The 61181-nt window shown below is 38.7% G+C and overlaps 6 protein-coding genes across 9 annotated transcripts; 3 read left to right on the forward strand and 3 right to left on the reverse strand.

Annotated features, from left to right (window-relative positions):
• Positions 1-610: 610 nt before the first annotated feature.
• LOC140361512 (A-kinase anchor protein 9-like) lies at positions 611-28962 on the forward strand (the record flags this gene model as incomplete). Its single annotated transcript, XM_072447224.1, has 39 exons — positions 611-762; positions 2101-2314; positions 6800-6962; positions 9528-9622; positions 10429-10546; positions 11060-11098; positions 12143-12375; positions 13278-13397; positions 15008-15181; positions 15538-15642; positions 15727-15879; positions 16165-16251; positions 16736-17707; positions 17837-17980; positions 18069-18107; positions 18182-18322; positions 18416-18460; positions 18560-18700; positions 18859-18903; positions 18982-19800; positions 20379-20436; positions 20517-20638; positions 20825-21013; positions 21366-21533; positions 21801-21906; positions 22064-22238; positions 22335-22485; positions 23144-23488; positions 23562-23858; positions 24239-24447; positions 24582-24687; positions 25154-25333; positions 25787-25990; positions 26544-26776; positions 27006-27088; positions 27179-27227; positions 27258-27347; positions 27489-27604; positions 28447-28962. Coding segments are annotated over 39 exons (6924 nt in total), but the record flags the coding sequence as incomplete, so codon positions are not given.
• Positions 28632-34026, reverse strand: LOC140361975 (lanosterol 14-alpha demethylase-like). The gene is made up of 10 exons (XM_072447941.1): positions 33741-34026; positions 33565-33663; positions 32759-32935; positions 32547-32673; positions 31842-32016; positions 30931-31050; positions 30664-30859; positions 30121-30216; positions 29706-29874; positions 28632-29629 (listed from the first exon to the last, which is right to left on the reverse strand). Exons 1-10 carry the CDS (start codon positions 33900-33902, stop codon positions 29451-29453), a joined length of 1500 nt encoding a protein of 499 aa, XP_072304042.1. The 5' UTR covers positions 33903-34026; the 3' UTR covers positions 28632-29450.
• A 457-nt stretch (positions 34027-34483) lies between these two features.
• krit1 (KRIT1 ankyrin repeat containing) lies at positions 34484-44235 on the reverse strand. The gene is made up of 17 exons (XM_072447940.1): positions 44126-44235; positions 42934-43104; positions 42307-42463; positions 41602-41694; positions 41149-41278; positions 40289-40532; positions 39844-39956; positions 39618-39761; positions 39257-39413; positions 39070-39177; positions 38433-38589; positions 37720-37871; positions 37186-37352; positions 37018-37105; positions 36375-36581; positions 35289-35405; positions 34484-34777 (listed from the first exon to the last, which is right to left on the reverse strand). Exons 2-17 carry the CDS (start codon positions 43033-43035, stop codon positions 34685-34687), a joined length of 2229 nt encoding a protein of 742 aa, XP_072304041.1. The 5' UTR covers positions 43036-43104; positions 44126-44235; the 3' UTR covers positions 34484-34684.
• A 1000-nt stretch (positions 44236-45235) lies between these two features.
• Positions 45236-54485, reverse strand: rpz2 (rapunzel 2). Of its 2 annotated transcripts, none has more exons than XM_072447947.1 (2): positions 54299-54485; positions 45236-46270 (listed from the first exon to the last, which is right to left on the reverse strand). In XM_072447947.1, the coding sequence occupies exon 2, from the start codon at positions 46225-46227 to the stop codon at positions 45529-45531; it is 699 nt and encodes a 232-aa protein (XP_072304048.1). In that variant the 5' UTR covers positions 46228-46270; positions 54299-54485; the 3' UTR covers positions 45236-45528. The 2 variants fall into 2 exon arrangements, with proteins under 2 accessions (XP_072304048.1, XP_072304047.1); XM_072447946.1 differs by lacking the exon at positions 54299-54485 and adding an exon at positions 48246-48446.
• LOC140361979 (1-phosphatidylinositol phosphodiesterase-like) lies at positions 54342-57244 on the forward strand. Of its 2 annotated transcripts, none has more exons than XM_072447945.1 (4): positions 54342-54449; positions 54801-54860; positions 55306-55876; positions 56860-57244. In XM_072447945.1, exons 2-4 carry the CDS (start codon positions 54820-54822, stop codon positions 57217-57219), a joined length of 972 nt encoding a protein of 323 aa, XP_072304046.1. In that variant the 5' UTR covers positions 54342-54449; positions 54801-54819; the 3' UTR covers positions 57220-57244. The 2 variants fall into 2 exon arrangements, with proteins under 2 accessions (XP_072304046.1, XP_072304045.1); XM_072447944.1 differs by lacking the exon at positions 54342-54449 and adding an exon at positions 54471-54599 and having other exon boundaries at positions 54800-54860.
• Positions 57245-58100: 856 nt separating this feature from the next.
• On the forward strand, positions 58101-60253 carry LOC140361449 (transmembrane protein 272-like). 2 transcript variants are annotated; one of them, XM_072447159.1, is made up of 5 exons: positions 58101-58452; positions 58518-58580; positions 58662-58712; positions 59004-59195; positions 59913-60253. In XM_072447159.1, exons 2-5 carry the CDS (start codon positions 58520-58522, stop codon positions 60179-60181), a joined length of 573 nt encoding a protein of 190 aa, XP_072303260.1. In that variant the 5' UTR covers positions 58101-58452; positions 58518-58519; the 3' UTR covers positions 60182-60253. The 2 variants fall into 2 exon arrangements, with proteins under 2 accessions (XP_072303260.1, XP_072303259.1); XM_072447158.1 differs by lacking the exon at positions 58101-58452 and having other exon boundaries at positions 58478-58580.
• The last annotated feature ends 928 nt before the right edge of the window (positions 60254-61181 follow it).

The raw sequence follows: 61181 nt of genomic DNA on the forward strand, positions 1-61181 counted from the left end.
CTACCATCAACCCATTACGCTCTACTTACCGGTATTTGCGTAATTAAGAAAAAATGAGTCGTTTTAGGTCAGTAATGAGGTTTACAATGTACAAAATGTGAAATGGTGATCTACGTAATTATTTTGTTACAGTTTAATGCTAAATACCTGGAGGGACAGTTGCCACATTACGTCTCTTACATTTGCTGCATTTCACAGTCAATCGTCTGTCCAAAACGACAGTATTTTCCGGACTATAAGTCGCACAAGCCAAAAAATGCATAATAGAGAAGAAAAAAACATATATAAGTTCGCACTGGAGTATGAAATGCAGTGTGAAAATAACAGAATAATATCACATATAAGGCGCTCCGGAGTATAAGTATATAAGTATAAATATAAGTATAAGTCGCACCCCAGCCAAAACTATGAAAAAAGGTGCGACATATAGTCCGGAAAATACGGTACAATCAATTACTTACACAAAGATATTATGTGGTGGTATCAGAAAGTAAAAGACATCGTTACATTGTTGGTGAGCGTAAACATATATATATATTTAGGCAAAACTGTAATTTATTTCAAACACAAATCTTGAAAAATCAAACTCATTATTCCTTTGTTTATTGCTGTTTCCAGGGCCCTGTTGCTCAGAGCCAATGAGCAGCTCAGTCAGGTGCTGGTGGACGTATTGACGACCACCTCTGCGGCCGAGAAGACGCTGGGCCTTCATCTTCACACTCTGAGGAAAGCGTCCAGTGCAGAAAGAGTTAAACCAGGCAAGTCACAAAAACAATATTAAATGGGGGAAAAAATTCTACATTATGTCACATTATTTCACATAAATGGATTAAAATATGCATTATTTCAGTAGTTTGCTTTGGTCTTTAGGATTTTAGTAACACACATTGCCACAAAATTGTGTGTTTTAGATTTCTAGGGCTGCACAATTTATTGCAATCAAATCAAAATTGGGATTTGAGCAATGAGCCTACTCAAATGGCAAAGGCTGCAATTATTTAGTGATAAAATGTTATGTCCTCAGCAAGCAATAAAATGCCCTGTGTTTTTATTGAAAAGGAGTGTTGACCCTCTAGTTCAGACCTTTGAAATACCTGAGATTTTTGTTTTTGTTTAGCAGTTTTGTGTAGCATATTTCAGTTTCTCTCAAATGTGAACTCTGAGTCCTACTTTTTCATAAATTGCAAATGTAATCGCAATAAATCGTGATTCGATTGTTTCCCAAAATCATGCAGCCCTTTAGTAGATTAAAAAAAAAAATAAAGTGACAAGATTAACATGAGGTCTGCAACATGCCTTTTTCAATTCAACACAACTAATACAATTGACCATCGTATGAAGTCTATAGCATTGTATCATCACATGTTTTTAGCTTGCATCTTGGAACCAACTTTCTGTCTTGGATGTCACGCAGAAACGTTATTTGACACGTGAGCTCCCCCGCTGTGAAATAAAACAAACAGAACACATAACTCAACAAAGACCAGACCCCCTGCCAAGTTACTGTTTTGGCAATAACACACACAAGCATTGTCAGAGGATTACCAGTGATCTATGGAGATTTAAGTTTACTTTTACTATGGTTTTCCTGCATACAGTACAGAGGTCTATAATGCTTTAGATGTAACACAAAAGCTGAAAGGACAAATAATTCTACTTACTATTAATAGTAACATGTTCATATTTTTGAGCATCATAACAACTAGCTGCATCACACCTCTTCCAATGAAGAGCTGTCATTCAAATGTCTTATTTAATTTGCAAAGTTTTGTATTCATTATGTTGTATTTGGTGCCATTTATTCAAAATGAAATGCAAAGTAGTATATAATAAGAACATGCCAATTTAATTACACTTATAATATCTAAAGTAGAGGGACCTGTAGTTAAGATAATCAAAAGTATTGAAAAACTAAATGATACCAAAACTGCAGTAGAAGTATTGATGCAAACAAGTATATCAGATAAACAGGATGAGCCTACCTGTAAGTTACACAAGGACACAAAACATGTGTTAAGATATGTTTTAAATGCATACATATTTGGATAAATAATTTGGTGAAATTCCCTTTGTGCTCACAGGAGATCGTTCTGCAGGCAGTGGTTCGAACAGTGAGTCTGGTGCAGATGAAGAGCTCTTTACGTTTGTGAATGTGGAGGCAGAGGAGGATCTGGAGATGTTACAGCACATGGACCGTCTCCTGCAGGGAGTAAGTTCACAGCTCGAAAACCAGGATTATCTCACCAACATCAGCACACGGCTTCAGAACGCTCTCGAGAAGATGCTGATGGCCATAACAAACGCAACCGACCAGGTTTGGATGATTTACTGTTATTTTCTCTGTATTTCCTTTCCAAACTGTGTTTTTCTTCTTTAGCATCTAACATATTCCATGAATGTTTAAACATTTCACAATGAGGATTTAAGCTGTGGTTTTGGGATGATTTTGCAATTCTACAGTAACTTGGTGGTGAGATTGCGCCATAACATTTCTTGGACTGAAAGAGCGGCATCTGCGCATTTGCTTATTGTCAATTCAATTCAATTCAATTTATTTTTGTAACGCCCAAAATCACAACAGCGGTTGTCTCGGAGGGTGACAGGGAAGAACGGATTAAACAATGTCCATAGGGATGAGAGGCGATGTCCCAGGGTCCCCTGTCCTTAAACTCTCCTTATCAGCCAGGATAAACAACAAAACACATCCTTGGGAAAAAGTAGAGACCTGGAAGAGTTCCACAGTGAAGGAGGGATCCGACTCCCTCAGAAGGACAGTCTGACGCGAGATAGACAGTGGAGCTGGACCCACTCAGGAAGAGAATGAATGTCAAAGTTTATTTGTAAAGCACACTTACAACTTTAAAAGCCCAAAATGCCGTACTAGCAAGTGCAGTAAAATGCATTAGCAACACATAAAATACTTTCAATTAAAACTACACATAAAGGTAATAAAAATACTCAGCTCAGTTCATAATGACTCAGCTCAGTTCTATTGTGTCTCTGAGCTACTTTTACCTCCATTTTGTTTTGATGTCTTGACGATTCAAGCCCATATTCAACTATCTAGTGTCTTAGCATACGGTTTATTTGGTGTGTAAATGTGGTTAAAGCCCCACTTTGTAAGATATTAGCCTGAAATAATGGTGTTTATTTCATTGTGGCTGTTTTTATTGCACTAAGAATTTGGAAAGCATGCCTCCAGGCTTGTCTCTTCACAGGTCGGACGTGTAACTTGGCCTCAAGGGAAATCATAAACCTTACATGGTGCTGCTTTAAGTTATATCATTTTGTATACATTTTGTTGATTTGGTTATATAATTATAGAGCTTAGCGTGGAAATATTTCTGAAAGCAGCATCATGGAGACTCTCATGTTTCCCTTTAAATGTAATAGAAATATCATTGTCAGCTCATTTAAAAGTCTTTTCCCCATGGTATTAACCCCTTTCTGCTTCTCCCTGTTCACTAAGCTACAATGGTAATGAGGCTGCAGAATGTAGTGGTAATAAAGTTGCCCTGTTCAGAAAGACACCCTTCATTCATAGCGGTTGCCCATGGATACGCTCTGTTTTATGGACCTTTTGTTTGAGCGGCTGCTGTCTCCTCCCCTCAGGTCAGCCCTGCTGAGGCCGGGGTTCGTTCACAGAGGCCGGTCCCAGTCTAACTAGGCCATGGGTTGTATTCCTGTAGTATCTGACTGTGCAAAGCAGATCTTCCTGTTGGCTGCGGCGCACACATTACTCGCGCTCAAATGCGTTTTATCTTGGTGATCTAAAAATAGCAGTGAAGAAGAGATTTCCATTGAGGCATCACTTGTGTGGTTTTAATTACATAAGTGCCAGGACTGTCACTGACGGTTATTTTTATAAATTGAGACTTTTAAACTACATTTTTAACCAAATACAGGTTGAATTAATATAATCCCTCGAGGCTTCTAGATTATAAATACAGTGTGTGATCAATAATAGTCTGAAAAAATGTACTTTTTCCCCCCAACGGTCTGTTTTAGAATACGTGCAGTCTAGAGGATCTAGATGATTACGATGATCAAAATACAACTATGATTATTGAAGTATGTAATACTTAATACTTTTGTTTGTTAAATGGCACTGATTAAAGTCTGTCTGGTAATTTGAGGAAAAACACAAATTGTGATAATTCGTTGCTTACGTTTTACTACTGCTCTTTATTTAGGTAGAGGTTCAAGTATACTATAATGTTGGGGTAGATCTAAGGCACAACTAAAGTTGTTAGTTCATGCTTGCGTTGTTTTTTAGTTATTTTAATTGTCAGCATTACTAGATTTCTTTAAATTAGTGTGACATTAAAATATATTGCACCTTTACAAACAAACACCTAGCCATATAATCTCTGCCTTGACATCAGAGAGCACATGCATTCTACAGCACAATAAACTTGTAATGACTCGAAAGGGCATGTTCAATGATTCTCCTGTTACTATTGATCGGATGTACATTAGTCTCGTGGTGAAGCAGCAACCTTTAAATCATTGTGTCTCATCCGCAGTGAAAAAAAAAACAGATTGATACAAGAAGCCAGTGAGGAGTGTTAAGTGTTTTGGCAGCTGTAAATTACTGTTACAAGTTGTTTGGTTATACACCTCCTGTTATCAGCTCATTCAAATACCCTCTGTGCAAGACAAGTCAAACATTGTTAGTAGGTGGGGCCAAGAACACACAACTTGTCAAAACGCCTTAACGATTATGTCTTTTGTATGATGACGCAGAAAGGGAATCCAGTCGGACGACTTTAGCTAGACTGCTAAAAGGGAGGAGTAGAAGGAGCACTTTGTGTCTCTATTTGCAAGTCTACCTGGGAAATGGCTTAAAACCACACCTTTTTCCCTCCCACATTTGCAAAACCGCATCCTGGTTTGTAAAAATGAAAATTCTATCCGTACATAGATTCATCTGAAGGTCTGGGTTGTTTTTGAAGCATGCGCAGTAGTAGCTGAGTCACAAAGTCAGTAGCGTGCCCGGGGTTAGTGCGCTTCACTTGACAGGAAGGAGAGAAAAAGCTCTGAGTACTATAATGGTCAGAGGAAAGGGGCAGAAACCAGGATGACAACTGTTCCGATAGGAACTACAGCGGGAGGAGATGTTATGCGCTGTCATTACAAACTCAGCTGGCTGCCGGACAACTAAAGGAGGCCCCTGGGAGTTTCCCCTTCAGGTTGTGGTTGCTACGGCTGCGTGGAATTGTTAATGAATCTCCAGAGAGAGAGAGGGGGGAGAGAGAGTGGAGAGACAGAGGGAGAGAGAGGACAGACGTGGAAGAGTGAGCTTTACTGCGTGGCATGATCTGATTCCACCGTGAACAAACAAGGTCACTGGAAACTCGGGAAAAGAATCACCAAAGAGGAAAAAATGCAGTTTTTTTTGTTTACGTACCTCGACCGCTCATGTTTTGGGATCCACTCTGTGCTGCTGGACTCAAAATTGACTACAAGTTGCTGCCGAGGATGACACTTCTGAACTGGATCCCTCTCTCGCCCTGCCTCACAGCATCTGAACTACCTGGGATTATATCATCCCCTGTATTTACCTGGAACTGGTTCAACCTCCAGCAGGTGGCATGTGACAGCGGTGACGTGCATATCACACAACCAATATTGTTTACCCTTCATCTGGTATGTGCTGCTAATGCTTAGAAACAGTTGCTCGGTGATACATCAACAACTTCAGCCTCTTCTACTCATGCCCACTGGATTTATTCCTATTTGAGGTCTGGCACCAAATTGAGCATCGTCTGTTGGATTGTCATGAGCGACAGAAGCGTTTAATGTATTTTAAGGAGCTACATCCTTCATCATGGATTCGTACCGGTCCTACTGGAACTCGAGGATGCACAACACCACGTGGGTCGAAGGGGAGGACCAGGACATCTATGAGGTCGAGTCTCGCATACCCCTGCCCCGGCCGTTCCCCATCTGTAGCACTCTAAACGAGAAAAATGCAGTGGTGGTGCAAACCCAGATCTCTCATGTCAACCACCGGACAAATGGCCATCTTCTTAAAGTCATCTCCAAAATCTCCCTCCCCACCCCACCTTATACAGTAAGTTTCTGCCTGGCAACTGTATAGATTTTAAATTATACATAATAAGTTGTCTTGAGTGACTGAGGAGAAGAGGATCTGTTAAATATTGCACCGCAGTTCTAATGCACTTCACCGTGTTTCCCCACAGAAGTGCCCAGAGCGCAAATGTAGTAACAATGTGAAATATTATAGCATGCTATATATGACACATCACATGTGACTTCCTGGTTCACTGTAGATACAACAAGACCTTTGCTCAAAGAGATAGGGAAATTTATGGAAAGTAACCGTGGAAGGAATGGGAATGTACTTACCAAAGGTTTATAAGAAAGTGTTGTGATGTTGCGTGTTTTTTACAATGGAACAATAGCATTTGTCATCTGACCTCTTGGTAGTGGTGGTTATAAAAGATAATATTGGTGAATTTGTGTGTCATTTTAAACTGCTGTGTGTCTGACCTTTCTCCCCCAATAACTGCATCCTAAGAATGAAACTCCTCACACAGAAACAAAACACACAAACAAAACTATTCCCAATTAATTTCATTCAGTTATCAGATTAGATAAAAAATGTGTATATAAAAATGTAAAATATGCGCCTAATTTTATTTTTACCATTATTGATAATGTTGACTTCATTCAACATTTGTCCATCTTTAGTTGCATGAAATTATCTGAGGCCGATGTAGATCCGTTTTATTATATATATTTGTTTGTTTATGATACGGTCTTCCTCTTGCAGCTTGAACATGCAAAGCTGACCCAGACCGAGCTGATGCGGGAGTCGTTCAGACACAACCAGGAGATGAGTGAGCTGCAGCAGCGTCAGGACGAGCTTCAGGAGCAACTGTCTGAAGAGGCCCGAGCGCGGGAACAGCTGGCTCTGGAACTGCACCGGGCCGAGGGTCAGTCCAAAAACCCACCACTGTCCTCTGCACTGCAACATAATCACACATGAGCTCACTTTACAGTGCAAGACAACTTAATGCACACATGACAATATACTGGTCTTGAGCTTGATAGAGTCAAATGATCCTCTTTACTCAATTAAAGATGGTACCGGATGTTTTCTGAGGACAGGTTGTTGTGGATTATTGAATTATCGCAACATCAGCCAGTTCAATTTCCAACTCCCATTGCTTTTTCTGTGTCGGAAATGTGTCTGATGGCAACAGGAAGGGCAATCAGCATAAAAGTCTGCCAAATTGCCTGACAAAAAGTACATTTCTCAAAAGTTCACAACAGAAATACAGATGACATTAGTTCCTGGCAAGGCACTTTAATCTTCTTTCCTTTATAATGTTTTAAAAGAAGTAAGCCATTGCCAAATGTGACTAGAGGCGGGTAATATATTGAAATTTAGATAATGTCGTGAATGGTGTTTTGAAGATATGCAAGTAAAAATGAAAATGTTATGTTGTAAATTAACAAGGGTTTAAGATGACGTTTCTGCACTTCTTCATTTTTGTCAATATATATCAACCCTAAAGGTCAAAAATAATGTTATGTCCTCATACTAGTCTAGTGCTGTGAAACAACTTGTTAATTTGGACGACAGCAGCACTGAAAAAAATCAAAGATCTTAAAGCAGTGAATTCCCCATCAATGTCATGAACACCTGGTTCACAGCGACTTGTTCTCCCACATCTAAGGCTGAAAACACAATACAACTCTTGTCTTTTCTTCCTTTGGGGACAAACCAATTGTGAGTATTGACTCCTAAAACGACACAGCGTTTCACAGCTGGTTTTGTGTCCTATTACAATGTTTGTTTTCAGTTGAGCTAATATTTACTTTGCTAAGTTTTTACAGCTTCATCGCGTAACCTTTAGAAGCACTTTGTTGAAAGAAAGAAATAGTATGAAAGTTATAGCTGGTGGGCCCTATGACGTCATTTTTATTAAGGGAGTGTTTCAAATCTATTTCATTTGACTTTTGGGCATCTAATGAAGGAATGATGATGATTTGTGGCTTTTATGTTGATGAACCAGGTAGCTCAAAGCAAAGGGTGTGGTTCATTCAAACAGGTTCTGAATTTAATCAAACACGATCCTTAAGCTGCAAAATGATCCTCCTCAGCGTCAGATGTCAATGAGTACACAAATGGGAATGTCTTGATTATTAGCTGTCATTAATGCTTAATAATTTCTATTTGTTCACGTTTAATATACCGGTAATGTTGTTTACATTTTTTAAAATATAATCAGATAATGGTTGCTATGCAAACAGATACAAATTCACACAATTCCACAATTTCCCATTTTAAAATAGCTGTGTAAGATAGATTGAATATTAGTTTGGTTCTATAAAAATGCATAGTTAAGATGTTTTTAGCTTAATATTCCTGGAGAGAATGTATGAATAGACAAACGGAATGAAGATTTACACATGATAATTTAAACCTTTGGTAAAGCTAGTCTTTTTCACTGCATCTGCACTAGCAATATTGCAAATTTGTTTATAGTGACACTATATTTGATCATGTGCACCTGTTACTGTTGTCGTGTCAGAGAGATATCCCTCCTTAGGCAAACTTAACTCTCCTGTAGTTCCTGATCTGGGAAAATAAAATCATCACCTGACTGGCAACAGACAATAGGTTCTGTTTAGTTCAAGCTCAAATAAGATCTAATCCCATAACCAGTTTGCACAAGCATCTTCACTGTCCTAGTATTGGATATTATTTGTCAAATCCTCCCTGTGTTTTTCCTCTTGATACGAGGGCCGTCCCTGAGCCTAATGCTTGCTGACCTGTGAACAGTTACAGTACAGTCATACAGCAGTTCATTGTGCCATTCTTTTAAAGCAAAATAGGTCAGACATTATCGCTTTGCATTTGTTCACACGTTCGCCCCGGATGCCAGTGCCCTTTTTCCCCATGATTTCATAATATTTAACAACCAACCGGAGTCTGCAATCGGAAATAAAACATTTTACTAAATATGTGTAAGGGGTTCTTGGTCATTCTTTGTGCATTTTACCTTAACATTAATCAGTTTGACTTGAAAAACGATCAGTCTTCTTGCGCAGAGACACAGTAAAAGCCACGTAAATATATGAACCCTTTGTTTTTATTCGCCTGTGTTTGGTAACTCTGGATGTTGTTTTACGCTCATTCTTCTGGATGACTGCTCTGAACGTGTTTGTGTTAATGAAGCAAGACCAGGCTCAAACTAATCACCGCAAATTCCTGTGTTGACTGATGCAGGAAAAAAAGACACTACTAGTATACTACTAAATGTCCTCTCAAAGTGTTTTTAATATACATTACACTGTTGTCCAAAAAGCTGCCGGCCAATATGTTACAGATTGGGTAATATTGACGTATTGACCAGTTTATTGGAAACCCTCTGAATTTTTTTGTGGTCTTTTCAAAACATTAGAGATGACCACGTTTTTTTCAATTTATTATGTTAACAGATTATCCAAGGCAAATTATGAAACTGTTAATGTTATTTTTTGTTTTTAAGGTGTGATTGATGGCTACACGGGTGAACGGGCCGCGCTGGAGGAAAAGCTGCGTCAAAAAGAAGAACTACATCTGACTCTGGAGCAGGAGCTGGAGGTGAGGTCCAAGGGCTCGTCAATGATTAAAATAATACAAAATAAATGTTGATTAAAATACTGTACATCGTAAAGACTGCATTTGGCTCATCCACCATTCATTCATCCATTCATTTTCTATCGCTTGTGCCCATAAGGGGTCGCGGGTGACTGGAGCCTATCCCAGTGACTTTGGGCCTTATTCCATCCACCAATGTTGATCAAATAACTCGGATATTGTTCAGTGTTTACCCAAATCTACCATATTAAAATGGAGAATATGGTGTATGGTATGGGTGTAGAATAAGATATTCGCTTGACTGTTCCCATACTGATAGGCACAAGCTGCAGCAGGTTTAGCAGGCTGAAATTCCTTGTCTACACTAAATTCTGCAGTTTGAGCAATCCTCATAGAAACTATATTTGTGCAGTTTTAAATCATGCTCTACTGTAATGAACAAACTGTAAAAATCACATTACACACACATTTTATTTATAATCAACTTAACATAATGTGGACAGTTACTCACCCATTGACCCACAGTATAAACTCACCTGTGCATAAATCATTAAAGTTACACCATGTAACTTTCTGGAGGTGGAAAGTCACCTTCATGATTCCATTGAAATGGAACATTCTTTGTGGAGATAACATTAAAAACCTTCTATCTAACCGTCTATTTTTGGGCTAATATTTCAACTTCTTTGCAAAAATTGGCACACCTCAGTTGTAGCAAAGGTCAATTTCTGACATGGGAACATTGTTTTAGAAGTTTGCTTCGACAATAAACCTGTCAGTATTTAATATATCGTATAATATGTTGTCAGATGACGAGCTCTCGGCTACAGGAGCTGGAGCAGGAGCGACTTCAGATGCAAGAGGAGAGAGAGCTGATGTCACGACAACAGGACGCCATGAGGGAGGAGGCAGGGCCCCGAGAGCTACGTATGTTGTACTACTACCACTACTACAACTGCTACATAGTACTGTGTGTAGATTATAATGAGACCGTAGGGAGGTTTAAATAAAAAGCTGTGTAATGTATTACATGGTATAACCATTTATTGCACAATGCAGAAGCAATGTTTTTTGTAGCTTTAAGATACCTAAACAAATATTAGATACAATAAAATAAACAAAAGGTGTGTTCAGTAATGTATATTTGCTCATAACCTGTGTGTTTGAGAATGTGTCATTGAGATAATATGTATTATTACCGAACCATAACATGTATCTATTATCAATAAGGTGTCTCTTGACCACATGCATTGATAAAATGGTGAGTATTAGTACCGGTAGTAGCATTTAGAATTAAACCATTGGGCTTTATAGTAACAATAGGAGATCATCCTTTCACTTTCTGTTCACCTCTCACTGAGAAACACTTTTCTCCTCCACTCTTCTGTTCATAAACTACAGCAGCATGACAAATACCTGTGCTTTCTGATTCTCCTGTAGGCCTAGTTGAAGCTGCAATGGTTGCAGCTCCAGAAGCAGGTGTGTCCACTTCACGCATGGCTCGGTCATGTCTCATTTCTTTTAAAAAATGTGTTTAGTGCGTGATGCTATAAGTTTCTAACCCTTATACAGCGACTCACCAGCACAGGCTTGAAGCTTGCTTATTTTGGGCTGTCACTTACTCAATGCAATCACTAACCTTGGCCTCAGCTTTTCATTTGTATGTCTTGTCACTTTTATGTCTTTGAATCAATATTGTATGCATATATCAAGGCATGCGAAGCGGGAAGTATGCTCCTGACATTTATTTGTTTGCTGTTTTCCTTATTGTCAATCATCCACAAATTTAACCTCAATAAATCGATCAGCTCTTTCAATCCTTTGTCTATAGCATGTTAAAAAGCTAAGATGATTGGCAGTTCAGGAACCTCTTTTCTCCCCTGCCTGTTCGCGCTTACAGGGCATGGATTCTGCAGTGTCTCACCTGTCCACGTGTCTAAGCTGTCTCTGCACTGTTACTTTTTCCCATTGGCACTAATGCTAGTGGGGCTTCTGGTCCTAAAGGGGTTAATTGAGGTGAAGGGGATAACTCACTGGTGGCAGAAAGAGGGTAAAGTCAAATCATGGTGACGGATGGTGTTTGGTAAAGGGCTTGATTTATCAATGTGAAAGAAGCCTAAGAAGAGTCTGATTTGAAACCAAATGCATTATTATGTTACACAGACTTGCTACATTCTTCAAACATTATAAATAATTTCATGAACACAAATTCTTATTTTATTGATTTTTACCATATTCAAATTACCTTTCAATGGTTGTAATGATAATCCAGCATTTTGTACAGTCTTTATTAATGTAGCTTTCACATACTGTTTATTGAGTGTATGCAACACCAATTTTAATCAATTGCAATTGCATTTTAAATGGTATATCATACATAGTCCTTTGTTTGCACATGTGATATATTCATATAAACTACAGACTCTTCAGTGGCTTTTTCTCACTGTCCACAAACTAACACTTGTCAAACTGATTAACGTTATCGTCCACACACTAACTTCTCCCTGGCTCGTCCTTGTACAGACCTGTTGGAGGAGACTGAGAAACTGATGTTGGAGAAGGTGGAGGTGCAGCTTCAGGCGGAGAAGCAGAGCTCAGACCTCCTGAAGCAGGTGAAGCTGCTGGAGGTGGAGCTGGAGGAGCAGGTGACACGCGTGATGGAGCTGGAGCAGACGCAGAGCAGTGAAACCACAGACCTGGAGCAGCAGATTCAGGCGCTGGAGAAACAGCTCGACAAGAACAAGAGGTTTCTCGATGTGAGTGGTTCATATAAGCAATTTGAAAGCAATGAAGATCAATGAAATTCCACATATTATTATGACCTGCCCAAGAATTAGGCTGAAGTCATCTTTTTGGTAGATTAAAATGTTTTCTGTTTGTAAAAGAAGGACTGGCGCGATGCTAGAAAAAGCTTGTAATCTTAATATGCAAAAAGGTTTTTCCTGTGCCAATTAACTTCTGTATGTTGAGGCTTGTCTATTTGTTTGTTACACAGGTAATTATTCTGATTTCCACAACATGTATTCAACCATACCCTTTGTCTGCCTCGATCTCTATTAAACACTCTGGACACAAAAAGTCTAGTTAGATTCCCTTTGGAGGTAGTTACACTGCTATGCCATTTGACCCAGATTTAAATGGTTTATATTTCTTCAGCAGACAGAGGTGAAGTGTCAGTTTTCACCTCATGAGTAACTCAAAATGTTAATGAGCAACAATTTTTTGACACTGAAACTTGATACTAGAGTGTCATATTTTGTAACACTCACTTTCAAGATGCTAAGATACGTAAGTTATGCCCTCCAGGCAACGACTAAAGCAAATGTTTGATTTTTTAAAATAAATGTTCAAAAAAACGACATAAAAATGGAAAAAGGCCAAGTTCCAGATTATAAATATAGATAAGATAACTGAAATCTAGTTGAGCGTTAAGACTAACTGGATATAAATGCTTCTTAAAATGTGAACAAAACTATCAACAATGTTTGCTTTAAGAGATGTTTTGCCACTGCTCATTGACAACATTTGGCATAAATTTACGCAAAGTAAAAAAGAATCCTAACCTTTTACCACTGTGTATTTTGGCACTGATCTACAGATTTGCCTGGGGTACATGTTTTTCGTAATTATATATTTATTTATATTACTCAATGCACAGGAACAAGCTGTGGACAGGGAGCACGAGAGGGACTTCTTCCAGACTGAGATCCAGAAGCTAGAGGTTCAGCTGAAGTCGTCCCAGAAGCCTCTGTCTGGCTCTGAGCAAAGAAACCTGGAGGTAACCGGAGAAAACACTCATTATATCTGCGCACAACAGTGTTGTGATAATAGTCGCAGCAGAATAATGGAGCTGCTAGGATTACCTGAAAGTGATCCCGAGTGAGGACAGGGACTGTGCTGTGTAAGTGATATATGCCAGAGTTTCCCATAATGATAATAATGGCAGAGAGCAGACTGTAAGGCTTTAAGGGCATGTTGCAGGTGAATAGCAATCTGTAATGTTGTCAGAAGCAATTTCTAGTACGTCAATATCAAAATGTTTTTTTTTTTTTTTATAGTTAACATGTTAATGGAAATTTGCAAATACACCTTTAATAAAGATATAGCCGTGACATGTTGCTCTCAAACTGATCACTTTCCAGTCCTTGTCCTACACAGATTACTGGTAGAACATTATCTGCCTCTGTTGTTGTGTCACCTTTTGCCACTCTAGATTACATTTAATTAATTCCCATTGGAGCAGTGTGAATCTGCACAAGCAGCTTTTGGAAATAAGCTTCTCTGGGATTTGGAGCTTTTGTGGCTCGAATGGAAAACTCATTTGACAACATTGTTTACTTGTTTGATTGTTTGTATTTCATTTCTTACATATGACAATAACCATGGATAGCATTAATTCATGAAAAATATTATTTTGGGGTCAACAATATTTACAGTCCCAAGACCAGATTCATGGAAAACATTGAGTGCACTTTTGGACGTTTGGACAAATGAACCACTGAATTGCTTGCTTGTCTACATGATTCATCAAGTTACCGTAGTACTAATTTCATATACATTGGTTATACCCGCTGCCTTTCCACTACTAAGTGCTTCTTCTGCCTCTGCTCTGCCCCTGTGCCCTGTAACTGTCCCCTAACCCGCTTTGCCTCTCTCTCTTTTGGCCAATACAGGTGGATCGAATGACCAGACAGGTATTGCTTCTAGCTGTATATAGAGCGAACTGTCCTCCTCAAACATTTAATTAGTACCCAACCTTGTCCTCTGTGTTCCTCAATATTGACACATAAGCACTATGTCTTCTTTTGTTTTATTTACCCGGGACACCATGCAGGCCTTCCTGGTGGCACATGCACTCCTCGCATCACCCTTTTTCTTTATGTCATTTTGTAATACTTCCACCATGTCTGTCTATTGTTTATTCATCCTCCTTTGTTACTGCATTATAAAAACATTGATTAGACTAGACCTAGACTAAAGTAGTTTTTCCATGTGAACCTGAGTTTAGATAATCCTTTAAAAAGTATTTGTATTGTATATTGATCTCTCTCTGTCCTCCAGTGTTATTTGATGCTCCCACAGGTGGATCTGTCTGTTTCTTATAGAGGAGGTTGTGTCCCTAGTCCCTTTAGCCCCTTAAACTTATTATATAGTGGTGGTGGTGGTAGCACTGTACACAGTTTGTAGTCCCTGAATGAGTCCTCTCTCCCTCTGTCCCTGCACCCTCCTTTCTCAGGTGGATCAGCTGACCTCACGGCTAGCTGCACATGTACCAGCTCTGCCGTTGCTGCGTGTTGTGAGCGAATCTCATTAAAGCGCCTCTGTCCTCTCCTCCTCGCTCCTCTCCGTCCCCCCTCTCCTCTCCTCCTCCTCTTCCCCCCGTGTCAGGTGGAGCAGCTAAACGCACAGCTCAAGGAGAAGGCAGACTGGTGCAGTGAGCTGCTGCTGAGCTCGGAGCAGCTGCAGCGTGAGCTGGACGAGCGCAACGAGGAGATTGACAAACTGGAGAGCCGCATCCGCGAGCTGGAGCAGGCCCTGCTGGCCAGCGCAGAGTCCCTGGAGGTGAGTGAGGGGGGGCTGAGACCGAACAATGGCCACAGAGCCGCACCACTCAGACGAATGTGAATGAGGTGACAGACAGCGCAGGGAAGACAACACACTGTGAGCAAGAATAATGTGTGGGTGTGCTGAAACCGTCCGGCAATTTGTTTCTCTGATACTGAGCACGCTAGCAACTGTTAACATTGCCCCCCAGTGTTCACTCAAACACTCAACATCTGAAGCAGCAGATAGAGCTGTAGCTGGTGACAGACTTCCAATTGTTTTACATTGGTTTTCATTAGATAAATGCATTTCTTCCCTCGCTGTGCATAAGTGCTAACTACTACCTTAGTTTCACGTGCTTGTGTGTGCTGCAGGTTGAACAAAAGAAGCACCATGCATCCATCACAGAGACCAAGCACCCGAGTCTGGAGGCTCAGCTCCAAACCGAGAGGGAGGCTTTGGAGAGAAAAGAGAAGGAGGTACTATAATGTTCCTAATGCAGTTGAAAAGCTGCAATATCATCTACTGCTTGTATCTTTGAAAACGCCTGTTGTTTGTTTCAGATCTGTAACCTGGAGGAGCAGCTGGAGCAGTTCAAAGAAGAGCTGGAGAACAAGAGTGAGGAACTGCAGCAGCTTCAGATGCAGCTGGAAATTCAGAGGAAAGAGATCGACAGCCAACAGCAGGACCTCGACTCCAGGGACAGTCTGCTACAGGTACAAAACATGTGCATTATATTGCATAATAAAGATGTGTCTTACACAAAAGACATTTGAAGTGCTGCTGTCGAAGTATGAATATAGAACAAATAATAATAACTAAGATACATCGTGCTTTTTATATATATTTCGATTTTTTAGAAGTTTATCTGGAGTTATTGTTTTGCTACCATTGTCTTTTCTTTCCTTTTTACTCAATTTAAAAGTCTGGTTGTGTAGACTTTTGGAGTGTTTTTTGGAGTGGTATAAATAGGCATCACATTATAATCTCTGATTTTGAAGGTGGTGGAGGAGAAGGACAGGGAAATAGCACTTCTTAATGAACAGATCTCTAAACTTCAACACACGGACACTGCCTCTGATAATAAGGTAACACAATATGCGTATACGAAATGCAACAAGGCTATTTCGAATACGCATAGCTTTGTGGTAGTGCAACGTGGTGTGTGTCTTTTAGTTTGCTTCCATTGTTGTTTTATTTTACACCATCAAATTTGTGTCTGGTTGTTTTTCATTTGTTGTTGTGGTAAGTAACGGCACCATATTTTGTTGTGATCATTTGAGGTGGCATCTACCGGTAATCTCTGGGTCTATAACTTTTGTATAAAATGGTTTTCAATGCCAGGTCCAAGTTCCTGTACCTCAAATGAAGTTGCAGGTTCTTGTAGAAGGATGCTTGAATGCATTATTGGTAATTATGATCACAGTTAGTATGCCGGATGGTGGTGTAATTAAAAGAAGTTTAATATCTGTACCCAGAACATAAGAAGGTTTTGGTCTTAGAGATTTGTCGGTGAAGCCGTTGGTCTCAAAAGCACCCAATTATGATCTAATGGTATTTTTGGATTTGTAGGAAATGAATGACCAGGATGAGCTGGTCAGAGACTTGGAGTCCCAGGTTGAGTGCCTCAGGAGTGAACAGCAGCGTCTGAAAAAGGACCACGAAGAGGAAATCTACCAACTCAATTCTGTCATCGACAAACTACAGCAAGAACTGGCCAACATTGAGCAGAAAACTGCAGTGGAAGACTATGAAGAAGATAAGGGCTTACCAGAGAGACCAACAAATGAGGAGTATGATGAAATTAAGCAGAAAATGGACTCGGCCACCAAAGAGCTTGATTCTCTCAAATCTGAACATGGTAAACTTTTTGACACATATCTTCGCTTGAAGGAAAGTGCCGAAGCATTAGCTGAATCGGAAAAAGCTGAAAATTCTGAAAATGAACAGGAAGATGCACTCAGGGAAAAGACGGCGGCTCTTGTAGTAATGCAGGCCGAGGTACAGGCACTAGAGCAGAGCGCCACCTACAAAGTGGAGGAGTTGAACCAACGAATACACAAACTGGAGGATTTAGTGGGTGAAAGAGACAATGAGTTGTGTCGCTGCCGCCTCATAGTGGAGCAAACTCAAAATTACGCAGATGGCCTTCAAGAAAAGATTTATAAATTGGAGGCAAATCTAAGGGATAAAATGGCAGAAGTACTGGTCAGCCAAGCCACTCTCGGTGCATTTCAACAGCAGCAATCTCCACAAGCCAAAAACGAGACCGTAGTCTATGATTTTGGTAGCATCAATATCCCACACTTGGACTTCAGTCAGTCTAGAGGAGGTCCCACAGACAGAGTGGTGCATCTAACGGAGAAGCTGAGGGAGCTGGAGGTGGGGCTCAGTGGGATGCAGAAAGACCAGGAGCTACAGAACCAGCTGCTGTCCAGTTCAGAGGAGGACATCCTCGAGTACGAGCGCAGACTGACCCTCCTCGTGGACCTGCTCAGTCAGATGAAGACCGGGGCGTCCCACAGATCGGCAACATTGTTACAGGTAAATAAGACTCTACATTGGATTATCTTTAGTTCCAAGTCCACGGTACCATGTATTGCCAAATGTTTAGCGCATGGTTTTGTACTCTTTGTACACAATTGGCTTTCAGTAACTTGGTTATTCTCTCAGCAGACCTCGTCTTCCTCTTCTGACCAGCGCTCTGTAGCTGAACTTCTTCAGGAGCTGCAGGAGGTCCAAGATGAGGCGTCACTCACCAAAGAACAACTCAACAGCTTCAAGGAGAGGAGCAGCCAGCTCCAGGACGAGCTCACTGTAAGTTCTACTACTCCTGGTGTCAATGTTTATATTTTATGTCGTTAAAACTATACTATATATATAATTCTTTTCAAAAAAATTTCAGGAGAAAACATTAGCAATACAAAGACTTGAACAGCAAATGGTACAATACACATTTTATTTCAAGTTATTATTTCTAGTTATCCTACGACTAACATAGTCACCGCTTGTGCTTAGATGTCTTCAAACAGTGGTGAGAAAATCAGGAGTTCTGAACTCCAACGTGAACTCAAAGAGGCTCATAGTGAGGCTTCTGCTGCCAAAGATGAGCTGATCAGCTGCAAGGACAGTCTGGAAAAATTACAGGAGCTGTTACAAGTACAGAATCACTTATTTGTGAAAATATAATTTTTTCATTAAATGCATGTTTGTTATGGGTAACCTTTTGCATGTTCATACTTTTTGTTAAAGGAGCGGGAAGTGACCATTGCTCAGCTAAAAGGAGAACGTATTCAAGTAAGTTAAATTATTTACATGTGTGCTTTTAAATTCCAAAAAGTGTGTTTTTATGAATGAATATAACTCCTGTGCCATGTTGTCATCTCACCCATGCAGGCCTCTTCAAACATTGATGAAGAGGCCAAGGTCTCAGAGCTCCAGCAACAGCTGAAAGAGGCTCAAAGTGAAGCTTCTGTTGCCAAAGAAGAACTGAGCAGCTGCAAGGAGAGAGTGGACAAGTTACAGGAGCTGCTGCAGGTAATTAGACAGAATTATTGACAAAATGTCTTCGTTCACTCTACAAACCCTCTAAAGATGTCTTTAAAAAATATTTTAGTAAAGAAATGTATTTAAAATGTAAAAGTATTTTTTTTAATGTTTTGTTAACTTGTGCATGTGTCTGCTTGTTTTCAAAGGAGCGGGAAATGACCATAGCCCAACTTAAAGGAGAGCTTTTCCAAGTCAGTAAAATAGAGATAATGGATATTTTTGTGTATTTTTTCATTACATTTCTCTGACTATATTCACTTGTGCATTAGGTTAAAGCTGATGAGGACGGAAACAGCTTTACTGAGGTCCTTCAGAAACTCGAAGAGTCGACAAAAACTGCAGCGTCCACCAAAGAAGAACTCGACAGCGTCAAACGGCAAAATGTTGAACTGGAGGATGAACTTAAGTCTAGTGAAGCTACAATTTACAAACTAAAAGAGAAACTCCAAGAAGTAATGACTAATATGGAAAACGCCAAAGAAGAACTAATGGGCCTCAAAGAGCAAAATGAAAAACGACAAGATGAAGCCAGTGACCGCGAGAGTTTGATTTCAAGTCTCAAAGTGGAATTACAGGAAGCGCACACTGCTTTAGTCAAACAAGCAAACATCTCATCTTCTCCGTCACCATCTCCATCTCCTCAACCACCCTCCTCTTCCTTTTCTATCACTCAGTCTAAAAAGAAAGCGCTAAAACAGCCTGCTCAAAAAGGAAGCAGCGCCAAAGACAAGCCATCTCTCTCCAGAAAAAACTCTTCTTCAAGCCACTCGTCCCACAAGTCGCACAAGTCCAACGGCAGCACTGAGCAACATCATACTACAGATGCATTCACGCAAACAGAAAACCTACAAATATTCGATCAAAGCGCATTTGAGTCTTGCGAGTCTGCTGCTAAAGATGAGGTGCAGGAGGTGATCGGAAATTTTCAGGAGAAGATTGAACAGATGCAGGAGCTTCACGCAGCCGAAATCTTGGACATGGAGTCGAGGCACATTTCAGAAAGTGAGAATCTACGGCGAGACACGCAGGTGCTGGAGGACGAATGCAAGGCGCTGAAGGCTGTCATTGAAAAACTGCGATCAAATGAGGTATGTGTGTTATTAGCTGTATCTACAATAGACTGGGTGATGTAACGACCATTGAAATACAAATAGACAGAGACTTGCAGTATTTATTGTATGGAAGTGACCTTTTCAATCTGTGGCCTTTTCCTCTTAACAGTCAATTCAGGCGAACTCGGAAACATTGGATACGCAAACTGTGCAATGTTGAAAAATGAGAAAAAGGAATTTTCTGTAAAGGATGATGGTATATATTGCTGGTTATATAGAAATCATTCTTTGCCCAGGCATAGAATTATATTTAGGGTGTTAATCTAGCAGTTGCAACACTTATAGGGCTTCAACAAACGAGTCAACTTAAATACAATATCAACTGATAAAAGTAGAAATTTGGTGACTTCTAGGTAGAGAATATTATGAATATAGTATTGATGGAAATCATGACATTTTGAATTAATAATGCCACTGTCTTATTGCTTTTAGACTCCGTATAGTCCAGATAACGATTATCAAAACACAACAAAGATTATTTTTGATTGTCGCTTCGTCATGATTAGTCAATTAATCGTTGCTGCCCTATAAAAAAGTGCTATTACGTTTTTCAGGCCTCGTCTGTGAAACTAGAGCGTTCAGCCTCCCAGTTCAAAGATGGCTACACCAGTGGTAAGATTTTGCCTGTATATAATGTATCTTATGAAAACACTGGAAATATTATGAATGTGTATTTGCTTTGTCCATTGCAGACAGTAGTTCTGACTTCAGCCAGCGGACAGGATACGACCTCCCCAGTCTCCAGCAGGAGTTCAGGACGACTCCAGAGGGCGCAAGGAGAGACAATGATGAAAATTTACCAGACCGAATCAAGGTATAATGTGAACGTTACCTATTCCCTGGTTATATCATGCTTGAATTGAATGCTTGAGCATATTTTGGTTTAATGATATCCACAATAATTGTCTTGATAAATCAATGTTACTAGCCAAAAGTAGTGTTTGTCTGCTCAGAAATATTTATTATTATATTTTTTCATTCTTTAATTACTTCTCGGCAGACGTTGCTCCGTGAGGTCCATCAGGAGGGCATGCAGGTCCTGTCCCTGTCGGAGCTCCCGCTGTCGGAAGCTGATCCCGCCGCTCAATTCAATGTCCAAGGCTGGATGAAGGAACGGGACGCCCTTCTGTCCACTGTGGAGTCTCTGAAAGGCCTCATCACCACCATGCAGACACACAGACAGTCACAGGTACGGTTAACTTAATCAGAAGTCAAACAATAAATAACAAAGGGTTAGTGTTCAGGGTTTCAGTAATATTCAATCTGCAGCATAGATTTGATCTAGAATTTCCACCATTGTAGGTAAATTGTATCTAAATTAGAAACTTCTTTACAAGCCAGCAAACTGCAATGTTTGTGCGGGTATTATGTTCGTTACTATACTTTTGTTTAATTGGATTAACAACTAATATCCAGCACAACAATATAATGATTGGAGGGAGAGATGTTTGTCAAGTCGATTGTAAATTCAACTTGAATTAAAATTTTGCAACTTTTGGTTCTCATGTTTTTATGTTTATTTGATTATTTGATTATTATAGACATCTGGCGGTGTGGACTGGCGCGGGCAGCTGCTGGATGCTGTGCAGAAGGTTTTTCAGAATGAGAGAAGCGTCCTGAAAAACACTTTGTACAGCCAACTGGATCTACTCGACACCAGCGACGCTATCATCCACCTCAATCAGCTCGAGCAACGACTGTCCGAGCAGGTCTGTGAATCTCTTCTTATTTTAATGCGGCTAATGTTTACGCTTTAATGTTCTGCCTCTCGACTCTGACAAACAGTGAGAGCCTGGTGTTTTTTCTGCACTAATATACACTAGGCTATTGTTGGTTAATTGCAGTGTAAACTAAGATATTGGATGGACCACACTTGACACTCTCAATCACTATGAGTTGAACATTTATCTTTAGATAGGCTTTATTCCTGGGAAGAGGTTTTGACATAGTAATTAACAGTGTTTACTTTATTTTAGGATGCTCAGCAGAAGGAAGCGCTCGGGTTTCTCCACAGCACTGACCGTTCCAGTCTCCTCTCTGAAATCCATCAGCTGCGAATTCAAATGGAGGGGATTCATCAAGGTAAACTTCAGTAGCTATCCTTATTATTGTTGAAACACAATATAATAATACAGTGAACAGCCATTGGGACTTTTGTTGATGTTTCAAAATCCTCTTGTTCATTTTATACATGAATTAGATTTGAATGATAATCCGACATTTAATTTCTGTGTTTTAGGGGGTGACTCTGCTGCTGTTTTGGGCTCTCAGTTCAGTCTGACGGAGCACACTGAAGCGGGGGGCGACCGGCTGCTGGTGGAAGACCTGAAAACTGAACTGTTCCAAACTAAACTGGACTTAGAGACGACGCTAAAGGCCCAGCACAAACACATCAAAGAACTGGACACGCTAAGGTTAGTCCTAACTTCTCCTTAAATATGAATAAAAATGTGTCTATATCTTTAATTTTGTTCAAAATTCAATCAATCAAAACTTTCTGGTGTCTAAAGGGCGGAGGTGTCACAAAAGGGGTCAGAGGTGGATGCCCTGAGTGACCAGCTGATTGAGGAGAAAAAGAAGAGCAGGGACCTGCAGTGGGTAGTGGAGAAGGAGCGCTGTCGAACTGGGAGAAGCGAGGAGAGTCAGCGAGAGGAGCTGGAGGTGAGCTTTGTGCGGCCGCCATTTTGTTTCTGTTTAACAGTTCAAAATATAACTGTTTTACGACAAAAACAATTAAACTAATAAAATGTTTCAATTGTTCCCTTCCATGATTATAATAGTTTTGTAGTAAGAGAAAAAAAATGTAAGGTGTGGTTTTAATTTATTATCTACATGTAAAAAAAGGTTCAGTTGTAGTCATCTGGACTCAGTTTAGAAAAAGCTAGACGTTTTGACTCTCAGCCGAGTCCAGATGACTTACAACTGAACCTTTTTCTACAATGGAACACTCCTGGACGAATGAGGGATTACACCGACGTCATATCATCTACATGTTTTATATTTTTGGTATTAGAGGTGGGAGCTATATCAAAAAAATTATAATATCACAAATGTTGTTTTGTTTTGTTTTGTATTAGAGGCACATTTTAACACCTTCTTGATACATGTTAAATTATTGCCTGAATATTGATATCGAGAGCATGTTAAATATCAAGATAATAGTTTTTGTCAATATCTCCCTCTCCTATGGTAATCATTTTACTCACCCCAACTATTGTCCATATTTTGAATACCAAAAACCTCAAATAGAGAATCTAAAATGTAATTTATTACTGATATTATTTTGAACTAAGGATTTCTTGTGTGTCTCTCCACAAAGGACCTACAGTTGGATCTTGAGGAGCAGAAGGCCCTGGTGTCGGGGCTGACCTCTGAGTTGGAGAGACAGCGTCAGACCTCCTCTCAGTCTTCACAGCAGATCGAACAGGAGCGCCTCAGCCTTCAAAGACGCCTCCAGGAGCTACAGGTGCAGCTGGACACGGAGCGTGCCAAAGCCCAGGAGATGAGCTCCGCACTGGGCCGCGAGAAGGTGCTGCGCAGGGGAGGGTCCTCGGATGGCGGTCCCGTTACTGCAGAGTTAGGAGAGGAGCAAAGAGGCGGGACTGAGGAGGATGGAAATGTGTTGGAGAGACTGCAAAATGAGCTGGATGACAAACATGCACAGGTTTGTACAAAGACGTTTTGAGCATAATGGGTCAGCTGTAAAGAAGAAACAATAACAGATATTTCTCTTATAGGTTGTCCAACTCTTGGGCCAAATCGAGGCGCAGAAACTGGAAGTGGTGCGTAAAGATGAGGAGCTGAAATTGTTAAATCAGAGGTCGACCCGAGACCATGAGGCTCTGCTGGAGGCTCAGGCCCTACTGGAAAAACTCAAAACCCAAATGAGAAAGAACCAAGAGCAGTTGGACAGAGAGGTGCAGAGGGGTAAACACCTGGAGGAGCAGAGGGGTAAACACCTGGAGGAGCAGAGGCAGGCCAGAGGAGAGGACACAGCAGACGGGCCAGGGCCTTTGCAAGCTGAGGGCCACACTGTGAGTACTGCCCACTGACTGTCAACAATAATTATTTATGCTAAAGCCCAAATGTATTAAGACTTAAGTGAATGATAAACAAACCATAACCCTAAGTGTGCAATAGTTTCTATATTACTTTTTCATCTTGCAAATTGTAGCGGTTTTGTAGGTAACATAAAGGCATGGTGATTGTCCCTTGCTTTTTCTGCTTAACAGGTGGTGTTAAATGTCAGATAAGTAAAATTAAAGCAATAGTTTCAGTAGAATTACTTATAGTCATACAGAGAAGTCCAATATAATACAGAATTTAAGCTCATCAAATGGTTATATTTGTGTCCAGCAATGCTGAGTGAAACCAACAATAAATAAATGTTATGTAAATCCATTTTATCTGACAGACGCTGTGGGAGAGTGAGAACTCAGACCGGACCAAGGACTGGGTGTTCCAGCATAAGACCTCGAGTCCGTCCTCTCACTTGGACCTGACTGGACCCAGTCCCACCACAGGACTGCATCACGGGCCCTGGCGCACGGTCGACAACGTCCTGGGAAAACTGCACCTCGTCTCCTCGAAGGTCCACAGCCTCGCGGACAAGGCTGCTGGAAGGTACTGAGCGAAATAGATTTGTATATGATAGTTTTTTTATCGTCATTATAACTCATGCAGCCAGTTTATGAGAATTTTTTACAAAAATGTTTCATCTTTTTGGTGCAATTTTAAATTATTTCTTAATATCTTAGTTCTACGTCTGAGGTCGACACTGAAGAGCTGTCCTGGCTTCAGTCCAACATTGATGAGGTCATTTCACTGCTAAAGCAGTCCCCGGGTCTCCCTCCGCTGCCCGAGGCAAGTCTTTTTACATTATTTTTATATTCCTTTAACTTTTCCTTCTGAATATCATTCTAATATGGAGGGGCTGAAAAGAAGAAAAATAACATATTTCTTGTTCAAAGTAGATGTGTATATTTCATAAATGTATAAATTTAATACTTTTTAAATGTTCAATAATCACTAATAACAGTTGATCAGTGTGGCCATGCTTTGTAAACATGTCTGATAGTGTGCACAAATAATGACCATATGTGATGCTTTCAAAGACACTTTACAGTCTCTTACAAGCTGAAGATATGTTTTCCAATGATTTCATTTCTATAATGTTATATCAGAATAATTAATATTAGTTGAAATGTTACAACATTTTCATTACAATGTGCTAAAGCCCTGGTTATCATTAGTGTCTCTGAGATGGCGCTTGTTTGTTTCGTACATTTGTTGCTCTGCTCTTGTTTGACCACATGGTTTGTCTCCTCAGACCTCGTCGTTGTCGGGCGGCTCCAGCTCGCTCACAGAGCGGCTGCTGAGGCAGAACGCCGAGCTCACGGGTTTCGTCAGTCGTTTGACCGAAGAGAAGAACGACATGAGGAACCACACGCTGAGACTGGAGGAGGAGCTGCGGAGATACAGGCACATGGCTCTGGGCTCCACGGACGCTGTGAGTACAAGAGGAAATTATATCATAATATATTCTTTTACGAAGCTCATAATTATAGTTTTTTTATGAATACACAAACTAAGAACTTGCTTTGGTGATATGGTGCAACATGAAACAATAAATGATAATAGTAAAATATAAACTATACCAAAATAAAGGTATGCCAAAAATAAAAAGGTGTATCTACTGTATATTTTTAAATTGCACCTTTTAATGGGATTTGTGCCATGTTTCATGTGACAAAATGTTATTCAGTTATATAGTTATATATATTATTATTAATTTATTTTTTAAAGCCTAATTGTAAATGTGGTATTTTCTTTCCAAATAATTATTCCAATAGAAATACCGTAGATCTTGAAGTTATGAGGTGATAATCTATAAAGTGATTTGAATTACATACCGTTTATGTGCATGTGTTTATCTAACGTGCTTTTCTTGTGCCTGGTTTAGTTAAGTGGGAGGAAAGTGACCTCGAAGGGCGACGGCACCAGTTTGCTTCTCTCTCAGGAGCGCGAGGCCTGGACCCGGGAGAAAACCAGCCTCGAGAAAGCTCTGCATCAGGCTCAGAGTCAAGTCGCACGGCTCAAGACTGAAGTCGGGACCGAAACACTGCGCGAGATCAGTGGACCAGAGGCTGACAATGCTTCACTCAAGGTAATGACAATTGCTTTAATCATAAACAGAACAGACGTTACAAAATGGGTTACCCTTATGTATAAATAATTACTGTTCCGACTTATTGTTCGATAAATGAAAGCTTGAACAATAGTTTTTGGACCACAATATTTATCTTTTCATTTCACTAATGTGAAATATTTTATTTCTATGGTAATATCTTGAAATTTTGGTTGAATAATTTACATATACAATATGACAAAATCTATATAATAAATGATACTGACAATGTACAAAAGTGTTTAATTCATTACATGATTTTTACAGTATGGGTAATTTGAAATAGGTTTCACCAGGGTTACTGTATCTTTGAGTTAAGTTATTAAAAGTTTAGTTACTTACAAAAAAAAAAAATATGAAAAAGTGAAAAGATTTAGGGAACTTTGACAAGGAACAAAAATGAACAAAGAATCAGATCAGAACTACAGCTCTTGTGTGGTGTTCCTGGTCTTTAGTGGTAAAAGGAATTGGTAGGTTTTCATAAACAAACTTTCTAACTATCTAGTCTTTCTCTTGCTTTCTCTCTCCTCAGAGGATGTATGGAAAGTACTTGAGGTCAGAGAGTTTTCGTAAAGCTCTAGTTTATCAGAAGAAGTACCTGCTGCTGCTGTTGGGAGGGTTTCAGGAGTGTGAGGAGGCCACTCTGACGCTCCTGTCCCGGATGGGTGGACGTCCCGCTCTGTCCGGCCTGGAGGCCTTCAGCCAGCGCAGAAAAGGGCTCACACGCTTCAGATCTGCAGTCAGGGTCTCTATCGCCCTCTCCAGGTGAACAGACAAAACCTACTCAAGACAACTGAGTATTTATTTCAAAATGTTTATGCAAAATCATACCCTAATTTATCTGTCTATCTATATTTACAAAACTATCTACTTATTATGTTTTATTGTTCAGGGAATCATTTTGTCATTATTTATGTATATTTTATCATATTTGTCTATTCCTTTTGAACAACTACACCAAGGTGACTAAATTACATCCCTTATTTTGTTTAAGGATGCGTTTTCTTGTGAAGAGATGGCACAAAGCGACTGGGATGAGCGGCTCGCTATCGTCCAGAGTCACTAAAAATGGCTCAGGTCAAATGAATTCATAAAATGTTCATCTTTGAAATCTGAACTGTCATCAAAAGTGCATAGTTTAACAATAATTTAAAATTTGCACATTAGGTACTGATGTGAGAGACTCGCCTTACCTTCACCCGGGCAGCGTGGAAATGTACAAAGACAGAGACAGAGACAGAGACAGAGACAGAGAGAGAGACAGAGGCGTCTCGAGTAGCAGAGGCCGCAGTGGAAGAGAATCCCCCAGATCAGCCGTCTCCTCCATGCAACACAGGTACTAATAATAATAATGTACAAACTGATTTAAAAAAAAAAAGAAAACACTAAGAGTTTTGAATATATGTTTCCTACATTTTCACATGTAATTGCCTCCTTATGGTTTTAGTATGTGTTGAGTTATGGCGTGTGTTTGTAGGGATCACGGGCCTCTCACCTGTTCACATCTCCAGAACTACGACCCGGACCGAGCACTCACAGATTACATCTCCAGACTGGAGGCTCTACAGAGGCGGTTGGGGAGTGTCACATCAGGTAATGAGCTCCACTAAATTAACCAGTGTAGTCCGGTTTATGTTTGGTTCTGTATCAATCAGTTTGGTCCAAGAGGGGAACAAAAGCCTGTAACTCCGCAGTCTAATAATAGAACATACAAGAATATAGTCTAAAATACTAATAATGCTAAAAATATTGTTATAAATGCTGTTTCATGATATTTTCTAATACTATGCTTTTTAGATCATTAGTGGTTGGTCATTTAGTAAAATTTTGATTGAAACTGATATGAATGAAAAAGGAAAATTGCAGAACATTTTAAAGGAACATTTCTCAGAAGAGTGCAATGAGGCAAAAACATAAACAATTAAAACTATTGAAATTTGTTAATATGAACATTCACATGCACTTAAAACAAAGTGTATATTTCTTTGACATTTTTTATTTAATATCTTGCAAATAAGTTAGGGTGGGCCATATTGGCAAAAATAAATATATTGTTATATTTTTGTAGTATCTCAATAATGATAATCAGAAGATATTTTCACAAAAATGTGCTATTATGTGTATTTTAATGTATTAGTTGAGTTTGAAGTACCAGAAAAAATGTAAAAGAACTGTAAAATTACCCATAAACGTTGAGAAATGTAATTGTATACCCTTGTTTTAAAGATTAGGTTGCCCCAATTTAAATTTTAAGACTGCTCATTTTGCAACATTTTTATGACGTTTTTATTATCAAGAATATATTAAAATGTAATATTCAAAACAACATTACATGATTTTATGTATTGCCAACCAGTTCTATCATGTTGTTTTAATTCCTGTTGATTAATTCCTGTACGTTTCCCTCGGTGCTGACGTCCCTTTGTCATCCCCAGGTGCTTCTTCATATGCTCAATTGCACTTTGGCTTAAGGAGATAGATGCTCGGAGGATACTTTGGCTTGAAGAAACTCTTATTGCCTTTTTGTGTGCTGCTGAGCGCTCTGCTGTTTTCTACCATTCTGCTGTGGACCGTACTTTCATGTGGACCAAAACACATTTTTTATTAGTGTACAACATGTTGTTTTCAGGCTTTTTGTCGCCAGCACTTGAAAAAACGGCTATGTTTGTAATTAAATCTGCCTCTCTGTTATGGATTATCAATTATGTATATTTGTCTATTGCTAATTTAAAGACTTGTGATTAATTTATATGTTTCTGTTGAATGAGCGTTCTGTGGAGAGTGGATGGGTTTACTGTCACGGCGGCTGCTACTGGAGCTTCACTACACTGTGTTTTGTTTAGGTCGGACAGAGGACATTTGTAGAGAACGTATTTTTGTAAATGCCAGGACCTATGAATTTTTGGGGTATTTTGTCAAACTGAATTAAAGAGGAATACATTATCTTAAAAGGTTGGTTTTCAAATGTTTTATTTATTTGCCTCTGGAAACAAGAAATTTAATAATTATAACAGGAAATGGCTCCATCGTGATAATAAAACAAAAATAAGATGTGAATTTACAAGGACTGGTTGTTCCACTTTTAAAAAATGACCTTTCAGAGTGATTTATTGAAGTAAAATAACAAATAACTACATTATAAAACAGTGGTCCAACAACTGTCAACTCAATATGCAAATGTCAACAGTATAATATAATATACTCTTTTGTGATTGCTTATTTTCTGTTCTGTAAAATTATACATTAGTGTTTTGACCAAATACATGAAATTTATATTTTTTCTAATAAGTTTCTTTAAAAATCTCAAGTATTAAATTTACATTCATCATAGTGGTAAGAAAAGCAGAACAGTTGAGGCCTGGTGCAGTCATTCATTTGAACAAAGTGCGTATATTCCACACAGGTTGAAGGTTTTCCTCTCAATGAAACGTTCAGTCCATCAGAGCTTCCTCCTCTTGTATCTGATGACGGGATTGTGGGGCGTGTGGATCATCGTCGTGTAGTTGATCGTCGGGAAGTAACCGTCGACAAGGTCAAACTCGAACAGCCGCAGCATCGTGGACCAGATGGTTTTGATTTGGACGTACGCAAAGTTTTCGCCGATACATCTATGACGACCTGGAAACGGCGCCAAAGTTACAGACGGGATTTGTCACGAGTACGCTCAACAACACTCCCGTCTTTTTGTTCTTACCGGCTCCAAACGGGATGTAGGCGAACTTCTCTCCGGCGGCAGGGTTATCGTTGAGGTAACGTCCGGGGTTAAATTCGAGTCGTTCGTCCCAAGTGTCTAACAAACGGTGGTTCACAGTCGGCGACACACAGACCTGGTGTCCCACAGGGATCGTGTAGCCCGCAGCAGTCTGGATGAACATTACAAATCAACGCATGTAATAAGAGAAATACTTCAAGAACGTATCTTTTCAGGTGGATGGTACAGTACATGTGTCTCAGTGGAGTTTACTGCTTTGCCATGAATGCTCCACAGAATGGCAAAAGTTTCAGTCTAGCATCATGTGTGTTTGCGTATTTTTGATCAATTAATTCAAAAAGTGCAAAAGTGATGCATTGCACCTTAAATATATAGCGAGTAAATGTTTAAAAAATACCTGAGGGGAGCGAGCCATCCTCATCATCGTCATAATTGGAGGGCGAAGGCGAAGAGTCTCTTTTAAACAGCGCTCCAACAAACTGAGGTCTTTCAGCTGCGGCAAAAATGTTAACACAGACGTAAGAAAGATATAGGTCAAAAGACATTAACAATATAAATAAAAGAACTGGCTTAAACATGGCTTTAACATGTTCTATAAACATCTCACCAAGTGTGGTGAATGAATAGTTAAGGAAAACAACGAGACCATTAGGGTTGTGAACCACTAATAAAATACTAAAGTGAAGATAAATTGTCCTGCTCTACGATAAATTGTAAGAGGGACTATATATAATAATCGATTTATAATTTGAAGTTTGATGAAAACAATAAATAATACTCAATATGTTGTACTTTCGAAGGATCGACCGAATAATTAAATAGTATCAGGAGGAGCTCCAAGTGCAGTTTATACAACATACAGTATAATTCAACACTATAATAAGGAAAGCATAGCATGTTGTGGGAATAAAGAATGACCCAGCGGCGTGTCTTATTTCACCTGATCGAAGTTGAGCGGCGGCAGGTCTTCCCCGCACACAGCCCTCTGCTCGGCCAAGCATTTGTCCTGAAGAGACTTGTCCCGTGCCAAAAAGAAGCCCATCCAGGAGGAAGTGGTGGAGGAGGTGTGCTGCCCCGCCAACAGCAAACCAATCAACATCCCCGAGATTTCATTATCCGACAGAGGACGCCCATCTCTGGAGGAGAGAACGTGTTTTAACTTGAGCAAAGAGAAGAGTTGGGAACAACGTTATTAAATGTGAATTACTTGTAGCTGGCGTCTATGAGCGTCTGCAGGATGTCGTCCACTTTCTCTTCAGACTGTCGTCGCTTCTGAATCACTTTGAAGAAAATGTTCTTGATTTCTCTGTGAGCTCTGTCTCGTCTCCTGTAACAAGTTCATAAAGTTGCACACATTTATGAAACAAATTCTGGACACGGCGCTACGTTTTGTTTGACAGTATTAACACTGCGGCCGGCTGCACATGGAGCCTGACATATGTGCTTCTGTTTTTACGATTGTATAGCACTTTGAGTTGTATGAAATGTATACTTTTTAGTTACAATGCTATTTCCATCTTATTACTCTAATATTAGTGATAGAAAGTAAAGTGCTAATAATTAATGGTGAACGATAAGCGAAATAATTAATATCACCGTCCCTGTTATAGTAGTAATATATATTTATAGTGTACTATACTTATTAATGTTTTTTTGTCTATGGTAATATTTTAGTTTTCAGCCATTAACTATTTTCTTCCCATTAATACTCTTCATTGCTGTTCATTATCAATAGATTCTTCTGTGCATACACTATAATCTCAATCACTAATAAGTGTTTTACTAATACTAAATACTAACTCAGAGCTGAATAAGCACTAAATTAGAAATTCATGTCACCTCTAAACTGAAGTGTGACCCATGATTTTTTTGGACCCTTGATCACAATTGCAGTCTTATTGCTTAAAGTAACATAATGTAATTTTCTGGAGGTGGAAAGTCAACTGTGTAATGGCATGGAAATAGAAAGTTGAAACCAGACTTTTGAACATTCCCATGGAGACGGTTAAGTTTTATGCCAAAGATATAATCAAAATAGGATATTGCTGCCCAGCCCCACTTTAAATATAGGTTTGTACAAAATCAATACATTTTAACTTTTAAGTTCTACTGTTTCACCTGAAGCTGGGCAGGGGCAGCCATCCCGGGAGGAGCCAGGCGGCGTGACTGAATCCTCCATCCAGGTCGGCGTAAAGCTGGGCCACTTTCTCGTCCAACAAGCTGCGGATCTCTTTACCATGGAGACAACTGCTGGCCGTGAGGATGATCAGCTCCGACAAAGCCTCGAACAAATCTGAAGACAACAGACATTTAGTTTAGCCTTGGCAGAAACACTCAAGTACACTTGTTAGTTGAGGTTATCTAGACATTCTGAAGTGAGATATATTACTACAGAAAATATCACAATAAAATGTCAAGTACTTGTATATAATATAATAATAACCCTAATGCAGGATAATCCCAGTAAACCTTTTAAGTGTATAATATAATTGTCAACTAATTTAGCAATCGAATTTTATTATCTGGACTATGCACAGACTCCAGAACATGGCGTGAGCTGAGAGAAGGTTTATGACTCCGACAAAGCAATAATTACTTCATAAGGCAATCGAAACATGTGCAATTAGTGTTTTGGATCTATTTTCAGACAAAAATAGTAAACACCCCTCAGGATATCCTCAAGTGTTGTCACCAATTGTGGTCTAGTAGAAAGCGAAAAAGAAAATGGCCATGCTGCATTCTACACACCAAATCGATTAATTTGAATGAAAAATGTTGGATTAATTGATCAGCAAAACAACCCCAGACAAGAAGATCACGTACTTCCTTCTCCGCTGTCGCCCCATCGCTGGAAATACTCGATCGTCTCTTGTTCAATTACCGTCACATGTTGTTTAAAATGAGCGATGTTCAGCCCAGTCTTCAACAACTTCTTCTGCTCCAAAAACAACTGCAACAAAACATCTACCTTAGTTAATTAACCCAAGCCCACAATGCAATAGACAATAGACAATGACGAGCTATTGTGGACGTACAGCGTTTGGGACATCGTAGGCGACCCCTTTTCCAAACACTGGCGTTGTGAGTTTGGAGTAAACATCTTCGGCGTTCAAGTCCTCGTTCTTACTGTTGAACATGAGCGTGGCTGCCTCACTTCCCAGCAGATATGTAAAGGTTTTCCCCACCATGGTAAAGCTGACCACAGGGCCGTACTGCGGAGGAGACAAGAGAGGACCTTTATTCATTATTATTAAATGTCATGCATTTTTAAGGGGTTGCAACAGACTATAGCTTATCCTAGAGCTACAACGGTAATTAATCATGACTTATCGACTACTAAAACAGCTATTGGCTATTTTAATCATCCTAATCTGGATAGAACAGACTTTAAAACATGTCGACAGAATTATCAAATGAAAAAAAGAATAAACACTGTGAGTGTTATCAATAATAATAACACAATTTGTAATAAAAGGATAATATACGGATAATATAAGGATATAACTATATACAGTAGAAACCTTCGGTCAGCATATTTTTACCTCAATCATGTTATAAATGTATTTTAAAAAGGTTGACTTATCGGGGGGAATTGTTGACTACTAAATGAATCAATAGTTACAGTTTTACAAATTAGTATTGAATAAAACATTTATAAGGACATTTAAGAGTAATTTATGTTAGTTAAAACTTAAAGTTACATAGTTCTATAGTATCATAAATGTTACAATGACTATTGTAATGTTGGGTTCTTGCGCCCTCTGCTGATATTTTTTAGAGTAGAATTAAACGCATTTGTGGATTATTTCAAGAAAAGAACAAAACAATCTTACAGTCTCACCTTTTCATAAGCATTTTCAAGAAATTCTATTGGACTTTTCCCAAATGCAATGGCGTGGCCCAAAAATGGAAGCGCAGAAGGGATGTAAGGTGGGTATTTCTGCAACAAATACATCGTAAACATTCATTGAAACTACTTTTTATAAAGCATGCCGGATGATCTTCTGCACTCCTCACCTTATCTGTGTCTGTAGTCTTTCTGAGCAGCGTCTTGGAGATGTATCCGAGAGTTAACGTAATGACAGACGCAGCCAGCCACACGGAGGTCGCGTTGTTGCTCATTTTTTCCACAGTTTCGGAGAGCAATTTAGAGCTCATGTTGTATAAGTGGATAGACATGGCTTCTCCTGCGCCGAATCTCTAATCGTACTGAGTTACAGGCACCGCCGTCCTCCGGGTCCGCCACACTGTCATCCTCTGCCAACAAAACCCGAGCGTGTTATCTTCCGAGCTTTCCACCAGTCAGCAGCGGTTCCGCCCCCGCCTGACAAATGCTGCCCTCTGATTGGCTACTGTCTTTGCGTCTGTCACGGAAGCTGCACGCTGATTGGATACTGCTCCTGAACCCATGTCTGCTTATATTATGTCACCAAATTTATTGATTTTTTCACGGCCCATTTCTGGATTCATTTTGACTTTGATTCATTCAACAAAACACGTTTGGCTTGATTTTTTTCGCAAATTAGACACTTATTTTTGACAAAATATGTCTTATTAAAACATTGAATAGATAAAAATATTGCATTAAATTATGAAAAGTTGTACAAACTGCAAAAAAATCTGTCTTTTTAAAAAATCTACAACTGTGTAGCTACTAATTTAACATAACTTAAGTGTAATAATGTATACCAATGTAATTACTTCCTGTTAATAATGTAACAGCAGCCTATTTTGTCCAAATAACAAACATTGAGAAAATATTCACAAATTCTGTCCCTTTATTTAAACAAAACATTAAATAAACATATTTACAAACAACAAAAACATAAGTCTCGGTAAAATGTGAACGTTATGCTTGAAATACAAAAGTAAGAAGTCCATCTTTGCTCTTCATCCTGAACGTTATTGCAGTAAAAGAGGAGCTGGTGTTTGGCAGCTGTGATCTGGAGTCTGAGGCAGTTTTAACCAAAAGTGTATTTGTCTGAAGTCATAACTTTATCATTTGTGGTCATTTGTCCACTGAGTTTCATTAAGAGCTTGACGATAAGACCGGCCTGCAAGACAAGACAGAGACAAACGTTAAGAGGACGGGATTTTTACTATAAAGGGCACCAGAGGAAAATGTCATGTCAGACTCAAAGAAGTACCTTATTAACACATTTTCAAGTTGTATTTTACTGTTGTTTATTTCCTAATCAAATGCAGTTACAATGTAGATAATATAAAGGTACACATCAAAATTAAGTGTGTAAGTTATCAATAAAAGTAATCAATAAAGTAATAATATTGGGCATATGAAGAATTCAAGTTCAAAAACAAATCTTTCCATTAAAACAAAATTATTTTTTCTTTTTGTAACCATCTACTATCTATCAATTAAAATTATATTGAGTGTTGTTTTTTTAAAATTGGAATCACATTTTGAGTTTTAAGTGGAAAGATGCTATATTTGCATTTGGTCTGATTTTTTTCCCTCTGGTTTTGTTCCTTTTCCAACATGGTAAGAAAGAAAGAAAAGCATCTGAAAAATAAAATAATTCATGTTTGTGTTGTGTCTACACCAACCTGTTTAGTGTGCACTATAAAATTCATTTTGTTTTCTCCGCTGTGAATCTGGAAATATTGGTCCGCATGTCCCAGCTGCCACATGAAAGTCCCATATTCTAAACTGATCAGAAGCACCTGCAAAAGAGATTTGTAAAGATTATTTGATTAATAGATAATTGCAATTATTCAGCTCACAATAGGAAAAAATATGTCTGTTAAATTAATTCTACACAGCAAAAAAAAAAAGGAAACCTAAATGTAAAGTGCATTTTAGTTGGCTTTTTATGTCACATTAACTTTACTTAACAAAGAAAGGAAGTTTAATTTCATAAAGTTGGCCACACACTAAGAATAGTAATTTGTTAGACCCGTCAAAGACAAGTGTTTAGTCTTTCAAGTACCATCAGATCTAAACCAGATCTATAACAGGACTTTACCAGATCTAAACCAGGTCTGTAACAGGACTTTACCAGATCTAAACCAGGTCTATAACAGGACTTCACCAGATCTAAACCAGGTCTATAACAGGACTTTACCAGATCTAAACCAGGTCTGTAACAGGACTTTACCAGATCTAAACCAGGTCTGTAACAGGACTTTACCAGATCTAAACCAGGTCTATAACAGGACTTCACCAGATCTAAACCAGGTCTATAACAGGACTTTACCAGATCTAAACCAGGTCTGTAACAGGACTTCACCAGATCTAAACCAGATCTATAACAGGACTTTACCAGATCTAAACCAGGTCTATAACAGGACTTCACCAGATCTAAACCAGGTCTATAACAGGACTTCACCAGATCTAAACCAGATCTATAACAGGACTTTACCAGGCCTAAACCAGGTCTACAACAGGATTTCACTAGATTTAAACTAGGGCCAAACCAGGACTAAACAAGGACTACACATTTCTGCAGAAGTTCGAAAAAAGGACTACCGGTAATTTTAAACAGGTGAAAAATGTGGATCAAATTGACAATGTGAATGAAAATGAATAAAGTATTTCACTATTATTAAGTCTTGTGTCAATAATTTTGATGAATCATAACTGCTACACTCCTTAAACGGTTAAACTGCTGGACTCTGACTAAACGGTCTCACCTTGGTCTCCATGTTCATGAGGTGCAGGCCCTTGGTGCTGACCCCGACATAGACCCGGATGCACTTGTGGCTGCTGGCACTGGCCTTGGTGTAGACTTGTCCCGTGAAGAAGGCCGCACCATATGTCGGGATGTCCCAGCAGTTCTGCAGGAAGAGTCGCTGCAGGTGATGCATCTCTTTGCTCACTCCTTCACTCGTGCTAAGAGCCTGCCAATGAGAGTAAAGTCAGATTATTCCTCTTTAGCCCAGTAGAAAGTAGAAATGTCTCTGGTCAGTAAATATGTGTTGTCACCTTCAAGACAATATATACAAATACTATAAAAGGTTATACTAATAAATGGAGTTTGCGATACAAATCAATTTTTAAACTAGTATTAAAACTAGAACATAATTTGAACAGGTATCAATTCTGTTTATCAGGAAGATTGGAAATTTCCTGAATAGTTTTAGAATGATCTTAATCTATATAAGAACTAGTATCTAAAAAGAGTATGTTTTAATCATGAACGTGGTTTCAAAAACAGTAGCGAGTATCAAGACTTTTCTTAGCATCAAAATTTAATTACAAATTTTAGTTTCGTGAAAACACAAGTAATAAAAAATGGTAAGTAAATAATAATAATATATTGTTTTACATGTTTACCTTGTATTCATGCAAAATCCTGTGGGTCCAATGATAGGCTTTACTTTTAACTTTTGAGATCGGCACAATCGATTTCAGATTTTCCTCACTGTAAAAACATTTGAAAGGTTTTTATAACACAGGGTACTTCTGCCTTAAGAAGTCTAATATTCATTAAATGTAACTTACTTGAGGAAGCCTTGCTTGTGCTTCTTGCTTTCATAGTTGCCGTAGATAATCTGCAGCAGGAGACTGGCCAGTGTGATGAGTTTGCTGTCCGGAGCAGGATAAAACCCTTTTAAAAGACTGTGACGAGCCTCATCAAACAAAATGAGGATGGCCAATGGGTCCTCCACCTACAAACAGAAAAGAGGCTTGAAGAATTAGATAGACAGGAAAAATGGTAAAAAGCAACATAATTCATTGTTGTATGTCTAATTCTATGTGCATTTATTGTCAAGATACTAGTTTTTATATATAATCAACAGTGTATTTTACATTGTGTTTCGATTTTACTTACAAATCTATATATTTACATACATATTATCCACATTTGTTTAACTATTTTTCACACAATTATTCAATTTTTTGAGCTACTGTGTCCAAGTAATTTCCCTTTAGAAGTTGTTTACATTTACAATTTGTTTATCTTTTCAATTCCTCTTTAAAATGAAATGAAAAATGTTGTGGCGTTAATTGTTAGGTACATGTATTTCCATCCACCTTCTTCTCTGCGTCGAGGGACAGTCGGACGTCCCGGCGGAGGAAGAGCTGTGGCGTCTCTCTCTGGGGGTCGAGCACCGTGAGGTCGTTCACGATCTCGCCCCAGATCCGGAGGTGCTGCAGCGGCTTGTGGTACGGCTTTAACTGCAGATCTGAGACACACAAGCACAACAACAAAGTCACCCAACAAAGGCAGGTTCACAGTACATTTATGTAGAAAAGTTAGGACGACAATAGACTGTAAATTGGTGTTGTTGTTACCCACACGGCCAGAAGTAGGTGATGTTAAATACTTTTACATCTTCTGAGATGTTCAGAACGACAGAACATTTTGTGAACCAATGTATCAATGATTCAAATTTGAATTGTGAACAAAGGGCAAAAAGGAACTCTTTAAGGACATCTAAGCATTAATGTAATGTAGTAAAATTAGTAGAAGAGGTGCTCTTTAGTGAAGGGATGTCACTTAGTAATTATATTGTGACCTAAATAGTCACGATTATTGATTTAACTTATCATCTTGACATCCCTATTCTGTAGTGACACAATCCACACAATAAGTATATAGTTCTTCTCCAAGTTCACATTTGACATGATTTTAAATATGAACCTAAATGAATGTGATCAGGCTTTGTCCATAATAAAGTAGACCTAATACCATTATTCGTCATTAAATAGCCGGATGATGTGACCTTGTGCATAGTCTAACTTACGCAGATTCTCGGAGCAGATCCAGATCGTGAAATACTGCTGCGTTTCCTGTGAAAGCCTCATTCCCTCCATGATCTGCTGCACCGTGGTGTTGTTCCCGTGTTTGAGCTCCACAGACCGATACGAGCCGTCCATGCGATAGATGCGCACCTTCTCGTACTGTAGGGGGTTTAAAATGTCAATAAATATCAAACTAATTCGCCACAATTCACAGGACAAGTGAGCATAAATGCTGATAGGAGTAAGAAACAGCGCCATCTTGTGACTAACATGTTAAATGCAATTGTTGTGGTAGTGTGCAGATGTGAAACCATATTATCAACAGGTGATTTTGTGGAATTGCTAACAGAGAAAACAAGTTATTTATTTCAATAATTGCACCATTACTCAGAAACTAATGTCTGGCATAGAATGAGGCACCTGTTTTCCCATGATTCTTTGCAAACAATGTGTCTGATTTCTCTATTAACTTATTACGCGGAAATATGCTTTTAAAAATGCATAAGTTGTATCTTTTAGTCATTTTTTTTCCTCTCAATTATCTGCACTTAGAATACATGGTTTAATTTAAAAGGTATTCATCTTAACCAGAATAAATTAAAACAAAGTACAGGCTTTTAAGACACAATGTTCACTTACAGGTTTGGTGTTTGCCTGTTGCAGCAGCTTCACTGTTTCTTCCCATTCGTTCTGTTTATTTTCCTCACAGACCTGAAGAGGCGTCTTTTTCTGCTGGTCCTCTATGTGCTGGGATTAAAATTGTCACTTTTAAACAAACAACAACGTCACGGCAAAGTCGATATCGATGGCCAAACTATCTTCTTACCCGGTCGATCTCAGGATGCTGCAGAAGGAGTTGAACGATTTCAGCGCGGCCTCCTCTCGCAGCGAAGTGCAGAGGCGAGCTGAGCTGACCGTTCAGAAGATTTGGATTACAGTTTCCTTTTTCCAGCAAAAGTTTGGTGGCTTCAACTTTGCCATGCCTGAAGTGACACATTCGATTAGTCAATATAATTTTGTACAAAAGCTACTATCATTCAATTTAAGACTAGAACTTGTAGTGGAAGAAGTAACTAAAGTAGTAATATTAATAGAAGCAATCAGCAGATGCAGTAGTTCGAGTACATAATGTAGAGGAAGTATTAGTAGTATGGCCTGTATTTTAGTACCACAAACATAAAACTGACCAGCATGCATAGTGAATAGGGGCCCAATGGTCACTGTCCAGCTGTTTGACTGAAAATCCACTGTCTACAAGTTTAGAAAGCAGAGTTGTGTCTCCTTCACAGGCGCTGCGATGGAGAGGGAAGTCATCCACCCACTGACGGTCCCTATAAACACGTAAGAAGATAGTGTTTGATCCTTTCTATTGAACAAAAACATGTAAAGTACACAAACCCTAATACAACTCACTTGTCTTCCGACACACAGTTGGGGTGGGGCCACTTCTCTCGTTTGGGGATCTGGATCTTGGAATAATCTGGTGCTCCGAGTCCAAAATATGGGTTGATTATGACTTTATCTACCTGCCAACGAACAAACAAACACAGGATTAACCAAACCATAACCATAGAAAGGATAAATGTAAAAGGAAATGGACCAGCGTTTGTGTTGTTGTGATATTTAAAATTTCACAAATCAATTTCGACACTAAGGAAAAAAAATTTGGTTGTGTTTTTCAGTATTTTTCAGAAAAGGCACACAAATAACCTCTTAAAATCAATAAACAGCTAAGTGTATGTGAATTTTAAAAACTGAAAATGTAATTGTGTAAAATGCTATAATTCCCAATCCAACTACAACACAGCATCACGTAATATTCCCCCATAGTTGAGCAGCTTCTTGAACTCTCACTCACCCTGTTTGTGTACTGCAGGTCTGAGCCGTACAGTGGGTTATGGAAGCACATTTCGGCTTTTTCCAGAGACATCATTTTGCTCTTGATCTCCAGCGCGGTGTATCCCATGTGCAGACCCTCGTCACTCAGCTTCCCCTCGTTACTGTAGGCCGGGTTATTTACATTGGTCTTCACCCGCTCCATGGGGGCAGGTCGAAACAGGCCCGGGATGGCGTGAGGTACTGTGTGCTGCTCCGCTAACCACCTGCAAAAGAGTCAAAAGAACAATGAGCTGCTGCGAGATTTACTGGAATTAAACACAATATGAATGGTCACAAGTAGCAAATTGCTTATTATATAGGAATCCTTTTGCTACGTAAAATATTTTGAAGTTTAGAACCACATTTTTATCTTTGTAATTGTATCGTAGTGTATGCACTTTCCTCTGCAGATCAGTAAATTTGATCTAAGTATAAATATAACCGTAAATCCAGCTAATACTTTAGTCTTCAAACATGCGTGTTTAAAATGTTTACTTTGAGCAGTAAGCTTCTTTTAAAATGTTTGTCAAGGGAGACAACAGACAATCCATTTAACGATTTACTCCATATCTTGATGTCACAATACAATACAATCTTGCATTTCACATATGACATAATGCACTCATAGAAAACATGAATTCAAAAGTATCAATTTAGTAAAGTTGGTCAAATAATGTATAATATTTTTATACTGTATGAATCCATTTACATAAAGGATGTTACTACATTTTTCATTACCACATTAATAAAGAGTCAAGCTTGTTCTTTAAATAATCATAAGTCTACATTTTGACCTTGTGACATCCTGTACTAGTTAATGTTTTCTGTTTACTGTCTTACTTGTCTAAAGCGAGGAGCATCTTGGAGGTCATGGAGCAGAAGTGTGTGCTGGTCTCACTGCAGACCCTCATGATGTCCTGGAGGCAGTAGAAGTTGGGGCTCCCAGCGTTGTAAACAGATTTGCTATTGTCTGTCCAAAACAACACATCAGTACAAGGCTCATCATGATTATATACGTTAATACTGAGACTACTTTATGCCACTGACACGAGAGCTCTAAAGCCACAGAATCTCAGTAAACTTTTTTTTAATGTGCATTATCTATAAATCGAACACTTTAGCTATTAGTTAGTTTAATCAGTCATAGAAATAGTGCAAAGAAAAAAGCACATATGACAAATATTTAGCTCCAAAAATATTGTTCCAGCCATTACTTTATTGAAAAATAAGTTGATATATTAATTAGAGTGTTAGGTTAAACTGATAAAAGTGAATACTAGATGGTTTATTCACCTTTAACACTGGCTGGAACTACAAATAATGAAGCCTCTCGTCCTTCTTTGTCTCCGTCCAGGGGGAATTTCTTCATATGCACCACTCTCTTTCCTGCAGAGCAAAACAACGTGTACAGCGGTGAAATACTTTGTAAGAGGCGTTCAACTCATGACAACATAGAACCTACACTTAATTTTGCACAGTTTTTGTTTTTACTTTAAAACATTATTAAAGCTGTCTTGGGACCCAGCTAAAATATCCATTTTAGAGAAACATTTTAATTTTTTTAGTTAAGTCACCAAATATTGTTTTATTGTAGCATGTTTCATTGTTCATTCTTTACTTTCAGACAATTAGAACATAAAAATACCATTAAGGTGCACTATGTAACTTTTCTGGTGAGGGTTCCGCACACCTGCTTGTTATTGCTTTGTTTGTGATGTTCCAGAGTATAGCGTTCAATTTATTTGTGTTTTAATTGCCAAAAAATACCTTGAAAAACAACCCTACTCGCCTCTCCACTGATCTGACCTGTAACTTGGCCTGGTGGCACTACCTGATTGTCTCCATGGGGACAGAAAATTTTAAATCTCAGGTTGCGGACCCTCAAACAGTAAGGTTACGTAGTGCACCTTTAATATGACCATACATGATTGTAATTATAAACCTACTGCTTGACCCAAACCATTGAAATAGACACAATTAGAACGTCTTTCCTCTCACCTACAAAGCCTTGAGTGTTGGCCATCGTCTTGACTGTTTCATCAACGTAATCCAAAACAGACTTGGACTTGTTGCCTCCGGTCAGGATCTTAGTCGCCAACAGGACTTTCTTTCGCTTTTTCTCTTTTCCTTCCAAGGGCACTTCAATAAGTAGGATCTTTGGAAAAATAAGCAGAAAGTAAGTGGAAAATACTTAAAATAATCAGGCACTAGATTCAGATCACACAAACAAGTATGTGAGATTGGATACTTTGTGATAAAATACACATTTCTGGTTTAAGGTTATATATAAACTTATTTATATATATATATATATATATATATATATATATATATATATATATATATATATATATATATATATATATTTACTTATATTCAAATGTATTCTGTAGCTGGACCTGGATTAAATCTAACAGAAATATACAGTATCTTACATTATAGATGAAAAAGTCACGGCTAAGAAGACAATCATGAAATTCACTGGCCCAATTAAGCAGTGGGACTGAATATGAATTTAAAATGTAACCGCATTCATCCGCTGGCCATAGTTATTGCTTACCCCCGTGTACAGAGTGAGTTGATTTAGAAATGATCACCCTGTTTTGGTAGAAATGTATAATTTACCTCATAGGCTTTGGCCCTGTACTCCTTGGAGCTGAGACTGACATGACTTTTTGGGCGAACGACAGCCACAAAAGCATCCTCCAGGCTGTCCTCGTTGCCCATAGCGAAGTCTTTTATTTCAGTCTTGATCCAGCATCTTTATCACGGGCCAAATACTGTGGCGATTCATGCCTATAGTCATCAGAAAATGAACAAACATTATTATCTCTTTTACCATAAATGATACATTAAACACTCTTTGCAGTTAAATTATATTCACATAACACTTTGGACAATAATTAGATTTCGGTCAAGCCATATTTGAAATTAAAACACTATCGAGTATTGCCATTGATTTGTGAATGAATTACTTAAAACATACTTGGCAGGACGTCAAGCACAGTAAATCAATATGTCTTTGGCCCCATATGAGCACTTAAAGTATGTACAAGCCAGAATTACCATTAGTAATACATTATCTTTTAAATGTATCAATGGAATTGGACTTCTTGTAGAGTCAGTATGGGCCACAAATGATGTGTTGGACAGTAATTGTTTTATTTAGTTAGATTTCAACTGTAAATACTATTCAGTTGTTGTTACAGGAAATTGGAGATGTGCAGAAGATCTTAGTGCGCCATCAATGAGTAATAACGGGCCAGATGGATTAACTTAAGTATTCTTCTTAGTCAGTATGGGCTACTTAAAGTATGTAATAATAATTATGAGGTGGTGAATAATTAATGTATGTGTTTTAACTGTAAATACAATTCAGAGTGCACTATTGTTGTTACAGGAAACTGGAGATGCACTGGGGGTCTTACAGCTCCATCAATGTGTAATAACAGGCCTTAAATGGCGCAGGTAAACGAATCTCAACGCTCAAGGTGTTAAAAGAGCATAACAGATAGTGAAATTAACAGATAATAGAACAAAAACAGGCACTTTTAAACGCCAATCTTACTTTTAGCATCTTAACTTCAGAGCACAGCGGAAGGTCACGCCCCGGAAGCCAGAAGCGCGCCCGTGCGTGAAGCGTAATAACAAAGATATAATGTTCTTATTACACTGCACTTACACTTTATTTTCACAGGCTCGTTATTCGGGCTCGTTTGTTTACTTGCGGAGCCCCGGTCACTTTCGGGGCAGTAGCATCAGAAGCGGCCCAAACGCTACGCTGACATCATCGCTTAATGTCTTTGCCGAAACTTACCGAAGGCGACGCGACTTTCGCCCGAGCGCAGTAAACTTTCCTCGTCTCCCCGCGCGCCGTGCTCTCCGTCCCCGCGCGCGCTGGACTCATCGCAAACCTGCTGATGCTCTCGCGTAGTGGTGGGCTAAGTTGCAGGCCTTTTTCTTTTCTTTTTTTACTTTGGGCAGGGCGGTGCAGACAAACGGGGGCATCATGTTACGTTTCCATCGCGGCGCCGCTTGGAAACAGAGAGCTCTGGTGGCGAGGGGGACTCAGTGCGCAACGGTCCCGGGCCCTTAGTGCGTCATCTGGGGCTTGTGCTCAAAGCATTTCACCCATCGACGAGGCCAGAACAAGTGATAGATAATTAGTAATAGTCTCGTTATAATTATCCAAAGGGTACAAACAATTTCTAGTTGTCATTGATAACTAAATGTTAAAAAAAAAAACAGAAAACAGAGACATGCTTATTCATGGGTTTCAGCTTCCTGTTTGTAGATGACATTCTAAGGACTTTTCACCAGGACTTTTCACCATATAATTCTGTGTTTTTATTTGCCAATTGCTATGTCAAAGGTACTACTTAATAATCACTCTTATACCCGTGGATTGTCATCAAGTTATTGGGACTATTGATATTAAAACCTTTTTAGGCCATAATAAAAACCTGTTAATGAGTAAAGCATCTAGTATTGAAACCCTTGTGCACATGAAAACACACCTGCCTGACAACCTGACATATATTCAGGTAGATCTATTAATCATAGTCACAAGAAATGATGCTCATGTATGAGTAGTCTTGATCATTACTATGATGCGCATCACTACAGACGCTATTGCACCATTAATGTTGATTAATGTTACTGGCTGGTTGTGGATTGTCTTCATTCCTTACTTCTGCCCATGCAGGTATGACAGCATGCCCAATTACTCGGAAACAAGTTCATTCAGAAGGACAAACCCAGAAATACCTGAATGTACCAAATCAGCAGCAGGTAAGTGTACACAAGTGTGGGTGTAATCCATGGTTAGGATTAGGCATGTTGGAACTTTGGTCTCTCTTGTAAAAAAAATACAGCCTATTTTATCCTCCATTCAAAATCAACACATGAACTATGAAAAACAAGTCTTCACAAGATTCCACTTTATTTGAATGCATAGTATCTATCTTCAATTAAATTATAGCACCAAACTCTCAGCATATACAAATATTTATTCACACAGCATGAATTTGAAAACAAAAATATAATAGATGGGCTCTAGATATAGTTTTAAAAGCAAGCGCTGAAATGAAAAACAATGGCATCTTTGTACAGCATCCTATAATAGATTGATTACATGTCTTTCTTGTTGGTCCACAGCTGACGTAGCCTTTGGTTTCTGCTGCCTGATGCTCCTTCATCTCTTATAAGGGCTAATTACATTCACGAGGCGGCCGGCTTCTGCTTCTCTTTGCATCGACTCAGCACCTTCTGCATTTCCGCCTGGATGTCGGCCACTCTCTTGGCCCACTTCCGCCGGACCTCATCCTCGTCGTCCTCAGTGACAGCCGTGTAGGCCATCAGCGCGATGAGCCCCATGTGGAACAAGTGTGTGATGTGCGAACATCTGTGCTCCATTATCTCCAAATCGCCATCGCAATGATCCATATACACTTTAAGCAGGCTCCTTCCAAACAGCGAGCCTGATCCCATCACACCGTTGTAATACACATTGAGGCTTAAGTCGCTCTTGTCTCTTTCATAGATTTTCTCATAGGTCTCCATGTGAATCGTCGTCCTGTCCGGATCCTTCTTCAGCTTAGCCACCATTGTGTTAAAAGCCCCGTATTGATGTTTGATGTACTCCTCATACTTGCCGTAGTTTTCGTTTATCTCATTGATCTGGATTTGCTTCAGACATTTATGGTTCTTCTTGGAAATGACCTCCAGTTTAGAGTTGATCTCCTGGAAGTCGCCGTCCATCGGGTGGCCCTCTTCATCCACGAGGCCTTTGCGGGCGATCCCGACCAGGGACGTAACGATCCCGAAGAGAGGGTCGATAGAGGAGGCGAAGGAGGACACCTTTTCTACACAGCACAGGACAGTAGCGGCGTGTTTCTTTATCGTTGCTGCATCAGCCATGACTGCGCCGAGTCTTCACCCGCTCTGAGTGAGTATGTGTGACCTAAACGTAGCAGAAATCAAGTTAGACACCGGATATCACAGTCGAAATGTGACAATTGATTTTGCTTGTTGAGGACAGAAAAGGTGACACTATAATGGACTTTGGTTGAAGGCATATTAGTAATCATTATGCTAGGTTTTGTTGTAAAAACTCAATAATAATATCCACTTTTTGCTCCATGGAAAATCAAACTGTTTACACAAATGCTTAAAATATGACTTTATTATCAATTTGGTTATTTGAGTTATAAGTAGGGTTGGGGATTATAACAAAAAATATATGTATATATAGATTTTGTTTCATTAAAAACAAATAAAATGGTCTTCAAAATACATGTTCGTGCCGCTGTTCCTTTAAGAGCTGCAGTTTTGGTCTAGCCATCACAATTTGATCTCATCCTTTTTGTTTACAGTTTTTGTCTTTTCCTGACACCATTAATGTAAAGTCTTCCAGGTTATTGCGATTACAACAACCGTATTTTTGACAGAATCCAATCTATAATAAATTGGCAGACTTCGTTCATTCATTTTATGTTACTAGTTTTCATTCTTAACAAGCATAACTGGTCTTTTCAAAAGGAAACATAAGAAACAATCAAGTGGAACAACACAGGCCCATTCAAAACGTAGCCTGCTCACAAACCTCAAATATGCATTGATCTAAATTATGATTCACGACAAGCACGCTACTTGTCGAGTGGGCGTGACAGTTTCAATATTTTATGCCGCTTGAACATGTTTCGGGTGAAGTTAGCAAAAGATTTCCAGATGATCTCACACTATTGTAGCAAACGCTCAAGGCCCGGTCTCGAGTTGCACCGCCTGTGGCCCTCACGTCTCCAGCTGCTGCACATATGCCACTCGCACAAAAGACACTTCAAGCTTTCTGTTACCACCACACAACAACTGCGGGCTCAAATTTTACACAAACTGTGAGATGCTGTGTAAAAAAGCAACGGGAATGGGCTTTTTTAACCTTTTTTGGGGGGTGATGTTTACAAGTTACGTTGCAAAAAGCAGAGCGAGTTTGAAATATGTAGACTACCTTTACTTATACCTTCTGGTGTTGTTGCAGTTTGCTATGAATATACTTTTACTTGCTGGGTAAACTAGTCAAAAGTAGTAGCAGTAATTGTAGTTATAACTGTAGTAAGTAAGTAAGTAAACCTTATTTGTATATACAAGTGCTTCACAGTAAAAATAGACAAATTCAATGACAAATATACAACAAAAATACAGCAGATTTTAGCAGCAGCTCTGTCAATTAATTAGTAGTATCACTGGATTTAGTTGTGGTTGTGGTTTAGGATTGGATTTTATTTACCAAGCAGTTATAATTATTATATTTCAGTTCTAAACTTGACAAGTTCTAGCAGCAGTAGAACAAGATTTGATTTAAAATTTACTTTCAAGTCTGCAAAAACAGAAGAAAAAGTCATTCAGTCTTTTTCTTTTTCTCATGTAACCTTCTTGTTAGGGCTTTTACATGTTAACATTATCTTTGAAGAAGTCATGCTTTTATAAGAATGTTTTTGTTTTTGTGGTGAAATATTCTGCACGTTATTATGGTTTTGTGCGTAAGACCAATGACTGTAAGACAAATGGCATTCCATAATTGCATATCTTTGGCATTATTCACCCTTCTCAATGTTGTCTTTCTGGAAAATTAACTAAAGGACAACAGTGGGTGTGTCCTCATCATAGTAACAGAACAGGGTTTAAAGCAAACACATGGTTACAGGCCACAATGTTTTACATATTTTCAAGAATCAGAAGAAATTCCCACATTCAGTGCTACTTTGTTTGTTTTGGAGACCACCTTTGTATCATTTCCTGAGTCCTGCCTCTCACACACAAAAAGGAACCAGCCTTGATAACTGCCCACATTTTCCCACCCCCACCACACTACATTATCACAAACCCAAACCCAGCATGTTTAAAGTTCATAAATCTGTGGCAGGATGATATCTACTCACCTCCAGATAGAGATATTGTTGCTGTGTTGTGTCTACTGCTGCTGTCTCACAGTCTTCTTTCCACCATTTTATCCAGTCAAATTAGGACGGCCCATTTTTGCCATATAAGGACTGAGAAACGAGGAAGTGACCAGCCCATCCTGTGTCCTCTGATTGGCTGAGAGCTGTTTTTCCATGTACTGCGGGACTGGGGGACTCCAGTGTGCAACCACAGGCTGTGAAAACATGCAGGTTTGACAGGGAACTGCTTTTCATTGTACTCTCTTAATTGTGTGGGCCCTCAAACCAGCATTAGTGACTCAATACCTCATAGATTAGCACCACATACAAATACACTCTGCAATGTCCGGCTTTTTGTAAATCTCACAACAACTACACATTTTTGCATAATCCCATATGTCATTTATTACAATCAACTCTTTTATATGTCCAGCCTACGCTTAACTGAAAGGGGTGCAGCCTGTATACAGCAGCAAGACAAGTTCAATCATATTTACATAACGATCATAAATATTTAAATTCTATACCTACCTACACTTTTTATAACATTTTATAATGTTATAAAAAGGAAACCACCACTTAAGCATGCATGTTAAGCCCTTTCTATTTTTTGAAGAGATATTTATGATATGAAAGTTAAATATATAGACACTGTACTGGGAAATTTGTCCTCGGGATTTGCCCCATCCTTCGATGCTGCAGGGGTGACCTGTGAGGAGCAGTGCAGCTGGGCCTGGTCAGGTCTTTATCTGGAGGATTTGCTCATGTTATAGGTTAGTGGAACTGGCACGCCCTGGGGAATCCCACCCAGACACAAGGAAAAGTATGTCAAATCTGCGCAGAAAGGCCAAAAAGGCAATAAAGATTATTATCAAATTTTGTATTATCTAAAGTTTATGCCATTGTTTATGATTGTTCCTTGAGTTACTAGATTATTTTTCAAAGCATTTGTGTTTATTGTTGAGTCAACAAAGCAACAAATAAGATTAAACCCTAACCCTAACCCATAAACTCAATATATACATATTTTCAAATTTACAGAAATTCAATGGACTGTATTTTTTTTCAAACCTTTAGATTTACTGTAACTGATCGGAACTGAACGGTTCTTTGTCCTTTGTTTAACTGTTGTGATGAACAGATTTTGCCTTTGTCCTTTAGATTCCCTGGACAGCTCCCTCTGATTTATCAGATCTTGGCAGCAGCACAAAAACACAAGGTGACTTAAAGTGTGCTTTCAGACCTGAACATGTTTCACTTATTGCAGTTTTTGTGGGAGTTGACACAGGACTCTCTCATCTCATTTTATTCATTTTCTTTTTGACCCACACAAACCATCTACACTTCTATCATTTCTAGGTTTTGACGATGCTCCAGTGTCAAGACAAAATCGTCATCAAAATATGGCGCAGTGCCCTCTTGTGGCGGGTAGGTTCACCTACAACACAACTTTGGACGTCTATATTTAACAGTATATTGTATAGTTAGCTGCTGATAGAGCTGTGATTTTGTATGAACAGAAATATCAGAAAGAGTGGAGAGCAGGTAATAATAATAATAATTTAGAGGTATCAATTTGAAACTGATTTTGTGGTTTGTGGATGTAGCCAGATGTAATTGTAATGGTTAAGAAAAGCACTTTAATTTAAATACACATTTATTTTATAATCTTACAAAGGGTAAATAAGTAATTAGTATTGTAATTATTTTTACAATATGTAAATGTAAAAATGTATGTGAATGTTTCATTCAATTATTACATAATTATACTGCTGTTGCTTTTATTTTGAATGGACTTTTGTTTTGGAAAGCACACTGGGTGAAGTGGACACTAGAGAGAGCTTGACATCCAAAACAAAGACATAAGCCAAGCTCAAAGACATGATTCATGTACAGTATCTGTTAAATATAATAGATCCATGGTCATCACCTACACGCAGTCAGGCACAAAACCCTCTAGCCAAGAGTATAAATCGCTGAGCATGCCCACAGTAAAACTGTTATCTGAATGGGATAAGTTAACAATAACTAACAACAACATCCTATATCGCTACAGTAAGAACACAACATGTTTATCCAGACATGTACAAAGAGACTGTTTTGAGCATTGCATAAAGAAATGGGACATCAAGGCATTGATGTGAACCACATCACTTGTGAGAGACAGATTTTTCTGGCCCCAAATGCAAAAACACATTGAACAGTCTGTGAGCTGTTGTTCCTGTGTGAAAAGTAAGAAGCCAAGTCGAGAAACAAGAACTCCTTTAACCAGTATTGTCACGTCCCAACCTTTTCAGTTTGTGTCAATAGACACTAACCTTCATGTCGACAGATGTTCGGGAGGCTACGAGTACATATAGTTTTTAATAGACCAGGCATGTCCAAACTACGGCCCAGGGGCCAAATGCGGTTGAAAAGACCATTTACTGTAAATCTGGGAAAATTCAAGCATTTTGATGTTATACCAACCTAATATTAATGTTCCAAGTCTTATTAAACGTGTGGAGGCTCATTGAAACAATGTCAAATGGTTCACTTCATTGTCGGGTTGTCTGTGGCCCTCTGCTCCGTATGTAGAAGCTTACGCCAATATCAAAATCAGGAAAGACAGTTGCAGACAAAATTTATAATGATTATTCACTTAAGCTTGGTTTCCATTCACGGTTACATCATGAACAAGGGGGCGAGTTCGAAAACCAACTTTTTGCACAACTGTTGAAACATTGTAGTACTGCAAGCTCTAGAACGATTCCTTTTTATCCTGAAGGAAACGGTCAAGTTGAAAGATTATAGAACACTTCTGCAAATGCTAAGGATGCTTACAGAAAAGGAAAAGTCGAACTGGAAAGAGTCACTGAATTAAGTTATTTTCGCTTACAATGCCACCAGGAGCGAAGTAACAAGCTTTTCCCCATCATTCTACCTGTTATTTGACAGGGCTCCACGGACATAATTTTCAAGAAACAGGGACAAATGACCAACAAGAGAATATTAAAAAGTGGAAACGTCAAATGCAGGAAGCCTATGAAATAGCAAGAGAAACGTTTAAAAAGAAATCATCAGAGAGAGGAAAAGGGAACCACAACAACAAAGTTAGAAGTTCTGTTTTGGAGAAAGAAGACCGTGACCTTGTAAGAAACATGACCCCTAGAGATGTGACGGGTAAACTTCAACCACTGGGAAGAGAGTGTCTATAAAGTTGTGCGTCGAGTAAACAAAGATCTCCCTATTTATGAAATTGTGCCAGAACAAGGTAAAAACAGAGACAGTAAGACGAAAGCAGTGATGAAGACTGGTGCCTCTGCTACTACCCAACTCAAGCTCAAGCAGCAGAGCAGCCACAAGGTGAAAATGTGCCATCAGAAATGGACTCTTTTAATGATCCTGCAGGCACAGACCAAGATGAAGTTGACAAATCACCAGCAGGAATACAAGCACACACAAGAAGTGACACCACAACCATGAGCAACATCCGTCCTGGAAGAATACTCATCTCCCAGCAACGCAGCCACCAGTGATGATCTCCCAGGTCCTCGAGCGACCTCATGGAGCTGAACCAGACACTACAACAGCCACGCAGAGAGAGACGTCCGCCAAGGCTATTCACATATGATGAACGGGGTAGGCCGTCTTGTTGCAGTATCTGGGCGCCATGTTACCAGCGCCAACCCTGTGGTCTACAAGTTGCAGAGACTTCTTGGAGGTACCCAAACATGTTCCACTATTATGATTACCAGTCGTTGTATCGATGCATTAGAGCACTGTAACAGACATTCATAAACCTTTGGTGATGAGAAGTCACAACATAGACTGTTTATACAAGAACATGAGTACCAATAGACGATGGACTGTTTTCTAAACAGCACTTACTTGAATTTCATTGACTGTTATATAACAGAGAAAAGCACATGAGCAATACTCCAGTGACAAGTTGAGATGTCAGAAGTCAATCCAGTGATTCAGTAAAGAGTGATAACCTGCACAGCTTGTGGTGGGATGTGATGAGTGACTAAGACATAGAGACTGAACACTAAGAAGACAAGATAAGATAAGATAAGCCTTTATTTCTCCCACAATAATTTATAGAAAACTTAATAGAAAAGCTCTTATATTATAAAAAAAGTCTTGTATTCTTAAAAAAAGTTAAAAAAAAAATAATAGTAACAATAGTAACAATCTTATTTACAGCAGTTATATGGACGGAGAATATCGCATCAATATGATTGACGTTATGTCAGAGTATTGCGTATGAATATGACAGTATTGCAGATGATTAAGTCAGTATTGCACATGGGTATGACAGTATACACATGTTCAGGGCTAACAGTGTTTGTTGTAGAGTCTGACAGCAGCAGGAATGAAAGACCTGCGAAACCTCCTTCACACAGCGAGGGTGGCTCAGTCTGTCACTGAAGCTGCTCTCCAGAGCGGACAGAGTGTCCTGCAGAGGGTGAGACTCATGGTCCAGCATAGATGTGAGTTTAGCCAGGACCATTTTAAGACATATTGAGAATGAAATGTTGAAATATTGCTAACATGTTTATATTGTTAATTAAGCTGTATGTTCAGTGATAGTTACAGGCACTTAGAAACATGTTCAAGGCCTAAGTACGATGTCGGGACGACATCTTATTTCCAAGGGGTGTGTGTAATGGTTAAGAAAAGCACGTTTATTTTATAATCTTACAACGGGTAAATAAGTCATGAGTATTGTAGTAAATGAGTAAATGCCATGTTTCATTCAGTTATTACATAATTATACTGCATTAATGTTGCTTTTATTTTGCTATTTTTGATTTGGAAAGCACACCGGGGGAAGTGGACACTAGGGAGAGCTTGGGTTCTGTCTCGGTCATTAAACCACTGCCTTGAGACCGTTTTATAATAGATCCATGCTTGAGACGTGAATCGCCGTTCTTGTTTCATTCCCCTTTTCAGAGACCGTGGTCGTAACATAATCATTTTATTAACATGTTAAATTAAAACAAATAAAAACATTTATTTGACTAAACTTACCAAAAATTGGCTTGATAAAACAAAGTTTGCTCATTTTTTGTCTTTAAAATTTGAGTAAATCGTGTTTTGAAATGGATAACAACAAATCCTTCTAAACTCCTATAATCCATCACAAATCTCCTTGGAAAGTTTTGTGTATGTAGCTACTGGGTAGAGCTTTGAAATTACAATGTAACACCGTACATACATATATCTATGGCTGCAAGTTGATTAAAGGAAATGTGAAACTTGTATGTGTAGTAGTTAACATTAACATTAATTTATACCTTTCTAGATTTATTTGGGTAATTTTTTGGTACAGCCCCTTGTATTCTAAGTGTTTGTGGTCTAACTTTAAAACATATAATAAGCACTGTTTCAGAAAATATGGATAACAAACTTGTTTATATGGATTATAAAACTTGGTTGCCTCCTGTGGCCTGTAAAAATGCCTTGTATGTAAACTACAGTGGGTAATACCAGCTGCCCAAATATTGTCCCATCATGAAAAGGACAAGGCTGTGGGGAAATATTTGACTTTTTCACACAGAGATAAGCGACAGAAAGCGAAACACCTGCAGCTTTCTTTATGTTTTATACATTTCACAACTAACTCTCTCTAACCCTCACACTCGGGACCCCTGTGTATTTATATGGGACAAACTGTACTTAAATTGGCACAACATCAGAATTATTGCGCTGTACTAAGCTACGTAGAAAACCAGAAGTGGATCTTTAAGTTATACTGAATTTACATTGAATTAAATAAATGGGTTTTGTTACAACATACAATGTACTTAAGTTATAATATTTTGAAATACAACATTCTATACATTAATTTTTTTCTATACATAATTTTTATTACATATGTTGGAATCAGAATAAAATCACAAAATAAACCTGTTAGAATTGTGCGTTTTAAATTAATTGTCTAATAAATTGTAAGAGTTATATAATATATATTCTTACGTATGACATTTTTAAAGTTGTTTTTAAACGTCTGTGGCAACTGATTAACTCAATGGAACAGAAAAGACTCAAGAAACACACAAACTCACACGCTGTACAACGTCATCTGTTCCATTTTCCCCACAGTAACGTCCCGGGTCGGCGCGCCGCCTCAGTCATTCCCTTGGACCCCTCGCTCTCACAGGTCGATCCCAATCCAGTCTGTGGTGATCCGGACCAGGGACCAGCTTTTGGACTCAGGTATGTGGACTACAGCTGGACTTTTACACCAGACCCACCCACCAGCAGCATTCACACACACAGAGACAGAGATGTTTTGGGATTATGAAGATTAAGGTTTCCATTCAAACTGCGCAGATGGGTGCACTGGGGGCACCTCACAGCAGACGGGTTAAAATGGTTTTGCTGTTTTTGTTTTCGTTCCATCTGTTTTTGTTCCGTCTGTTTTATTTGTGCAGTTTAGACTCCTGCCAGAAAGGACCTAAATGTTAACGTATAGCAATTCAACAAAAGTGGATTTTATTGAAAATATTTGAACTGTTTTTATTTTTGTTAGATATTTACATACTTTCTGTGTCTTTCCCTTTGCAGATTTGTAAGATCCAGTAAAATGAAAAGAGACATTTTTCTAGAACTAATTTTACTTTTGGGGTGAGTTCAACTTTTTTACATGATAATATGAAATGCAATATCTGTAAATTGTTTTTCTTTATTTAATTTAGTGAAAGGGGCTTGTTTGCCACATTGCTGAAAGAAAACGTTAATTACAATCTTGAATAAGATAATTATGTTAAAAAGTGATTGAATTATGCATTTATTTTTAGTTGAGTTTATTTTGTCTTTCTTTAAGAAATATTTGCCATTTCTTCTAATTTTTAAGATAGAAAATGCTTGCATTTTTCTTATTTTAAGTAAAACAAGATATTTATGACAAGATAAATATTACTTACTTACGTACTTATTATACAACAATTTTTCACATGGTAATTTTTCAACCGTTAAACATACATATTAAAAAGCTTATTTATAATCTTACTTATCTTTTTTTATTTTCTTACTAATAAATGCATGCATCAAAATCCTCTCTTGGTTTTAGAGTCACTGGTCTGAGCTCCAGTGCCATCCAGCGTCCGGACTATGACGACACCCCTGACCCCGAGTTCCTAAACCCGTCGTGGATGTCCCATCTCCACGACGACCAACCGCTGTCTGAGGTCACCATGCCCGGCACCCACAACACCATGGCCCTGTTCGGAGGAGTCTACGCCGAATGCCAGACCTGGAGCTTGGCCTCACAGCTGCGGGCCGGGGTGCGCTTCCTGGACGTGCGAGTTCGTAACGTTAAGGGCAACCTCACCATCCACCACGGGGTCTCGTACCAGCGGGCGCATTTTGGGCACGTCCTGGAGGGAGTGGTGGACTTCCTCACAGAGTTTCCCACGGAGACGGTGCTGATGAGGGTGAAGGAGGAGTTCAGTGAGACATATGACATCTACGGGGCGGTGGTGGACTATGTTCACCGCTTTGCCCGTTGGGACATGCTCTGGCACAGCCGCCTGGTGCCCACTGTGGGGGAGGTACGAGGCAAACTCATCATCATGCAAGACTTCTCTGGTCCAGACCTGGGCATGCGCTACGGGTCCATGGACATAGCCGACCAGTGGAAGGTATGAGGACACACTTTATTAATCTGTTGAAATACACATGAAACACTACACTACAATGAAAATATATTATACCATAAGTAATTTATTTGAGATCGGCAATAACGTTATACTGTATAAATAAATTGATTGGTATATTGAATTTTTGTTTCATGCGCATGAGTTAGGTATAACTTGTATGTCATATCAACAATAATCTTGCAGAACACAAAAGAAATGTCTACAATTTCAAAGTTTATTTTAAATATTTAAAACACAAAGGCACACTGCTCGAATCATAAGACTACAATATTGATAGCCTCAAAAGAAGCTAGAGAGCTTAGCCCACAACTCAGATTCCGAACATTTAAGTTAGAAACTATTCACAAGCCAAATGTTCTTATCATTAAAACAATATTTGATCTGTCCGGTCTGGTTGTTTCCACATTTTTTCCTGATTTCAAGATGAACCTGCAATGTAAACTTACTTACAGTCCATCAGCTCTCATCTGAGTATCACAAATATCAGCATCAGAATTCACAAAAATATACACATAAACAAAATACTGTTTACAATACAATACGATTTGAACTTAAAAACAAACTGTTACTACATTGACTTATTGCTCGATATACGATATACGATAAATACTTTCTGGGGTTCAGTACTTAATGCATGTACCGTTTCTATGCATTTGAGCCGTATGGAGCATTGAATAATTAACATATACTGCATGACTCATTAATGATGCTAACTAATTGCTTTATCTATACTTTTATGACATTTTTTTAATTTTTTCTAGAGTCTTCTACTTTAGTGTTATTATGGCAAAGGCAGAAATTGTATATATTGTTTATAGTCATATTTTCAATAGCAAATATATCACTATATCAGAATGTGTTATTGTGACAGGCCTAACAGTTTCTGATTACTACCATTAATTAAGTTTACGTCCACAAACTATTACATGTTTTTTTGTATTGTTGACTTTTTATATGCTGTTCAGGTGCCCACTCTTCTGCACGTGAAGGAGAAATGGCAGAGCGTCTATAACCACCTCGAAGCTGCTCCCGGAGGAAATCTGGCCCAGATCTTCCTCACCTTCAGCAGCGGGGCGGGGCTGTTCGCGTACCCCAGAGCCGTGGCCCAACGTGTCAACCCACAGCTCTACGAATACCTGGAATCCAAGACTGACCTGAACCAGCGCCTGGGCATCATTTGCATGGACTTCCCCGCCGCGCCCATGATTCAAATGATCATTGATTTTCAACTTAGAAAAGAGTTTAACCCGGTCTCTACTGTGGCAAGTGTGAAAAATACAATTGAAAGCATCAGGCATAATTTTTTTATGAAAAACATTGCTTGAAATAAAAAGAAACATTAAATACTGAGACTGGCGCTCTTATTTTTTTTTTAAAAACATCACATGTATAGTTTATTTACCAAATGTGACTTCTACTCTCACCATTACATTAAAGGTGCACTATGCATGTTACTGCTTTGTCTGGAATGTTCCACAGTATGGCATTAAACTTATCTATCTCCATAAGGGTAAGATCTGTGGAAATGCGAGTCTACTTACACTTACTACTTACCTAAAAATGCATGTATTTAATTTTTTTTTTTTTTAACACTTAAATAAATGCAAGAGAGAGTAGATTTATGGAATGCTGTGGAACATTCCAGACAAATTACATATCTCTGGAGACAAGCAGGTGATGGACCCCCCCAACAGAAACCTATTTCAATGGACGCTGGTAAGGTTGTTTTTTAAGTTGTGTAGCACTTTGGGACCTCTGTCTGTGAAAGGTGCTATACAAATACAATTTACTTACTTATAATTGGCTCCCTAAACAACAAAATATCCTGTCTTATTCTGCATGAAAACAAACATGTTCTGAAATGCATTATTATTTTATCATTTCATAGGCCTATTTCAGTCTTTCTGTCAAAATGTACAACACTTTTAATAATAAAGTGTTGTTCTAACAGGATCAAAAATCTAACCAAAATCGCAATACTTGTCAGATAAGATTGCAATCAGATAGTTTTCCCCAAATTGTGCAGCCCTTTAACACATTTGCACCTTTGTGATTAAAATGGTTTGATTGATAGACAAGGGACAATGAGTAATGGAAACAAGTATACTTCGAAATGTGCATGTTTGAACTGACAAGCTCTTTCATCGGAGCGCCATTTTGCACATATTTTCATCATCATTAGTTGCATAGGTTAACTTTTTGAACACCTTCCTCATTTACCCTTTATCTAAAACAAGAAATTATGTTCTAAGCTTGGCAAGCTCTATTTTCACTACATATCCCTGACTGATTTAGGCTCACTTGTTTTCTGCTTCTTTTGGTTTGCATTAAAGATGCCTATGCGTTTTTGGTTTGTGGCCGATAACATCACAAACAGTCTTCACATGCGATCAGATATCAGGAGAGTTTCATCACAATTTCCTCTGAGTCAAAAGCTCAGAGCATTGCATTGCGGAAAATAACTGCTGTCATGTTTGTGTCTCAACATCCAGCACGTTTGTGAAAGCTGAGCGCAAAGACCAAGAAAATAAAAAGCTGACCATTTGGGATCTGAACAGGTATGTCCACGAAAGCATATTATTTATCATCATTTAATCCTCCTTTATTGGTTATTTTTTTCTAGACATGGACTCTGCTCCTGCTGATGCACCAAGGCCTCAAAATGCATTGATAGTGTCATCTATTGGTGAGTTTTTGGATTGCATTGACATACATGCATTTGTAGAATGATGCACTTATGTTAACTGTTTTATTTTCCTGTTGACAGCCTTGGTTAATTTCATTTGGTGGATGGTTTTACTTGCAGCCATTGGCTTTGGTATGTTTGTCATACACAAGCCACTACACCACATTTGTAAGCCGGTTTCAATGGTATAATAAGCGTTTAAACTCAAATCACATACATTCAGAAGAAATGTGTTTTTTCCATGCCATGTTGAAAGTCACTTGCACACATTTCTGATTTTGAAAGCATCTGTTGTCATTTCCTTAAATACATTTACTGAATATAAATTTACATGGACATGAGAACTAGTAAACCTCAGAGAATGAAACAGTGCTCATAATTTTTGTGAGTTTTTGTAATTGTTTTTGTATATCTTTCTCACAGGGGCCATTCATTTGCACAGTTGTCCCGCTGAGCCCTATATTCCCATCTTCATGATTGTCCTGGGATCGGTCAGTCTGGTCTCTCTGACTTTGACTTACACCAAGAGTATTTGGACTCACCGCTCTGTGGTATTGATGACCTCGACTTGTATTGGTCTTCTGTATCTCTTTGACTTCTGCTGGTTTATTTCAGGTGAGAAATTGTATTATTTTTGTATTAATTGCTTGTAATAAATGCAGGAATTATTCAAATGTAACATTTCTGGTGAGGGTCCACCACTTGCGTTTCTCCAGGATGTTTTGCCTTGTCTGGAATGTTCCACAGTATGGCATTGAACTAACTTCCTTCAAATGAAAGGTGTTTTTATTGCTTAAAAATACCTTTAAAAAAACTCTTTTCTATAAGCATAGTTGCCTCCGTACGGCTCTTACATGTAACTTGGGCTGGTGGCTTCAGTTGCTTGTTCCATATTTGTTCCATGTTTAATACCATATTATGTAACAGTCCAGGCAAACCAATAACATCTCCATGGAGACAAGCAAGTGGCGGATCCATAGACATATAAATTAAGGCGGACCTTCCATCAGAAAAGTTACATACATACATACACCTACACATACATTGCATTGTGTTTCCTATATAAGCAACTATGTATAGTTAGTAGATAAATTGCATTTGTAAAATGTACTAGTAGTAGCAATGTAATGCATGTAAATTAGAATAATATCCAAACGCAACTTGGAGCTCAGACCTTCCCATTATGACACTAACATTTTTTTTAAAACTCACTGCTGATAAGGTCTAACACTGAACTTTCCCTGTATTTATTACTAAATTAGTAACAACATTTTTACAGGTGTCAGTCTCCAAATGTTTTACCCTTTACCTGTGTATTGTGCTATCTCCTAGGCTCAGTGTGGATCTACAGCGTTTATCCACCCGACTACTCAAATCGTGATTCTACTCATTTCTGCTACAAGCCTTTCTACTTGTTTGCCTTTGTCCTCACCACTTTGGTTTGGGCGACCACTGGTCTAATGTTTCTCTGTGGAGGTTGTTTCTTTCTGTGCACTTGCTGCACAGCTGTAGGAGCAGGACGGAGCTGGTTGTCCGCTCGCATCGGTTTCTATGGTTCAACTGCAACCAGTGAATATAAACCAATTACTGGGGATGTGTAAAATGTGTTGAATTAAACTGACTTTTATTATTTTGTAGGTTAGCTTTTTTATTTACGAACTGTTTGAGAATTTACACACTTTATCATGATTATTTATGTGTTTGTAGAATTTTCAGGATATGCAAAATACTGATAATCTTGACACTGATAGATGGCTTTATGATGTTAATCTGTGTTTTAGAAAAAATACACACATTATAGCCTATTTGTTAATAGTGTAGCAAGCCTGATCCTGCACAATTCTGTACAGTGCCAAATATATGTACAGTGCAGGTCAATAAATTGTTTTAAAGTCTAATAAATAAATCCAAAATGTGTGTTTGCCTTGCTCATGTTTAAGTCTAAGTATCTTTGCTGGCTGTCTTAGAAATTGAAATTAAATTATATACTTGTGTATTATTATTCTTCATTTAACACAAGGAATTATGCAAAGCAGATATTTCAACATTTATTAAACCAAATAAAAGATATAAAGTTAAATAATATTTCCAACATAACAGAAAATAGGCCATCAAAACAAATTATTCATTCATATTTTTTAGTGTGAATTTACCATTTTCGGGCTTTTCTACCTTTCTGGACGTGGCTGCAGAGCCGCGGCGCGGTCAAATGGCCCAGCAGTTTCAGGACCCGCGGCACTGCCATATAGCCTCATGGCTAACCCTAACCCTAACCTTAACCCTAACCCTAACCCTAACCCTAACCTTAACCCTAACCTTAACCCTAACCTTAACCTTAACCTTAACCCTAACCTTAACCCTAACCTTAACCCTAACCCTAACCTTAACCCTAACCTTAACTCTAACCTTAACTCTAACCTTAACCCTAACCTTAACCTTAACCCTAACCTTAACCTTAACCTTAACCTTAACCTTAACCCTAACCTTAACCCTAACCTTAACCTTAACCTTAACCCTAACCTTAACCTTAACCCTAACCCTAACCTTAACCTTAACCTTAACCCTAACCTTAACCTTAACCTTAACCCTAACCTTAACCCT

This window comes from Eucyclogobius newberryi, unplaced genomic scaffold (assembly GCF_026437365.1).
Source record: "Eucyclogobius newberryi isolate DKJ021-1_F unplaced genomic scaffold, fEucNew1.0.hap1 SCAF_16, whole genome shotgun sequence".
In the NCBI taxonomy this organism is placed as follows: domain Eukaryota; kingdom Metazoa; phylum Chordata; class Actinopteri; order Gobiiformes; family Gobiidae; genus Eucyclogobius; species Eucyclogobius newberryi.

Bases quoted from the DNA above. Each gene is read 5' to 3' on its own strand.
- LOC140361975 (XM_072447941.1), bottom strand. From the start codon at position 33,902: ATGTCTATCCACTTATACAACATGAGCTCTAAATTGCTCTCCGAAACT. The intron at 32,936-33,564 runs GTGAGACTGTAA...TCTCCTCCGCAG, and splicing joins TTGAAAATGCTTATGAAAAG to TACGGCCCTGTGGTCAGCTT. The intron at 32,674-32,758 runs GTACGTCCACAA...GTTTTGTTGCAG, and splicing joins CCTACGATGTCCCAAACGCT to TTGTTTTTGGAGCAGAAGAA.
- krit1 (XM_072447940.1), bottom strand. From the start codon at position 43,035: ATGGGCAACGAGGACAGCCTGGAGGATGCTTTTGTGGCTGTCGTTCGC. The intron at 38,590-39,069 runs GTAAGTGAACAT...AACCCCCTACAG, and splicing joins AACAGGCAAACACCAAACCT to TACGAGAAGGTGCGCATCTA. The intron at 37,353-37,719 runs GTGGATGGAAAT...TTCTGTTTGTAG, and splicing joins CCCTCGACGCAGAGAAGAAG to GTGGAGGACCCATTGGCCAT.
- rpz2 (XM_072447947.1), bottom strand. From the start codon at position 46,227: ATGGCTGATGCAGCAACGATAAAGAAACACGCCGCTACTGTCCTGTGC.
- LOC140361979 (XM_072447945.1), top strand. From the start codon at position 54,820: ATGAAAAGAGACATTTTTCTAGAACTAATTTTACTTTTGGG. The intron at 54,861-55,305 runs GTGAGTTCAACT...TCTTGGTTTTAG, and splicing joins GAACTAATTTTACTTTTGGG to AGTCACTGGTCTGAGCTCCA. The intron at 55,877-56,859 runs GTATGAGGACAC...TATGCTGTTCAG, and splicing joins ACATAGCCGACCAGTGGAAG to GTGCCCACTCTTCTGCACGT.
- LOC140361449 (XM_072447159.1), top strand. From the start codon at position 58,520: ATGGACTCTGCTCCTGCTGATGCACCAAGGCCTCAAAATGCATTGATA. The intron at 58,713-59,003 runs GTATGTTTGTCA...TCTTTCTCACAG, and splicing joins ACTTGCAGCCATTGGCTTTG to GGGCCATTCATTTGCACAGT. The intron at 59,196-59,912 runs GTGAGAAATTGT...GCTATCTCCTAG, and splicing joins CTTCTGCTGGTTTATTTCAG to GCTCAGTGTGGATCTACAGC.